This window comes from Podarcis muralis, chromosome 1 (genome assembly GCF_964188315.1).
Source record: "Podarcis muralis chromosome 1, rPodMur119.hap1.1, whole genome shotgun sequence".
In the NCBI taxonomy this organism is placed as follows: Eukaryota; Metazoa; Chordata; class Lepidosauria; order Squamata; family Lacertidae; genus Podarcis; species Podarcis muralis.
This window is the reverse complement of record NC_135655.1, coordinates 541,541-613,066: the sequence shown is the minus strand read 5'-3', so window position 1 is coordinate 613,066 and position 71,526 is coordinate 541,541.

The window sequence follows — 71,526 nt, the reverse complement described above, 5'->3', positions numbered from 1 at the left end:
TTCTTTTTTTAACATATTTTTATTAAAGATTTCTTGGTTTACAGAAGTATGTGCAATGTCTCTTTTCTCAAGTTACATTTTCTACAGATCAGTGTCATTTGTTGAGACATTAATGTTACGTTAGGAAGAAAAGGGGGAGAAAGGTGGAGGGGGCAGGGTGGGTAGGGGTAGCAATGCTTCTATTCTACTTAGTGTATGTGTGGGGTTTTGTGTCAGCGTCGCTTGTGCACGTTCTGTTTGCTATTCGCTTGTGTTCCTTTGGTGGTGAGAGAAGTTGGGGTTGGCCATGGGTGTGATTGGCTGTGGTGATCTTTGTTTTCGTGTGTGAGTGGAGTGGGTGGGTGTTTTGGACCAGCCACACTGGGGTGAAGGCGTCTTCTTCCACTTGTCCCCGTGTCAGTTTCAGTTTACTGGTTAGTTTTTCCTAATAAGGCTGTTTCCCATACTGTTTGGTACCACTGGTCCATGCTTACTCCTGACAGGTCTCTCCAGGGTCTGCTTTGATGTTTCTGGCTGCTGAGAGTAGGTGGGTTATTTACTCCTTGTGATGTGAGTGGGCATTATTGTCTTGGAAGATGTTTAGTAGGACCAGTTCTGGGGTAACTTCTAATATTTGCTTAGTTATTTTGCATATTTCTCATATGGTTGTTGTCCAGAATAGTTGGATTTGGGGGCATTCCCACCACATGTGGAGGTATGTGCCTATGGAGATGCATCCTCTCCATCATTTTGGTGAGGTTCCTGGGCGCATTAGCGCTAGTCTCCTTGGTGTTAGGTACCACTCCATGTTCATTTTTAAGATGCTACAAGCTGCCCTTGGCTAGATGGGCTGGCTCAGTTTTCAAGCATCGTGGGCACGCTTTGGTTGGTATCTGTCTCAGGCAGTGGCGTAGCGTGGGTTGTCAGCACCCGGGGCAAGGCAAGTAATTTGCGCCCCCTAACCCGTGGATTTGCGCCCCCTAACCTGTGGATTTGCCCTAACCCCAGATGTTGCGCCCGGTGCAGCCGGCCCCCCCTGCACCCCCCCACGCTACGCCACTGGTCTCAGGAGACAGTGGAGGAGGGTGGCTTTGGGGGTGAGGTGAAGGTGTTGGACGTTGCAGCCCCTACTGTGGCTGTAGAGACAGATGCGGGAGAGACAGGCTTCATTGCAGCTGAGGCAGGTGAAGGCGTCCGGCTGTGCTGCTGCAGATGTACCATGATGCCATGGTCCCCTGTACTATTTGCATAAAAAGAAGAAATGAACACACATACACCATGGTTCCAAGGACAACTGAAGCACCTGTGACAGATGGCCACCCAACCTCTGCTTAAGAATCTCCAACAAAGGAGAGTCTGCAACCTTCCGGGGGAGTCCGGTCCACTGTTGAACAGCTCTCACCCTCAGAAAGCTCTTCCTTATGTTTAGTCAGAATCTCCTTTCTTGTCATTAGACCCCATTGGTTTGGGTCCTCTGCTCCAGAGAAGGAGAAAACCAGCTTGGCTTCCAGACCCCTGAGCCTCTTGGTCGCCCTCATCCTTCTTGAACTGGGGTGTCCAGAACTGGACACAACTCCAGGTGGGGCCTGACCAAGGCAGAAGCAGGTAGAACAGAAAGCGAATAAGAATTACGAAAGCAGTGAGCAGTAAGACGTGCTTATTAAACTGTAAGCCCTTTTACATGTTGTCCAACCTCTCAAAAAGCCACCTGCCTTGAGCTTTTGAGAATGTGTAAACATAGTTCAATATCGTCAGCTGATCAATCAAGTAAAAGGAGCTTCATTAATCAACGGGGTATTGTTGTTTTTATGGATTTGGCAGCCTTCCAGAGTTTCTCACTGGCCAAGTGTCCCTCTTTCATAGAAACATGGAATCATATAATTGTAGAGATGAAAGGGACCCCAGGGGTCATATAGTCCAACCCACTGCAGGGCATCCCTCTTTCCACAATCCCTGAGCCAAACTCCCCTCATCCTTCAGAGGTGCACACACACACACACACACACACACACACACACCCCTCCTCCATCTCCAGCCCTCAGAGACCAGCCCTTTCCGGCTCCAGAGCATGGCAGGGAGCCTCTTTGTTTACTACAAGGCGTCAGCGGCCCCCGCCGCTGTTCTGGCATCTGCACGCGCTCAGGGGCTGCTGCTCCAGCCTGACTTCAGATCCAATTAGTTCACTGGGGTTGAATTTTAATCAGAGGAGTCAAACTTTCCCTTCCATTCATTCAGTTCCTATGAAGCCAAGGAGGACCTGGGCTAATGAAAGCTGAATCCGCTCAGGAACTCAGTGGGAATTGCCTTCCGAGGGTAAATTCCAATTCAATTATTCTGCAAAGGAAACAAACACTCAGGTTTGATTTGCAAATATGAAAAGCTCAATTAATTCCAGCTCTGGTGGGGAGGAGAAAGGAGGCGAACCAGGATGTGTATTATTTGAGAGGAACAAGCAGCTCCCTCTCATTTGCCTTCTCTCTGAAACGAGGAGGAGAGCGAGGAGGACACACTTCTGGCCCTTTGGGGAATGCGGAAAGAAAAGTACAGTGGTACCTCGGGTTAAGAACTTAATTCGTTCCGGAGGTCCATTCTTAACCTGAAACTCTTCTTAACCTGAAGCACCACTTTAGCTAATGGGGCCTCCTGCTGCTGCTGCACCGCTGGAGCACGATTTCTGTTCTCATCCTGAAACAAAGTTCTTAACCAGAGGTACTATTTCTGGGTTAGCGGAGTCTGTAACCTGAAGCGTATGTAACCTGAGGTACCATTGTATGTTGAGAGTCCTGGGCCCCACAGCTGGAGAAGGATGTTGACAAGCTGGGAAGTGTGCAGGGGAGAATGACCAAGATGGTCCTGGGACTGAGTCTGGAAACCAAGCCTTGTGAGGAACGGTTGAGGGAGCTGGGTATGTTCAGCCTGGAGAAGAGGAGATAGGATGGCCATCTTCAAATATCACATGGCTTGTTTTCTCCTGCTCCGGAAGGGTGGCAGACTCAAACTGCATGAAAGCAGCTTCCAAAGAAACATTAGAAAGAGCTTTCTGAGGGCAAGAGCCAGGGGGGTACCTGGGGCGGAACATTTCTTGTCAACCCCCCCCCCATTGAAATTGTTAAAAGAAGGAAAAATAAGATACTAAAGTTGCAAGTGTTATTTTCTGGTTTATTTACTTAACATTGTAAACATAAGCACTTAAAACCTTTTTTTTTTCATGATGGGAATTTCTTATGAATGGATTATTTTTACTTAATTTCACTATTGCAGCCTTCTATTGATGTGGACTGAAGGAAGCTGAGGTGCTGTGTGAGTACAACTGCAAAAAACAAGCAGCAGCGTGGATATGCCCCCACTCTTAAAGAGCCTACCTAGAATACAAGAAGACCCAGTGGTGAAGGAAGGGGGGCGCAGGGGGTGCGGACTGCCCCGAGTGTCGTCACTGAGGGGGGTAACAAAATGGCAAAAATATGAGGGGTTTTTTAAAAGGGCTCACAAAACTTTTTAGTTCAGTCAACAAACATAGCAAAGCACAGCTAGCACTGGGCACCACACCGCGGGGGCCGGCACTTACCATGGAACCCGCAGCGTGCCCAAGCCTCTCCTGGGAGTGACGTGGTGGCTTGGGCACCTGCAGGCTCCACACTGTCTGAACCGGCAGTGTGGGGTTTGCGTCTGCCCTCCGCCTCTCCCTCAGCCGCCCTACAGCTGGGGTCTTTAGGGTGGGCGGGGTTGCAGGGGGTGGGTGGGGAGCAGAACTCCAGGGGGAGCTCCAGGTTGGCAAGAGCAGGCAGGAGGGAGAAGGGGGCGAGGGAGACTTGGAGGAGGCAGCGTCTAATCCCTTCCCTTTCTCTCTCCAGCCTCATGAGACCCCATTTCAGCTGTGATATGGTCAGCCGTAAAGCCATGGTTTTCCCAGTAGTGATGTATGGAAGTGAGAGCTGGACCATAAAGAAGGCTGATCGCCGAAGAATTGATGCTTTTGAATTATGGTGCTGGAGGAGACTCTTGAGAGTCCCATGGACTGCAAGAAGATCAAATGCATCCATTCTTAAGGAAATCAGCCCTGAGTGCTCACTGGAAGGACAGATCCTGAAGCTGAGGCTCCAGTACTTTGGCCACCTCACGAGAAGAGAAGACTCCCTGGAGAAGACCCTGATGTTGGGAAAGATGGAGGGCACAAGGAGAAGGGGGCGACAGAGGACGAGATGGTTGGACAGTGTTCTCGAAGCTACCAGCATGAGTTTGACCAAACTGCGGGAGGTAGTGGAGGACAGAGGTGCCTGGCGTGCTCTGGTCCAGGGGGTCACGAAGAGTCGGACACGACTAAACGACTAAACAACAACAACAAAATCCTGCATAGGACAATGGAGGCTGTTCTTGGGGGCGCAGAAAAGGAGGAGGACGAAGAGGTGTGTCCTCTGCTTTGCACAGTAATGTGCATTAAATGTGCTCTGGGTGTGTTTTAAATATATGGTGTGGATCTGACACAAAAGTTGCAGGGCAGCACAATATGAGACTGTAGTGCATGTTTTCTGCTAGTGGTGTCCTAACTTTTTTCAAAGAGGGCCAGATTTGATGAAGTGAAGGGCCGTGAAGGCCGACCAAAGGGCCAACCACAGTTGTTGACCTTTTCTCTGGATTGAGGTTGTTGAGCTTTTCTTAGAGTTGATGTTGTGGTGTGTTTTTTTAAGGATTTTAGGAAATAAACTGCCACATGAAAAGCCATGTCTGTCTGCTGATTCCGAATCAGATAGTAATAAATCACAGTAACATGTCAGAGGGATTCTGTGACCTTGCAAACATGGGTTGTGACACCATATTCACTTGTCTGTGTGCCGTATGTTATGAGATACGAGGTCATAAAAGTGGCACAGTATTTGTAGTTCCAGTTTACTCTGCCAAAGATGATCTCTTCAACAGGGATTTTCTTTTTTTAAGATATTTATTAGCATTTTCACAAGTTTTATAAAACATAAAAATCACACACAAACAAAACACAAAAAAGAAAATCAAGAATGCATACAAAAAAGCAAAAAAAACCCACATGTATAACTTCATTCCCTTATGTTCGTGAAAATTACTTTCCCGACCTCCTCATACCTCTCCTTACTGCATTCCATTCTCTGATTAATTCTCTTCAACAAATCTTTCCCTTAATTTCAGTTAAATTTTTAAGCTTCCTTTTCATATTACATAATAATTACAGCTAGCAACTCCTTAATTTCAGAATCAACATTGTCTTAACATTCAACAATTTTACAATATTTCTTGAGATAGTCTTTAAATTTCTTCCAATCTTCTTCCGCCGTCTCTTTCCCCTGGTCTCGGATTCTGCCAGTCATCTCTGCCAGTCCCATATAGTCTATAACTTTCATCTGCCATTCTTCCACGGTGGGTAGTTCTTCTGTCTTCCAATACTTTGCGATAAGTATTCTTGCTGCTGTTGTGGCATACATAAAAAATGTCCTGTCCTTCTTTAACACCAATTGGCCGACCATACCCAGGAGAAAGGCCTCTGGTTTCTTTAAGAAGGTATATTTAAATACCTTTTTCATTTCATTATAAATCTTCTCCCAGAAAGCCTTAATCCTTGGGCACGTCCACCAAAGGTGAAAGAATGTACCTTCAATTTCTTTACATTTCCAACATTTATTGTCAGACAAGTGGTATATTTTTGCAAGTTTGACTGGGGTCATGTACCACCTATAAATCATTTTCATAATATTTTCTTTTAAGGCACTACATGCCGTAAATTTTATACCGGTGGTCCATAACCGTTCCCAGTCTTCAAACATAATGTTATAACCAATATCTTGTGCCCACTTGATCATAGCTGATTTAACTGTTTCATCCTGTGTATTCCATTCCAACAGCAAGTTGTACATTTTTGACAAGTTCTTAGTTTTGGGTTCTAACAGTTCTGTCTCCAATTTCGATTTCTCCACCTGAAAACCATTTTTCCTATCGGACTTAAAAACCTCCATTATTTGATAATAATGAAGCCAGTCTTGCACTTTATCCTTCAATTTCTCATAACTCTGCAATTTCAATTTATCCCCCTCTTGTTCCACAATTTCCCAATATTTCGGCCATATTGACTCCATATTAAGTTTTTTCACAGCCTTTGCCTCCATTGGGGATAGCCACCTGGGAGTTTTGTTTTCCAGCAAATCTTTATACCTGATCCAGACATTGTACAGTGCTTTCCTAACAATATGATTTTTAAAAGCTTTGTGAGCTTTAACCTTGTCGTACCACAGATATGCATGCCACCCAAAGGTGTTGTTGAACCCTTCTTCTTCAACAGGGATTTTCACAGAAACCCAACGTACAATGTATTTGCTGCAACTGGCTGTGTGACTACAAGCCATACTGGTCTGAAAAGGATTCCCAGCACAACTGTATATAAATCATAGAATTGTAGACTTGGAAAGGGAGCTTGAGGATCATCTAGTCCAACCCTCTGCAATGCAGGAATATACAGCTGTCCCATACAGGGATTGAACCTGCAACCATGTCATTATCAGCACCAGGCTCTAACCAGCTGAAGTGGGTGCTAATAACTTCCCTTCTTTCTAGAAAGGAGAATTAGAGAGAGGTGATTCTCGAACAAAGACGAGCTGAGGGAATGTCTCACACTGGAATAGGACTAAGAGTGACTCCACACAGTCTTGATTTGGCCTCGGGCAGAGGCAGAGCTAGGTGCTCCGGCACCCAGAGTGGTGTGCACCCGGGGGTGGGGCAAGTGGCCTGCGGGGGCAGGGTGAGCATCCCAGGGGGGTGCCCCATGCGGCAACTGGCCCTGGGGACAGCGTGGCAATGGCACCCCCCTCAGAATGGCACCCGGGGCAGCCCGCCCCCACCGCCCCCTTGCTCTGCCTCTAGCAAGAGCTCCTAAGGGGTGGGCCCTTCGTAAGCAAAGGTTGAGTGGTCATCTGTCAGGGATGCTGTAGCTGTGATTCCTGTATTGCAAGGGGTTGGACTAGATGTCCCTCGGCGTCCCTTCCAATTCTATGACTCTATGACTTACAAACATGCACCCCTACTCACAGCAGTGTTAAGGTCAAGGGGGCAGGGAACTGCTCTTGTTGCCCAGTGAATCCAGGCCAAGCTGCCCACTCCTCCCTCCCTCCCTCCCTCCCTCCCTCCCTCTCTCTTGCTTATGCCAAGATGGGGGCCTCCTTGGCACCATGTCTGAGTCTCCATCGCTTTGTGTCCTGGATGCTTTTCGGCCGAGTCGGACTAAGAAGGAAGCGCCGTTGTCTCTCCCTCCTCTCTCCGGATCTGCTTTTTCCTTGGCTTCATCTCTGCCACCCGCACCTCCTCATGGTTAACTGGAATTTGGTAATCCTCCAAATGTTAATCGAGAACAAAAGGAAGTGAGCCACCTCCTGTGCGGTTGAGAGAAGGACGACCCGACCTCACTTGAAAATGAATTGGAAGTTGCGGTGGGATCAGCGCTGCTAATTGTCTTCATCTCCTCACCCTTTTTCTCTTTTGATGTAACCACATCTTAAAAACACTCTGGCCGCACTCAGCTAAGCCCCAGAGAAGCTGAGGGGCTTTTTGTGCATCAGAGAATGGGAGGGAGCTCCTTTTGCCCAAGGTTGGGGGCAGGAAGGCAGCCCCCTCCCCTCCCCCGCAGAAACTAAGCTCTAATTTCAAAGGGATGCTCAGCCAAATTGGGGCTGAGTGTTGAAAGCGCTAGAACATCCTATCCAGAGTGAGACCCGCCACGTGTGAAAAAGGCAGAGTCCGCTGAGCTGTTTTGGGAGGGGGTGTTAGTGCCATTTTAAATCCCATTTTCTGGGGAGCTGAAGCTTCCTTACAAGGAGTCTCTTTGGCTACAGTAAGGATGAGAAGGGAGCAAACGGGAGACAAAGGGGCAAAGGGGCAAAGGGCCTCTATTGGGCAGCAGAGTTGGGGGGAGGAAAAGAGGCTTAAAAATGATTCAGGAAGGGCTTGTCCACACTTCTGCTTGTCCCACACGGGGCCACACCTAGAACGCATGGCTCCGAGCAGTTTTCCCCTGGCTGCGCTCCTTTCCCAGGAAATCAGAGCAAACATCAATCTGGAGCAAAGCTGAATTGCCTTTTGCTCTGACTGAGGACTTCTCCACACTTTGCTTTTGCTCTTTCCAGGCACAAGTCCATGCTCAAAAGCTCCATGTCTGAGCATTTCTTGTTTTACTTTATGCCCTGAACTTTCCCCGCGAAAACCCGCTCTTAGCATTCAATCCGAGTAAATGTCCATTCGCTTTTCCCGCTGCCTGACCTCTGCTCCAATGGAGCTTTAGTAAGCAGGTTTTAAATAAAAAGGCAGGGGTGTGCTCAGCGTGGGAAATAATCCACTGGGAGCAGTCAAGTACAACATTCCTTGTTTTGCTAGAGTGGACATGCGAGGGAATGTCTGGTCCAGCCAGTCGAAACTTCCTGTTCCTCCTGGCCTGGAGCATCCTTCCTCTTGCATGGGACTAGTGGGTGGGCGTGACCTTTCCAGACCTGGTCAAAGGCCAAGTCACACAGCCACTTCCCTCTCTTTGATCTTCTTTTTCATCCTGCAAACACCCTGATTGACCTGTACTGTAATGCTGGCTGCCAGCCAAGCAGTCCCCCAGGTTATCTCCCATATGGGGTAATAATAATAGTTAAAATAATAATAATTAATAATAATTTATTATTTATACCCCGCTGATCTGGCTGGGCTTCCCCAGCCAATCTGGGCAGCTTCCAACAAAATATTAAAATACAATAGTCCATCAAATATTAAAAGCTTCCCTAAATAAGGCTGCCTTCAGATGTCTTCTAAGAGTCTGGTAGTTGTTCTTCTCTTTGACATCTGGTGGGAGGGCGTTCCACAGGGTGGGTGCCACTACTAAGAAGGCCCTCTGCCTGGTTCCCTGTAACTTGGCTTCTCCCAGGGAGGGAACCGCCAGAAAGCCCTCAGAGTTGGACCTCAGTGTCCAGGCAGAACAATGGGGGTGGAGACGCTCCTTCAGGTATACTGGACCAAGGTTGTTTAGGGCTTTAAAGTTCAGCGCCAACACTTTGAATTGTGCCTGGAAATGTAATGGGAGCCAATGCAGCTCTTTCAAGAGTGGTGTTATGTGGTCCCGGTGGCCACTCCCAGTCACCAGTCTAGCTGCCGCATTCTGGATTAGTTGTAGTTTCCAGGTCACCTTCAAAGGTAGCCCCACATAGAGTGCATTGCAGTAGTCCAAGCGGGAGATAACTAGAGTAAGTAGGGTAATAATAATAATTTATTATTTATACCCCGCCCATCTGGCTGGGTTTCTCCAGCCACTCTGGGCGGCTTCCAATAAAACACTAAAATACAATAACCTATTAAACATTAAAAGCTTCCCTAAACAGGGCTGTTTCTACCTGTTTGTTTTTTTTTTTTTTTAAATAATTTTTATTCAGTTTTCAATTTTTAAGAAAAAAAACCAACTTGCATAAAAGAAATCCAAACAAAAATAAATCAAACACAAAACAAAACATAACCAAATTTTCATTCCCTTCTTTCAGTGACTTCCCCGCACTCCCCTGCCCACCTTCCATTTTCATTACATAACTCAGCAAATTATTTATTAAATCTCTTAAAAATTTTTCAAATCTTTCCTTCCAATTTATCTGTTTCCCATTTTTTTAAATTGTCATACTTTTACATGTTCCCTTTCCCATCTTGGATCTATTCTCCAAGGTCGGCCTAATTTTTCTCCCACAAACTCATCCTTCTTTATATTAAATCCAAAATCATAATGTTTCAGTTCCAAATCCCAGGTTTTTACCACCTTACATTCCCCTCCCCCCTGCCCCCGTTTTGCCCCTACCCAAATAAGTATCCTCAAAATAAGACAACAGTTTTAGCCCGGATTTCTCACGTCCGAGGCCCTCAGGCCCCAGTTAGTCTCTCCCCGCCGATTTTGTTTATAGTCCTTTTTGTTGGTCTTCCCTTCTCCATGAAGTTCCGTCTCCAGCTCCTCATATTTTCTTTCTTCCAGGTCAAACAAAGACGGTATCTGTCCAATAGGAACAAATCTCCCAAAGTCCAACCCAAGAAAGAAGTCCCCATCAAACTTGTTCATTCTTTGTTGGCTCAGTAATCTGGTTATTCCGGGGGCTTCTCTCTTCTTCTGGCCCTGCAGACTTGTATTCCCTTGGTTGTCTTCCCTGTTTCTTTGGTTCCCAAAAGTTGCAGGTTTCTGTTTGCATTCTTGTTGAACTCTTTCTTCTTCTCCTTCCCCCAATGGGGTTATCTCTCCTTCTGTGGCTGCAGATTTTTTTTCCACTTGTTTGGTCCCATCAACAGAGATGCTTAGTTTAAGATCGAAGGTCACCAGCTGTTCAGTCATGATTGCGCTCTGTTCTTGCAAGGTTCCCACCAGACAAAACATTTTTTGTATCTCTGCCAGTAATTTTCCTTCGGCAGCCATTGCAATGTCATCAGTTCCCTCCAGGGGGATTTCCATCATAAATCTCACCCAACAGTCAGTTACTTTGTTGTTAAAGATTATTTTGTTTCCAATCAGTTCAAGCAGTTCAGTTTCAGTGTAGCACTTAATCCAAAAAGGCAGTTGTAACACAGTTCCACGTTTCGGCTAGTCGTTTGACAGCTCTTTTTGACAGCTGTCAAACTCCTTATTCTGTTTCTCGGGCTCCCGCGCAGAGCGCCCCCCGGGTCTGGGGGGGGTCAACTTGAAAAGCAAAACCTCTGGAATTCCTCTCTCTTCAACTCCTGCACAAATTACTTCTTAATTCAGTTTATGAAAGTTCTCAGTTTAAGCACCAAAGTCTTTCCGACCTGGTGCTCTCTCTTTGCTTTAAGTCTTTTGGTGGGGAAGGGGGAGTGCGGACTTCCTTTTTGACACGTCCCCCCGATCGTACTCGAATTCATAAATAAGAAACTTTTAGTGCCGAAATTTCCTTTTACTCACGGGTTGCATTTCCAATCCAAATTTCAGGAAGAAAGACAGCGCTCTCCGGTCATGGCTCGCGGCTTCGCTCCGCCAAGGCAGCGATCGACTCTCAGCTCCACGCCACTCTCCGGTCCACTCCGTAGCCTTTAAAAAGGCTCTTCGCGGGTCAGGGAGGGCGCTTAAGGAGCCCACCGAGTCACCATGTCCGCAGGCTTCAGCGCCTGCGGTTTCTGAGGGTCCCCGTGTCGCCGGCACGGCAAGACCCGTCCCTAGCGGAGCCGATTCCCTCCGGAGCTCGGAGGGAATCCGCCATTACCCGTTCGCGCTATCCTGGAAGTCCCTGTTTCTACCTGTTTGTACCTGTTTGTAACTTTAAGCCTAGAGCCTGCCTTCAGGGATCACACTCTGCTCTGCCTGATCGTGAGTAAAACTACTTTTTGTTATGTATGAAAAAGACATACATGAAAAAGAGGGATCAAAGGGGTCTTACTAGGATTAATAGAACATATCTCAATTGGGCAAGCCAGATTGAATTGCTTATTGTCTTAAGAGGCTCACACGAGTCTGCAACCAGTTTTCTGCTGCATAAGAAGGGGAATACTCTCTGCTAAGTGAAGGAACTTGCTAGCACAAGTTAGGAAGGATATTATATGCCCTCTCCAGCCACCCTCAACATTCCCACACTCAGACACAGTGTGCGTCATGCCTGGAAAGAGCAGAGGAAAGGGGAGCGTGGAGAAGCCCTGAGTGCTAAAGAGCCGTTTTCCTGGGGGACAAGAGTCCTCAATAAAACCATTCCCTTCTTGTCCTGATTGATAACTGATGGCAGCTATCTCAGAGTCTGCATTTCCTAACTCAAGTTTGTTAAACATACTCTCATTCAGAGTCACCCAGGAGGGAGAGTGCGCCCACGGGGGTGGGCAGGGGTTCTTCCTCCCCACCCTTTCTTTATCCTGGCGAATTCCCACTCGCGCAGGGAGACCAACATCTGTCAGGCGGCGAAGGGAGCAGGCAGCCTCCTCCCCTCCCTCCCTCGTGAGCTGGGTGTACTTTGGCTGAGGGAAAGGTCCCACTCGCCTCTCTCCCAGTATCATCCCCAAAGCTGGAGTTTTGTCAGAGGAGAATGGAGGGCGCACTGATCCTGCTAATCCCGGCCTCTTTGTTTCCTCCCGGGGGTATTTCCTTTTTGAAGCTGAGAATTGCTTGGCGTTTTCCATGAATGCAAATAGGATTTGGGAAGCTGGAAATTCTGAGGGAGCGGAGGGGATAATCCAGAGAGCTTCAGATATTTGGCACGCTGAGTGGAACCCTGCTCCAGCCCCATCAACACTGGGAGTCATTATTACCTATTTAGAGTTATTTCTATAGAATAATCCCATTACCCTTAAGAACAAGCAAACCAAAAGACTGTGAAGTGGGACGCAGCAACTGTCGTCACAGAGGAAGAGTCAGATGGTCCATTTGTGCTGCCTTGAAGGATCGGCTCATAAAACCACGGCTGAAGAGGTCACCTGTCTGAAACATTATGTGGCCCAGGGCCCCGCAGTTCCCTTAGATAATAAACACATGGACACAAATATTTTGGGTTAATGGGATAAATTAGGTCACAACTTTATTGGTTACAGATGTGAGTGGTTTGGCTTAGGCATTGGGTGAAAGCAGACTATATCCTGACTCCTGCACATCCGCAGGAAGTCTCTTAAGGGTCAACCATAGAGCACCCCCAGGGTCCCCGGTGGGGTCATGGCACAGCCCTAGCCCATGCCCAGGCTTCGGACAGGTTCCATACCCCCAGATCCCTTTAATGGGATCCCCTTAACAAAGAGGGGCAGGCAAAGGCAACAACCTCCCCTCCCATGAACAAGGCTTGCCCAGTGTCTACCTCAGCGCCATGCAATGCAGGAATCGTAGAACACAGTGACTGGCTGGGTCTTCAGGGGATGGGGCCGCCTTTGAGCTATTCCAGTGCCAGGCTGCAGAGGGTTTTATGCACCAACTTGGACCTAGCCTAGTAGCAGACAGGCAAACAGTGCAAGGCCCTCAGCAGTCATTAAACGTTGCTGCATTTTTTTGTTTTATGCAGAGATTTTTTATTCTGCTGGGGTATTTATAAAGGTCCATGCAGGTTTTCTTTGAGCTCTGAATGGAAATGCCCAGGCTGTGGTACCACAAATGCCCTGACCTGCTCCACCAGCCTCCTGCCCCCAAGTGGCTCCTGAAAAGTGGGGTGGAGCCAGTCCAGGAGAGAAGGAGATGCCCACAAGCCTCTGTTGGGCAGCCTTGACAGCCAGCCAGGTGTCCATTGGGGGCTTTGCTTTCACTTCACTTCCTCCTCGCCCTTTTCCTTCATGTCTTCCTCATCCTCAGAATGGCTTGTGTCATTTTAAGTCACCACAAATCCAGATGACGAGGCAGGCGGAACCTTGGCTTCTTTTCTGGCCAGTGAGTCAGCTCTGGTGACCCATTTTCCACAAGCGGTGTGTGTGTGTGTGTGTGTGTGTGTGTGTGTGTGTGTGTGTGTGTGTGCTGTCAGTTGCTGCTTTTCCTCTGGAAGAAAGACATCTTAATGCAAAGCACAGCTCCATCCTCTCTGTGTCCCCCAGGGAAGTCTTTGTCCCATTTTGCCAGAATCGCCTGTTTTTGTGTGGGTAATATATTCACCCAGGATTCCTCCCCAGCTGTCTTCCTAAGCACAGAGAGGTTTGTACCTTAACTGTTCCCTCAACAGCCCCCAGACATGCCTTTCTCAACCCCCCCCCCTCATGCCATGCACACACACTGTCCCCATCCCATGGGACACAGCCAGCAAAAGGACCACCCCCCATCAGAACATTTTATTGCAAGAGAGAGAGGCTGGTGGATTTGAATCAGGTTTTGCCAAGAAAAGGGACAAACCATTCTCTCACTGGGGGGGGGGGTCATTGTGACTGCAAAGGCTTTCAGAAGGAAGAGGTAAATGGGGACAGTTCTCCCCCATTTCATGCCCAGGGTAAGGGGGCAGGGAGCTGAAACAGAAAGCAGCACTCTGTATGGATTTATGGAGCATTAGAACTGGAGTGCCACATTTGGATGACAGTGACTGTGATGGGAAAGGACAGCAACACAGGGCAAGTGTCAGCCTGACAATGATGGGAAGGAACAAGGGAGCAAATTGGCCAGGGAGAGCCCGGCCCCAATCCCAGCACATCTGCCACGTGGATTTTCCTGTGCCACATGAGGAAGCCCTGGCATGCGCCCGACTGAGACCACCCAGGAAAAGACCATCTTGTGAGGATGGGCTGCTCTTCTGCATGTGCCAGGAGGAGAACACAAGAACGTGTAAGAACCTAAGAAGAGTCTGCAGGATCAGGCCCATCTAGTCCAGCATAGTGGTGGCATGATAAAGGTACCCCTGCCCGTACAGGCCAGTCTTGACAGACTCTAGGGTTGTGCGCCCATCTCACTCTATAGGCCGGGGGCCAGCGCTGTCCGGAGACACTTCCGGGTCACGTGGCCAGCGTGACAAGCTGCATCTGGCGAGCCAGCGCAACACACGGAACGCCGTTTACCTTCCCGCTAGTAAGCGGTCCCTATTTATCTACTTGCACCCGGGGGTGCTTTCGAACTGCTAGGTTGGCAGGCGCTGGGACCGAGCAACGGGAGCGCACCCCGCCGCGGGGATTCGAACCGCCGACCTTTCGATCGGCATGATAGAAGTGTCTAAAATGATGCCTGGCCCTCTCTCCTCACACGAGAACACAGGGGCATCCAATGAAGCTGAATGCTGGAAGATTCAGGGCAGGTAAGAACAAGCCCTTCTTCACCCAGAGATGACTACCAACCTGGATGGCTTTCAAAGAGGATCAGGCAAATTCATGGAGGAGGAAAAGGCTCTCAATGGCTACTCACCATGATGGATCTATGCTCTGCTGCTACAGCGGGAGGCAGCAGTTCTTCTGAATATCAGGGCTGTGCACACTTCTGTTTGGCCCATGCCTACAAAGCCTGGGTCCAAGCGATTTTGCCTTTCTCCTGCTGTTTCCCCCCAGGAAACCTGCTCTTTAGCGATAAATCAGAACAAACAGCAATCTTTGGAAAACCCAGTTGCCATTTGTTCCAATTCAGTGCTCAAGATTGGGTTTCCCTGGGGGCAAACGTGTGGGAATGTTCAGGGAGGCAGGAGAGGATATATTGTTTATTAATATCCTTCCTAACTAGTGCTGGCAAGTTATTTAGTTAGCAGAGTTTTACATTCCCCTTTTAAATGCACAGTGCGTAGCTGGTTGCAGGCTTGTGTAAGACTCTCAATATTAGTGACCTGGTAGGTTCTCTTATATCCCTCTTAAAAGAATAAACACACCACAATCTTGTGTAAAGAATATAAAAGTAGTTTACTCACATTCTATTCACAGTTGGATCCCTGAAGGCAGACTTAGTTACAAATATGTACATGTGGATCTACCCCATATGGGGGTTAATCCCAGTGACTGCAGACTGGCACTCACTGCAGTTCACACAATGAAAGGAAGATGGAAAAGAGGGAGGAGAGCTGTGTGCCTTGTGCTTTTGTTACCTGCGCAGGTAAGGTCACCTCTAGCCACATGCAAGAGGAAGTATGTCCCAGCCCAGGAGGAAACAGGAAGTTCCAACTGGCTGGACCACATATCCCCTTGTATGTCCACTCTAGGAAAACAAGGAATGTTGTACTTGACTGCTACCTATGTACTACACTCCACAAAACCGGGGTGTGGATAGGCCCCCAGTTTCTGCTTGTGGATTTCCCAACAGAGGCATCTGGTTGGCCTAAAGAGAACTTCCCTGTGAAAACTCTCTTCTGCTCCTGCTCTGCGCCCTCTTCCCATGGTGGCAGGGAGGCCCCTGAAGAGGGCTGGATATTAATTAATGCAGCATTTGGTGCCATTTACCTCTTTCCACCACGGCAAGTTAAGTGCATTTGCAGCCCCAACCTGCCCTGCGTGTTTTCCAGCAAAGGAGAATGAAAATTCCCCGTCATCGTCACATTAAGCAAACAAAATTGAATCTGCATTCAAATATGAATTGCTTTGCAATTGCCTTCAGCTCTTGGGACACGAGATCACGTTTGCCTAACAGGAGAGCTTTAAATGAGTTTTATTGACTTATTTGAGGGCCTGAAAAGCACTGGGGCTCATCCCCCTCCCCTTCCCACTCCTTGATGACATGCTAGAATTTCATTCATTTTTCATTTTCCCTTATTAAATTTATATACTGCCCTTCATCAAAAGACCACAGGGAGGTTTACAACACAGAACACAAATTTCAGCATCAATACATAAATATCGATGCACAAGTATCTAGAACCACAGGGCAAGAGCTGAAGCTCAGCAGTCTGGCACCCGTTCTGCATGCAGAAGGCTCCAGGATCCGTCCCCAATGGCATCTCCAGGCAAAGCCAGGAGGGCCCCTCCCCAGAGCGGCTGCCAGTCAGAGCAGCCAGTGCTGAACTGGACAGACCAGGGGTCTGCAACCCGCGGCTCCGGAGCCACATGTGGCTCTTTTACACCTTTGCCGCGGCTCCAGGGCAGATACTAGTGAGGGGAGGAGGCGCATTGTGCACCCCGACACTCCCCACTGTGGCGGGCGCTGTACTGGCTGTGACGTCACATGGGGGCGGTGCGTGCGTTAGTCACGCACCGTCCCGACGCCCACTACATTGTAAGGGGCATGTACGCTGGTCACTGCATTGAAAGGGGGCATGTACACTGGTCGCTGTTTTGAAGGGGAGTGAAGAACACACACACACACAAAGGTAACTTGTTAATTTAACGTTTATTTCTATGAGGAGGAGTAATTCTGAGGGGTCAAACAAAGAAATAATTTAAAAAGTGACAAAAAAGTTATTTTTATAATGATGAGTTTTGCGGCTCCCAGTTTTTTTTTCCTTCGGAAACAGGTCCAAGTGGCTCTTTTTGTCTTAAAGGTTGCAGACCCCTGGGACAGACCAATAGCCTGGGCTGGTCTAATACAATTTTCTCTGCTCCTGGGGGGTCTGCCCATTGGAGGATGGAGAGGCTCCACATTGGCCATATGGAGGCATCTTTTCACAGCTGCCTTGCCCACCCCCCTCCAGACCAGGTCACCTTGAACTTGGCCCTGAGTAGGAGAGGCAGCAATGTGGACCCACCACCGGCCCCAAGAGGCCACGTTGAAGGGGTCAGCCTTCCATCAATCTCTCTGGCGCTGCCTTGGGGTGCTGCCATGTCTTTCCAGGAGCAGCCAGGAGAGAGAGAGAGAGAGAGAGAGAGAGAGAGAGAGAGAGAGAGAGAGAGAGACTCCTGCTGCCACTTCTGGTACCGGTAGGAAAAAAGCCTAGAGATGGTTTGCGCTCAACTCCAGAGAACCCTCTTGAAATTGCAATTACCTTTTGGCCTACTTATGGCTTGCCGCAAACATTAATGTCGCTCTCTCTAGATAAAAGCACAATAATTGTGGCTGCCATGTATCTTTAATTAGGAAGGGTATTAATCTCCATAATTACAGTGTCTGCTGAGCTGCTCTGTGATTTTCCCGCAAAACCTGTCACTGGGTTTCTGGATCTTGCAAGGCCCTCTGTGGGAAAGAGGAAGATTCCTTTCCTGAAACTGCCAGGAAATAAAACCGAGTGTGCCTCTCCAAAGACAGGGGGCCTCTGACTAGTTCCATTCACAAGGAAGCCTTGCTACCCTGATGTTTGCAAAGTGGGTCAGCACAACTTGTGTAGCTGGAAGCGACGGGAGGGGCAGGAATTGCAAAAGGCTCACACAGCAACCCAATGGATTTCACCAAGTTGGATTCAAATTGACCCCACCATGAACAGCAACAATGACTTTCCCAGCACCATTCTGGATATGTCCATGGTGCTCTGCAGAAGATTTGGCCAAATGCCATTACAAAGGCTTGTGGGGAACAAGGATTCGCAAGCCAAAGATTGTATATAAGAGGTGGTTTTTAAGGAAGGATTTGAGGGGGGGGGGGTCATTTTGTACCTGCAATGTTCCTGCAATGTGGGGGCTTAGAGTAGATGGCTCTGTGTTCAGGGAGGAGATACCATGAGCAGTTGGTAACAAGGGAGTAAAGTCACCACATCTTCTGGAATGAGATTCTACAAAGGCTACCCAAACTCAGGTTGCCTGACCAGAGATTCCTACGTTTCACCTCATTTCCATGTTGCTCACAATCGCCAGGAAAAAGCATCTTCCACATCAATGAATCAGCAGCTCCCCCTAGTGGTCAGGGCACAGAACAGATGGCGCAGAGAAAGTTTGCCTGGACATTGAGGTCCTCCACTGCAGCATGTTGGCAACCTCAGATACTCCTTTCTTGGTCACTTTTGCAACGCCCCAAATCTTCAGTCCTTTCTGCAGCTCACATGAATCAGCCTGGCAAAAGCAGCAGCTCCAACTTGTCACAGTTCCCCCTGGGTGGATTGGTGAAGGGAGAGCTCCAGTGATCCCATTTCTCTGGGTGTCCCCACACTGGGGACAAAGAGCAGAGAAGCAGCCCTCGCCACCTCCAGGCCCTGCTTGGGAGAGGCCGGGGGCTGGAGGCAAAGGCTAGCAAATGCTGCAGCTTAGTCTGACCCAGACAGGAGACGGATCTCCAAGTATCCAAAGGGCTCTCACATGGAAGGTGGATCAAGCTTGGATTCAAATGACAAGAAAGGAGTTTCCGACTCAACATTCGGAAGAAATTCCAGGCAAGAAGAGCAGTTTGATGGTGGAACAGACTGCTTTGGAGGGACTTTCTTTCATTGTAGATACTGAAGCAGAGATTGGAATTCTTGTGATTCCTACATTGAAGGAGGTTGGACTAGATGACCATCAGGGTCCCTTCCAACTCTACATTTCTATGGTTCTTTGAATTCAGGTCCTGCTTTCACAGCCTCCCAGCTGCCTCCGGAGGAGAAGCAGGGGAGGTTCCAGGCTCAGGCAGCTGTCTCTTTGTACTGTGGCACCACCAGACCTCTTACTCGGGGGGGGGGCGATTTGAGGCAGGGGTGGGGAGAGGGGGGAATGCCTTGCCCCACAGAGAGATCCAATGAAGCTGCCAGCAAATCACACCCAATAACTTTGATGCCCAGAAAGCTTTGGCTAGCTTTCCGTGAAGACGCTTAAAAGATTTCCAATGTTAAAGAATTTGTACACTTCTAAAAATAATGCGGACATTTTGAGATTTCCAAAGTCAAAGGACCCAGTGGCAACCTCAGAATGAGGGCTTGAAAGCAATAACTCCTCTCTCTCTCTTTCTCTTTCTCCCTCATCCCTCTTTCTCTCTCACACACCTCTTACTCAGTGATAGACTGCCCCTGACCATGAAGGCTCCATGTAGGTATCTATATATTAAGAACCCTTTTAGCCTAGCCTTCATCCTAAGATCTCAGGGCCTGGTGCAACTATTCAAGGGACAGCAACTCCACTGCTATTATTAGAAGAGCAGGTAAAGGTACAGCAACACCTTCAACACTCGTGTGAGAGGCAGTATGATAGAATCATAGAATTGCAGATCTGGAAGAGGCCCCCAAGGTCATAATTCCAAGCTCCTGCAATGCAGGAATCGTGGCTGAAGAACCCCTGGCAGATGGCCCTCCGACCTCTGCTTGGAAACCTCCAATGAAGGAGAGTCCACCGCCTTCTGAGGGAGGCTGTTCTGCTGTCAAATATCTTGGGATGGGCAATGGGAAAAGATGGTCCAGCCCCCTATTCTCACTCATGGTCCCATCCTCAGTCTTCCCACAATGTCTCGGAAGAGGCAGAGCATGGTGGGTGACTTCATGTGAGGATCAGATATCAATCTTGACACCAGAAATTACATTTTTCGAGAGAGATGCTTGCTGCTTCAAGGCACACCTTGTCAACCAGGAGACAAAGCAAGTCGGAGGCAGAGCTGGGACACCAGAGAGCAGGAATCCCAGGCCCCAGCGAAGGAGGAAGGGTCGACCTGGCTCAGATTAAGACCACCTGAGAGGAGGAATGGCCAGACAAGGCAAGAAGAGGCCTGTGTGTTTGTCAAACTGCGTGAGGAGCTGTCCCTGGTTCTGGCCTGGCCTGTGGGGTCACATCCCATCAGCATCTAGACTCTCCAACTCGTGGGAGCCAAGATCCCCTAACAGAAAACCCAGCAGGATCCATGTGGGGTCCCTTCCCAAGCCCACCAGTGGGAAATCATTTTGAATTCTGCTCCTCGGCTCAGCGGGTCAAAGAGAGTTGCTTCTTGGACAAATATATTTTGGATGAATTAACATATTGCTCAATTCATTATTTTTCTCAGTGGAGACTTTGGACTTTCCTAAAGTATCTGAGGGGTTGGAAACAGGAGCACATCTCAAGACTTTTGCAATTTACAGCAAAGCACCTCCAAGCTATAATTTTCATAACAGTAGCTGTTTCTATTGAGCTCTGAAAAACTTCCCTAATCAATATTCCCTTCCAGCAGTGAGATCTTGCCTTGAGACAGATTCTGCATGGGGAGAAATGTCATCTTTCTGGCTGCAGGAGTTGTTTGGAGAGAATGTGGGGAGGGGAAAAGGGGCCGAGGAGGCAGCGCTGCCATTTTCACCCGGAGGCTGCAAATTCTGTGGTCTCCTATTAGCCCAGCTCCTGCTGCGACTCTGCAGGGGCTCATCGCCTGGCTCACCTGCTTGACCCCCTCCCCCCAACCAAACCTCCTCCTTTGCTTCTCCTCATAGGACAGCTCCTTCCTCTTTGCCTCATGCATGCAGAGGAAGATGCTAATGGGCTAACTTGGTCAAACTATGGAACTCGCCCTTGTAGGAGGCAGTGGTGGCCACCAACTTAGATGGCTTAAAAAGAGGATTTGATAAATCATGGACAATTGATGGCTACTAGACATGAGGGCTCTGCTCTGTCTCCACAGCTGGAGGCAGCGATGCTTCTGAATACCAGTTGCTGGAAGCCACATTGGAGGGTCTGGAAAGCAAGCCTTATGAGGAATGAGGGAACTGGACATGCTTAGCCAGAAGAAGAGGCGACTGAGAGGCGAAATATCTGAAGAGCTGTCAGACAGAAGGTGGAGCAAGCTTGTTTTCTCAGACTCCAGAGGGGAGGAGCCAAATCAATGGGTTCAAATGACCGGAAAGGAGGTTCCAACTCAGCAATAGGATGAACTTTCTGGTGGTAAGAGCTGTTGGACAGTGGAAGGGGCTTCCTTGGAAGTTGGGGGACTCCCCTTCCCTGGAGCTTTTTGGACAGAGGCTGGGTGACCATCCATCAGGCTTCTTTAGTTGTGATTCCTGCGTTGCAGGAGGTTGGGTTAGAAGACCCCTGGGGTCTCCTCCTAGCACTCTGTGATTTGCCTTATCTCTGGACTCTTGTGATTTCTGCAGCAAACTCTCTCTGGCCGCCCTTCTCCTCTGCCTTTGCCACCTCCAGTGACTGCAAAGAAGCAGTTGAGGTGGCTCATCAGAACATCGGAAGCTCTTTTATACTGACTCATAGGTCCATCTCGCTCCCTACTGTCCCCACTGGCAGGTGGTGGATTTCCAGGGTTTCAGGCAAGGATCTGTCCCAGATCTACCTGGAGATGCCACTGGGGGTGGAACTTGGGACCTTCCACATGCAAGGCAGATGCTCTGCCTCTGAGCTATGGTGCTTCCTCCTTGTTATCAGCCTCCAATGGAAATGACTTCATCTCCTATTATGAACATATCAGTTTCTGGGAGTTCCCTTCCAGATATCCAAGTGAAGCTGGCCCAGGGAAGAGCAACCATCTCCCTGGTGGGCTGTGTGCTTCTGCTGGAGCCATTGACCGGAGGAAGCAGGCAGGAATCCACCAGGGCAGCCTTGCTCCTGCCACCGAATGCAGCCTGGCTCACCCTCGGAGCTTCCTGGTCCCATTCACTGGATTAGTGCCCAGCCTCAGAACTCGCTGCCCCTTGAAAGAAGCTGTCCAGAACTGGCCTCTGGCTCCTGTGAGGTTCAGGCCATCTGCCTGGAGCCCATGGTGTTTTCATTAACCAGTGTACACATTAAATGGAAGTGATTAACATTAGTACGAAATACCCCTGAAATCACTCCATGACATAATTATGCTCACATTCATTAGCGGGCATATTAGAGCCATAATTAAGTTCCAGGACTCTTGTGAATTGCAGGAAGAAGGAAGTTGTTTTGAAGGAGTTGCAGGCTGAGCTGGAAGGGGGAGGGGATGGAGAGAGAGAGAGAGAGAGAGAGAGAGAGAGAGAGAGAGAGGAGAGTCCTGATCCACATCGACTTCTTCTTCCAGCTCCAGGCACTCTCCAGATAAGTCTTCTAAGAACATAAGACAAGCTGAAGGACCCATCTAAGTTCAGCCTCCTGTCCTCAGGGTGGCCCTCTTGGGAAGCCCACAAGCAGGAGCCAAGCACGACAGCCCTCTCCTTCCTGGGGTCTCCTACACCTGGTGTGCAGGAGCATCACCACCTTCAGTCGTGCAGGCCGAGCCCAGCCATCCTGGCTAGCAGCCCTCCATCGCCCTCTCCTCCTCCATGAATTTGCCTGATCCTTTTTCAGAGTGACTGAGGACTGGAGTTCTGCTCCTAAGGGAGGAGGCCAGAAGCACCTGGGGTTTGGCCAGAAAAGTAACCCAGACTTGCAAAATGTCTGGCAGCAAAATGGGTTGCACTCAGAATGGAGTTTTAAAAATAGCTTGTGTCGTGTTCAATTATTCATTTCATAAAATTTATACCCCACTTGTTTGTAAATAGAAAAACTTTCAAAAATTTAAAATAACAATAGGCTAAACGCAGATCAAAACTTTCATTAGCTTTCTAAGCCCTTGAGCAGGCTTGACTAAAGGAGAATGTTTTTAGCAGGTGCCCAAAGAGTCCAGTGAAGGTGCCAATGAAACTCACTAAATCTGGAATCATCTCACATGGGGGTTGTATCTGACGGTGGCAGGAAGCTCTTCTGCTGCAGGTGTGATGGGCAGCTGGGACCTCAGCACAGGCCCTTCATTCCTGGTCATAGGCACCAGAGCACCTGCCTGTGCCATCACACCTGGGCGCCAGGTGCTCATTGGCCAACCTGCGAGTCAGCTACAGATCACTGAATGAAAGACAGGGCCAGTTCAAATATAAGCTATGAAAAACAGGCAGATAATTACAATTCAAACAGCACAGCACCAGCCCCTTCATTAAAAACAGCCACTTCCCAAAGACCTGTTGGAACAAGAAGGTCTTCGCCTTCTAGCAGAAGGACAACAAGGAGGGAGCCAGTATAACTTCCCTGGGAAGGGAGTTCCAAAGTTGTCTGGGAGCAGACATCACCGAGAAGACCCTCTCTCGTGTCCCCACCAAGCGGGTCTGTGAGAAGGGCCTCCCCTGGAGATCTCACAGCCCAGGCAGGTTCAGAGGAGGGAAAAGGGTCTTTCAGATAGCTTGGAGCCTGAGCCATGTTGGGCTTTGTGGGTGAGAACCAGTACTTTGAATTGTTCCTGGAAACAGACTGGCAGCCGGTGGAGCTGCTGCAACAAGGGGCTCGACTGTCCCATGGAACCAGCCCTGCTCTGCAGTCTGGCTGCAGCTCTTTGAGCCGGTCGAAGTTGCTGAGCCTTTTCAGAGTTCACTACAGCATTCCAGCCAGGTTCCTCGGAGGACCACAAGACCAGGCCAGAAACTTTATTGTCAGTTAATGTTCATTTTGCTTTGTATTTATGTACTTAAGCCTAGATTGGAATTTTTTTGTGATACGGAATTTATTCTGTCTTTGCCCAAATTGTTGATCTCTATCATGTTTGAATTTGCTGGCATGCTCTGTATCTTGCATGGTTGTATTTCCAATGCTTTGCATTTCGATGTTTTCAAATGTTTTCTCTCAGCTCCTTTGAGAGCAGCTATTGTGGGGAAGCTGGTCCAGGGGGTCACAAAGAGTCGGACACAACTAAATGACTAAACAACAACAAATTGTGGGGAAGCAGTGGGTCAGAAGACTCAATCCATCAGTCAGGAGAGATGCAGACAATGCAGGCTTCTACAAGAAGGCCTCCAGGACCCTCCGGTTGGGGGAAAGATCCCCCAGGCCCTCTCTACACCTTAAGTAGCACAGAAAAAGACAAAAGCCTGCTCTGGGGGTCTCCCCTGGCAGCTGCTGTGGGGCAGGAGCAAGAGGCCCTCAGAGAGCAGTAGTTTGGGGGGCTCACATTTAGCTGCAGTCCCTGCATTGGCTCTTAGGTCCTTTTGATCTAAAACGGGGGGGGGGGGGGATTGTATGGCTGTGAGTCCTGCACTTCAAGGGTTGGTTAGATGACCCTTGGGGACCTTCCAACTCTACACTCTGCAGGTGAGGCAGTGGAAGTGCTGGACCAGTGTCTTGCCTCGGTCATGGACTGGATGAGAGCCAACAAACTGAGGCTCAATCCAGATAAGACGGAGGCCCGATTAGTGTAGACCAGATGGCTGGGAGGTCGCCTGCTCTCGATGGGGTCACACATCCTCTGAAGGAGCAGGTTTGTAGCTTGGGGTCCTCCTGGATCCTTTGCTGTCGCCCAAGTTTCAGGTGGCCTCAGTGGCCCAGAGTGCCTTCCATCACCTTCGGCTGGTGGCCCAGCTGCACCACAGTCTGGACAGGGATAGCCTGACTACTGCTGTCTATGCTCTGGTAACCTCAAGGTTAGATTACTGCAATGTGTTATATGTAGGGCTGCCTCTGAAGACGGTTCAGAAACTTCAGCTGGTGCAGAATTCAGCGGCCAGGTTGCTCACCGGAGCAAGACGGTTTGAGTAAATTACACCGATCCTGGTCCAACTGCACTGGCTACCAGTTAGTTTCCTGGCCCAATTCAAAGTGCTGGTTTTGACCTATAAAGCCTTAATGGCTCAGGACTGCAATGCCTCAAGGACCACCTCTTCCCATGTGAACCTTCCCAGGACCCTGAGATCATCTTCTGAGGTCCTTCTTCGTGTCCCTCCTCCTTGAGAGGTTTGGAGGGTGGCAACACGAGAGCAGGGCCTTCTCTGCAGTGTCTCCCTGTCTGTGGAATGCTCTCCCCAGGGAAATTTGCCTGGCACCTTCATTATATACCTTTAGACACCAGGCAAAAATGTTCCTTTTTAACCAGGCCTTTGGTTGATCTTATTGACACCCAAAACTCTTTTAGAATGTGGTTCTTTTTTTGGGGGGGGGGTTATTGGGTTATTGTTTTTGATTTGATGTTATATGTTGTAGTCTTGTTTGTGAACTGCCCTGAGACCTCCGGGAATAGGGTGGTGTATAAACTGTAATAATAATAATAATAATAATAATAATAATAATAATAATAATAATAATAATAATACAGTTCTATGATTTTATCTCTACTATAGGGAATGAGGGGAGATTACAGAGGAGGACCTTAGAAGGTGTTGGACTCTCCTCCACTGGAGGCTTTCAAACACCTGTCAGGGAATCTGTAGCTGTGATTCCTGCATTGCAGAGGGTTGGGCTAGATTCCCTTTGGGGGGCCCTTCCAACTCCATAATTCCATGATTTATGAATTTGAATCCATTGGTTCAGGTCCTCCACCCTGGAGCAGCAGAAAACAAGCTTCCTCCATCTGATCTGCCAAGGTCCTCTGGATTTTCTTTCTTGGCAGATCTCTTCCCCCCTTCTGCTCCCTTCAAAGCAACCAGACTCTCTGCCAAGACAGAAAGTGCTTGGGTGTCTCCAGGTCCCACCAGTTCACCCCTCGCCCTGCTGCCGCCTCAGCCCACGGAAGCAATCGCGGCCCCAACTTCTTGACACAACCTCGCACTCAGTGTCCATCCACCCGTTCTGAACAAACAAACTGAAAATCACAAAGCTCCACTTTGGGGAGGTCCCTTTCCCCACAACACCCAGCAGTTAATTGCAGCTGGGGCAGAGAGAAACAGGGGCTCACGAAGGAGATTTAATTTTGTGGGCTCCTCATTTGGAAACACTGAATCTGGTTCTTGACGCTTCCAAGGGAAAGGAAGGCGACTTCCAAAGGAGCTATCCAAGGACAACTGGAAGTTAATTGCCTTCTGCTCTGCAAATAGAACAGGGAATGACATTTATAAACTCTCTGAGGAGAAAGGCTCTCATCGCGGATCACACCCCTATCATTTTCCTGGAGAGAAATCCCGAGGTTGCCACTTTCGTTTTGCCCTCATTACCATGTGAGAAATAATCTGCTCTCTTGCTTTGTGGCTCTGATGTATCCACTTATAATACATCTGAGCAGGGAAACTGTGTGTTTGTGTGTGCGCAGTGCATTAGGCACCAAATTGCAGACCTCTTTCTGCCGTGATAACCCACTATCGGAGCTTTCCGTAATAACCAAACAAAGAGAAGGAAGCTGTCATCAATTTTCAAGGCACCACCGTCTAAACACTTTGGAGAGCAGTTGCGAAAACTTTTTATCAGAGACGTGACAGAGTTCCTAACAGGAACACAAACAGAAACAAGACAAAGCAGGTTCCTGTCTGAAGACGTTTATCTCTCCCTGGCTGTCAAATGGCCCAGCTGCAAAAATGGTCCGAGAAGATCTCTCAAAAGAGAAGCAAGCAGTGTGCCACAGGTTGATGATGCAACAGGAAGACTCTCAGCTGGTGGGATAGTCAATGGCCAGTGTGTGTGTGTGTTGTAAGTAATTGGTGAAGTGCTTGAGGAACAGTTGATATTTCGTTTCATTTCACCGAATCCTAGAATGTGAGACCTGTAGAGCTGGAAGGGACCCTGGGGGTCATTTAGTCCAACCCCCTGCAAGGCAGGAATCACAGTGAAACAATTTGTGACAGATGACCATCCAACCTCTGCTGAAAAACCTCCAAGGAAGGAGAGTCTACCATCTCCCGAGGGAGCCTTTCTTACTTTAAGAAGGTTCTTCCTGATGTTCAGTCAGAATCTCCTTTCTTGTCACTCAAATCCGTAGGTTCGGGTTCTTCCTTCCATAGCAAGAGAAAACAAGCTTGTTCCTTCTTCCATGTGATGGATCTTCAGGTATTTGAAGATGACTATCAAGTCACCTCTCCATCTTCTCTTCTCCAGGCTAAACAACCCAAACTTCCTTATCCATTCCTCATCAGACTTGGTTTCCAGCCCCTTGACCATCTTGGTCATCTTACCATTGTCCTTACCTCCTACTTGGAGACACAGAGAGAGAGATGTTTGTAAGACCACTCCCCTCTCTGTGGGACTTCCTTGCCCTCCAGTTGCTAAATGTCTAAGCTCAGCTTCAGAATCTTTCAGAAGGAATGCAGGATTGAAAAGCAACCTGGCCAACTTGTCCCTGGGGACTGAGCACCCTCTCTTGGAGCTGGCAAACAAAACTGGGCTGGTGCTGTTATCCTGCAAAAACATCTGGGATAATCTTGAAATTGGTTTTTTTTAAAGAAAGAAAGAAACTGAGGTTACAGTATATGTTTTCAAAGCAGCTGTGTAGCTGAGTGGGTGGAACATTGTCTCAAATGCCTCTCCCTGTCTGCAGTCTACATACAGAGTGATGTTCCATGCTGTGGGCGCAAGGCATTGACCAGATGTGGGGACTGAATCTGCCCTTACCATAGGACTGAAGAAGACAACAGTGGTTTCCCAGACTTCACTGCTGGTCGTGAAGGGGCCCCCAGGACAGTTCAAGCTTGGGGGCCCCCAAGATGGAGGTCTGCCACTGCTCCGTCCTCAAGCAGACTCTTCCATAGGATATGGATTCTGCTTCTGAACTAAGCAGATTACTTTGGGGGGGGGGTCTGTTCCTCTCCTCCCACGCGGCTTCAGCCCCCAAGGAGAAGCCATGGAAGAATGATCTCCCACTGCTTCTCAGGCATCTGTCTCCAAAGTGTCTGAGTTCAGCAAAAGGCTCTCAGCAAAAAATAAATACAAGAGTGTCGATGGGGAAAGCTCGTTTCCCGTGATTTGCAGGGATTTAAACACATCACAGACCCATCTGTCTTCTCTGCTTTATGTTGGGGAAGATGTCTCAGCCTTTATATATGCCCCTGAAATGGCGTAACCAGAAAGTGATCCTTCGCCTCCTAACTGGGCAGGAAGCCACCTTTCCCCACCTCTTAAGCCAGGAGAGGAATAATTCCCCTGGTTTCTGGTTCAGTGTGGAAAGTGATGGGTTTGACTGTGAAATTTCTAGGTTTGAATTCCTAGTTCAGACAACAAGGTCAAGCTGAGTTACTTAACATCTGTAGTGGGGTAGGAAACCATTGTCTTGATCCAGACCCAAATGAACAGAATCAAACTTCTTGGTGCATTTTAACCCAGTGGTTTCCTGCTGGAGCCTCTCTTCCAATGGCCAGATTCTGCTCAGGAGCAAAGTGGCCTGCTTGGGTGCAAAGCTCCCCGACAGGGTTGTGATGCCAGGTTTGTGCCCATTGACCCTTTCCCAGTGGGGACTGGTGTGTTATAGAAGTTTATAAAATGATGCATCGCCTGGAGAAAAGTTTTTCACTCTCTCACACAATTCCTGTGCTTTTGATTTTGCTGCCAAGAATGGGGTTTTGACATTCTGTGGGAGCTTGGAGGGATAAATTGCCATTCATATATTCTCTCCTATCCATTAAAACCCACCCCACACCATAACAGGGGTCTGAGTGGCCACGGTCTGATCCTGCAGACTCTTCTTAGGGTCTTAAATGGAGCTGAGAGAGATTGTCCAATCATGAAAGAGCTTCTTCCCTTTTCCTGGTGCTGGGAGTTTTTGTCTCGCCTCACATGTGTCTCCCTTGGGCCAAAACCCAGCACTGTTTATCGCCCTTCCCCTGATGGGCTAAGAAGAGGAGCGGGACTTCTGCTCCCAGATGCTCCTCCAGGGACACGAAAGGCCCTCCAGGAACTCCTTGCGGGGCATGTCTAAGAGCTCCCCTGGGAGGAAGCCTGGGCTCCTGATGCCGCAGAGGCAAAGCACATTGTTGTGTCTGCTGAAGCCTGTAATCATTCACATAACTGGATTATGGGGAGCAACAATTAAGAGGAAGCAGGAGACAAGCAAACCAGGCTGCCAATAGATCAGGAGCTCCTCAAAGAATCCTCCAGGCGCTGCCGTTTGCAGGACATCAAATTAGGAAAATCACATTTACATTTGCTTTGGGGCAATGAGCAGATAAAATGTTTAATTATTTATTAACAAGGAGCTAATTAATCTTCCGGAATCCTTTTGGTGGCACAAGGAACAAGGAACTTTATCTGTAAAATGCAAAATATCAAGTAATTAGCCATTTTTTCCCTTTAAAAAAGGAAAGGCTGCTAAGTAGCAACTGCCCATCTGTGCAAAATAAAGCCTAGCATTTATCTCCTAATGTACCATCGACTTAAATCATTGTCGCTTTCCACAAATCAGGATTAGGGAAATGGATCTATTGAGCATTTTACAAAAATAAATGTCGCTCTTTGTCTAAGGAGATAATGCCTGACTCTGCACAATGTAGGTCACAAACATTTCAACTCAAAAGTTTTGAATCCAGTGACTAAAGCGGGTGGCCCCCCAAATACAGCTTTGCGAAAGAAGGACACCATCCGGTGGCTTCTCTGTTGACTTTTTGGTGCCTGCAGAAGACCTTTCTAAAGATGCCTTCATTGTTTTATCACATTGTTTACTGCCCTGGCATCCTTGGGAAGGAAGGTTGGGATATACAATAGTTAGCTACAGAAAGAAAGAAAGAAAGAAAGAAAGAAAGAAAGAAAGAAAGAAAGAAAGAAAGAAAGAAAGAAAGAAAGAAAGAAAGAAAGAGATCTTATGTCCTGAGTTACCTTCAGGAATTCTTCTGTTCCAGTTGGAAAGAACTTGCAAGGAGGAGGAGAAAGAAGGAGTCTGTCTGAGAATGAGGGCCTGCCATCACTTTGCACAGGGTTCCCCAGATGGTTCTGAAGGGCAGAGAACTTTCTCAAGGAGAGACCACCTCCTTATACTTGGGGAGACACTTTGTGGGGTACTCTTGTTACAGGCCGTTATGTGACACCTGCCTGCAAAATGTGGCAAGTTGTAGCAAAAGTCTCTTGAGCTCCCTTGAAATTCACAAAATCATAGATCGATAGAGTTAGAAAGGGCCCTAAGGGTCATGTAGTCCAAGCCCCTGCGATGCAGGAATTACAGCTAAAGGATCCCTGACAGATGGCCGTCCAACCTCTGTTTGAAAACCTTCATGGAAGGAGAGGCCACCACATTCCAGCATCATATAATCGTAGAGTGAGGACTTCCCAGTGGAGGCTACTCCAGAGGGTCCCTCCTCTTCCTTGGCTGTCTCCTGCCCCCATTGGCCACATCCCCACTCACAGAGAGGAGCCTCAGCTCGCAAAGCCCTGCATGAGGTGCAGCTGTCTCAGCGAGTGGTCTGTAAGCCACAAGGGTCACAAGAGAGCCAGGCCCCTCTTGGGTTGGCCTGTGGGTCTTCTTAGAATCATAGAGTTGGGAGGGACCCCAAGGATCATCTAGTCCAACCACCTGCAATTCAGGAATGGCTGCTCAAGGATCCCCAAGAGATGGACATCCATCCTCTGTTTGAAAATCTCCAGTGGAGGAGCATCCTTCACCTTCTGAGAGAGTCCATTCCACTGGCGAACAAGTCTTGCTCTCAGAAAGTTCTTCCTGATGTTTAGTCAGAATCTCCTTTCTTGCCATTGGTTCAAGCCCTACCCTCCAGAGCAGGAGAAAACAAGTTTGTTCCATCCAACATGTGATAGACCTTCAAATATTTGAAGATGGCTCTCCTATCTCCTCTCAGTCTTCTCCAGGCTAAACCCACCAACCTCCCTCAACCGCTCCTCATCAGGCTTGGCTTCCACACCCCTCATCTGAGATGAAACGTTGCTTGTGGCACAGATGCAGGTGGCCAGGCTGGGTGAAATAACTGTGCGGCTTCCAATTCCAATTCCACTGGGTCATGATTGGAGATGCCTCTGTGCGACAGAGAACCTCAAAGGAAAGTCCTGCCACCTTCTTCGGTCCTTGTCCTGCGGTCAAGAGATCCCTGGGAACTCCGGCTTCCTCTGTGAGTTTCCTGGATCATTCTTGTAGAAATGTCTGAGATGCTTGAGTTGTTGCTCCTGTATTTGAGGGGGTTGGACTAGATGGTCCCTGGGTTCCCTTCCAAGTCTACAATCCTGATTCTATGAAACCATCTTGTAGGCAGTAAGGAGCTTCTCCCCACCTCCTCTTTCTCCTGGTCCCTGGGCACTCTGCTTTCCCCTTTTATTTATGGAAACAACTAAGCTCCAGATATTGTTGTGAGATGGGCACTTTATATGTAGATGAAATAATAAATACTCATGAAAAGCTGGAAGCAAAGGCTTGCAAAGGGTGATTTATGCGGCATTATGGCTTGGGAATATTGTGAGTGTCCTGGTCACAGCCAACCCCTTACTGTAAATCACTTTGTCTGGACGGCTTCTTCTTTCCTTTATTGCTCAGGATGGCTAATATGCATACAATAATTGAATTTAAGAGTTTAACTGCTGCCATATATATTTCTAAAGAGGGATGCTCCACTATGCCTCTGCAAAATCGTTCTGGGGGCCGCAACATCCCTGGGATAAATTTCTCTCCATCTCCGTCGCTTGTTGACATTGCAATGCTGGTGAAGTGACCGTCATGAATCTCCCCCTCGGAGCTTTTATCCAAACATCCCAACCTGAGAAGCTTTAGGGGGAAGGAAAATGTGGGGGAAGGAAGAACACCAGGCTTGTCTGTTTTCAGCCTGGAACTGCACATCTATGCTCAGTAAAACGGGGGGAGGGAATCAGAGGTGGCGGCAGTTGTGCTCAAATGGAACTCTTTCTCTTTTGAAGTCGGGATTATCATGCAGCCTCCTTCAGGACATAGATGCTTTAAAGTGCCTAGAGGGCAAATCCCATGAGGACAAACTGAAAAAATGGGGTGTTTGTCATGAACAAAAATAACAGAGTTGTAGAATATGATTCTATGAGTCTATGAATTGTAGAGTCGGAAGGGACCTCCAGGGGCCATCCAGTCCAACCCCCTGCAAAGCAGGAATCTCAGCTGGAGCGTCCAGGACAGAGGGCCCTCCAACCTCCGCTTCAAAGCCTCCCTGGAAGGAGAGTCCATCACCTTCCAGAATCAAACAGCTCTTCCTGCTGGAGGGTCCATGCCTGGGTCTGATCTTCCGATTTCTGCGAGATTTCCCTGGCTGAAAGTTTGCAGCTTCTGTCGACAAAGATTCCGCAAGTGGGCTGAGCTCACTTTTGCAGAAGCAAAGGCAGAGCAGTTGAGGGAGAGGCTTCTTTGTTATTTACTTTGTAGCTGGAAAGTGCTAAATATTTGGAGCACCCTCCTGTTAATCTGAGCAAGACTCCAGCTGCCGCTGCTGCTCGAGAAACGGAGACCTGCGCATTTGTTCTTCTGAGCCTTCCTGCTAATTGCCAGCCCCGCTCGCAGCAGCCACATGTCACGATTGATACGGCGTATCGAGATCTGAAGGCGGGCTCCTCAGATGGCTGTAAGAAGCTGCACGGCCCTTTGCCGGATGTGGCAAACAATTCACCAGCGCCGAGTGACTCATCGTCCTGGAGCAGCTGGCAGACAAATGCAATTAATAATGCCATGTAATTAAAAAACATAGATTAAGAATGTGAATGAAAGGAGAGGAAGCTATCAGGGTGCTGCCAGAATTAGCAAGGAGGGGAATCAGCACCCGGGTCAGCTCCTGGCTAGATCAGGGCTGCATTTCAGGTGAGTCTGAGCAGTGGCACAGCGCTCCCCTCCAGCCCCTGAATGGGGCTGGCACTGGGCTTCGCAGCCCCACAACCAGAGGACATGACAGAAGCTTGTAAAATGATGCCCCACATGGAGAAAGGGGGTGCAGAGAAGTTTTTCTCCCATTTGTCTTGCCCAACACTGGAACTCCTGGACATCCCAGGAAGCGGAGCGTTGGAAGATTTAGGACATATGAAAGAAAGGGCTCTTCAGTTAAACTACGGAACTCACTGCCACAGGTGACAATTATTGCCTCCAAATGGGATGGCTTAAAAAGAGGATTAGAAAAAAATCATTGAAGAAGAGAGGGCTATGGAGGGCTTCTGCTCAGAGTGGCGGGGCAACCCAGCCAGTTGAGTGGGGTGCAAGTAATAAATTGTCGTCGTCATCAGCCACAATGTCACTGCTCTGCCTCCACAGTCCAAGGCAGCAGTGCTTCTCAATCCCAGTTGCTGGAAACCACAAGAGGGGAGAGTTGCTCTTGTGACCTCCTTGCAGGTTTCCCCCAGGCGTCTGGTTGGCCACTGGAATTGGATATGAGTCACTTTAAGCCACAGAGCCCTTCCGGGGGGGGAAGGTGTATTTCAGAAAGACTGAGCCAACATCCCAAGTCATTCCCAGATGCCAGAGACTGAGGGCAGCTCTGCTGACTACTGGACTCTTTCCAGGCAGAATTCAAAGGGCTGGTTATGACCTATAAAGCCCTCTATGGCTTAGGTCCAAGCAAAAGACCCTGCTTCATCACAGGAACCCAACTGGGCTCTGAGATCTCTGGCTTGGCCCTTCTCTCAGTCCTACCACCCTCACAAGGATGTTTGGAGGGGACATGAGAGAGGCTCTTCTCTGTGGTGGCTGCTCCCAAACAACTTTGGAACTCCCTGCCTGGAGAAGTGAGACTGGCTCCTTGCTGTCCTTGTTCCAAGAGGCTTTTGGGAAATGACTGCTTTTAATGAAAGGGCTAGTGCCCTGCTGCTTTTATTGTAATTATAAATACGTTTTAAACAGATTTTATATATGTATATAGTTTTAAATTCTATCCATGTTTAATTTTATTTTAATGATTTTTAAAATGTTTTAGCAGTTAGTTCTTGTTTTTATCTGTAAGCTGCCTTGAGTCCCATCAGGGGAAAAGCGGGGTATAAATATATATTTTTAAAATATTATTATTTCCCAGGGAAATTGATGCCAGAAGCTGCTCCAGTTCTAGCATTCTGCCAAAGGAAATACTTGGCCAGGTAAAAGCTGAAATCACAGTTTATGTGTTTGTTTACACAGCTAAAACAGGAGCAATAAAAAGCCTCCTGTATTTCCGCGTTTCTATAATACGACCTCAAGCACAGTGAATAAAATGACATCGTTTAATGGTGAAACACAGGTTTGGTTAGTCTTAAGAGCACAGCGGCTAAATTTTAAAAGGCCCTTTGGGTCCTATAAGCTGGATAAAGTGCTCCCTACAAACACCCACACCATCAAGGTTGGAACAAATTTTGTGAGATCCGGAAGGCCTGACATCTGGCATTCCAAAGGGTTCACACTAAATTCCATTTGCGAATCTGTTGTTGGGTCATGTAGACAGGGCTAGTGGCCACTGAGCCTCTTGGGCTTGCCGATCAGAAGGTCGACGGTTCGAATCCCTGTGACGGGGTGAGCTCCTGTTGTTCGGTCTCTGCTCCTGCCAACCTAGCAGTTTGAAAGCACGCCAGTGCAAGTAGATAAACAGGGGCCGCTGTGGCAGGAAGGTAAACAGTGTTTCCGTGCACTCTGGCTTCTGTCGTGGTGTCCCGTTGCACCAGAAACAGTTTAGTCCTGCTGGCCACATGACCCGGAAAGTTGTCTGTGGACAAATGCCAGCTCCCTCGGCCTGAAAAGCGAGATGAGCACCACAGCCCCATAGTCGCCATTGACTGGACTTAACCGTCCAAGGGTCCTTTACCTTTACCTTTACCTTTACCTTTACCTGGTCATGTGCAGTGGCAGAGCTTCACTTAAGCACCTTCTGAAGGAGTCTCTTCCACCATTGAATACCTCTTACCATCAGAAAGTTCTTCCTAATGTTTAAACAGAAACTCCTTTCTTGTCATTTGAAGCCATGGGTTCGGGTCCTCCTCTCTGGAGCAGCAGCAGGAAACAAGCTACCTCCATCTTCCATGCAACAGCCCTTCAAGGGGGGATCAGAGTTCTGGCCTCAGGAACCTTTCCAGAGCAGGGAGTTAGGGTTAGAGTTGTCTAGACTAGCAGGCAACAACTGTCCAGGGTTTCAGGGCAGGAGTCTCTCCCAGACCTTTCTGGAGATGTTGGAATCAACCCTTGGACCTTCTAAATGCCAAGAAGCTGTTCAGTCGCTGAGCTACAATGACCCTTCGTGGAGACAGAATGCAATTACCGTCTCTATTTCCTCATCAAAAGTTCTCTTTTATTGTCACAATGATGTCTACCGCTTTGCAGAGGGGGAACTGAGGCAGAGAGGCATACCTGAGGCCACACAGTGCATTTGCAGTGGAGGTGGGGGCTGGCACCCTGAGCTCCATGGCTGCAAGGTCCCAGACAAGGAGCCAACAGGTGGTGATGGATCCCTGCCTAGAGGAGAAACCTAAGAGGATTTCCCAAGAAGTGGGAGAGCCCTGCAGTGCCTGAGGTCCCCCGGCTCATTCTGCAGCTGGCAGCAACTGGTTCAGTTTTTCCACTGAGGCGAAGGAAGATGGCAGACATAGGGGGAAGGCGGAAGGAAATGGCTCCTGCAGACAAGGTGGGCTCTGGGTCTTGCCAAGATGTAGCTCAAGAAACCTTGAACAGAATTTCAATCACAAAGCACTAGCCAACCACTGACTTGATTTTATCTTAAGGCAACATAATGAAGGAGGGACGCGGGTGGCGCTGTGGGTAAAAGCCTCAGCGCCTAGGGCTTGCCGATCGAAAGGTCGGCGGTTCGAATCCCCGCGGCGGGGTGCGCTCCTGTTGTTCGGTCCCAGCGCCTGCCAACCTAGCAGTTCGAAAGCACCCCCGGGTGCAAGTAGATAAATAGGGACCGCTTACTGGCGGGAAGGTAAACGGCGTTTCCGTGTGCGGCTCTGGCTCGCCAGAGCAGCGATGTCACGCTGGCCACGTGACCTGGAAGTGTCTCCGGACAGCGCTGGCCCCCGGCCTCTTAAGTGAGATGGGCGCACAACCCCAGAGTGTGTCAAGACTGGACCGTACGGGCAGGGGTACCTTTACCTTTTTAACATAATGAAATAGAAAGTTGTGTTTAGGAAGCTGGAAGGAGAGTCTGCCTCCATTTCCTCCCCCTCTCCTTCCATGCAGAGACCAGGATTTCTGGGATCCAGCAAAGACTCATAGAGCTGGAAAGGAACCCCAAGGCTCATCTAGTCCAACTTCTGTAATACATAACTAAAGAATCCCTGACTGATGGTCATCCAACCTCTACTGAAAATCCTCCAAGGAAGGGAAGTCCACCACCTCCCAAGTAAGCCCATTCCGCCATCAAACAGCTCTTGCCGTCAGAAAGTCCGTCCTGATGTTGAGTCAGAATCTCCCTTCTTGGAACTTGAAGCCATGGCTCCAGCTCCTTCCCCCCAGAAAACAGGAGAAAACAAGCTTGGTGACTCTTCCATGTGACAGCAAAAGTGTGTGTGAACTTTGAGTCTTCTCCTCTGCAGGCTAAACATACCCAGCTCCCTCAAACATTCCTCACTGTCAATACATTTCTGATTCAAGATTTCATTGATGATTTGTGAAGCCCTGGATGACCTGGGGTCTAAATGCTTGCAGATCTCTCCATGCCTGAGAATTAAGATCTGCCAAGAAGATCCTCTGAATCATTCTGCTACCAGGAGCTACATGTTGACACCAGGCAGGGCCTTCTCAGGGGTGATGCCTCAGTTGCGAGGCTCCCAATCCTCTGAAATTTGGGTGGCACCAACCTCTTCCCATTTAGGCGCCAGTTTAAAGCATGGCGATTTCCTCAAGCTTTTTGAAGTTGGAACCTGGAGATGTTCTGTAGTTTTATGGTGGTTTGAAATGTGGATTTTATTCCGCATTTATGGTCTTATGGTATCCTCCAAAATGTCTGTTACTGTTTCTGGCTCTGAGTTCTTCAGAAAAAGGGTGGGCTATACGACGCATATTTTAAACCAATCATTTAATTAATGATTAGACACTTTGGGAAGGACACCCGGCAGAGGCAGTTTCACGTGACTCTTGGGGGACGCCGGCTCAGTGTGGGGATCCAGAGGCCTCCTTATCTCAAAATGAGCCTGTAACTCTGCCTTTGATGTCTGACAAGCCCTCTGTGTTTTGCTGCTGTTGTTTTCATTAATGAAATTTATTTCATTAATGAAAAAATAATGATGACGGCAGCAGTGCTCTCGAAGCAGCTGATAAACTATAAAGAACAGAATACAGAATACATAAAATTTTATCTGCCCATTATTTGCAGAGCCATGAACTCTGGATTCTTCTTACCTGCCTGCCCAGAAGGTCTTTTTACATAGTGATTTTTTCTTGTTTTTTTTTTTTTAAATAATGTCTTCCCTCCATCTCTTGTCCTTTCCAGCCCTTCCTCTGGCCTTCGCCATCTGGGTCTGGGGAGCCCCTGATCCTGGTCACAAGCAGCCAAGTGGGCAAAGAGCCTCTTGGGGGGGGGCTGCTTTGTGGGACCAGATCTATTCTTCCTTCCCAGAGGCCTTGTAAGAGATCTGGGGTGTGTAATTTTAAGAAACTGCACGCCTGACATTTTTGTGTTCTTGTATGCTATGTGTATTAATATGTGTTATTGTTTATGTGGGTATTTAGTGGAGAAGAAGCACAGAAAAGCATATACTGGAGATTCATAGGCCTTCATTTAACATTTGGTTTGGGCTTCAAAAAGCGTTTCAACTCTCCATTTCCTGGAACAGGAAAACAGCAGAACAAGAAGAGCCCATTGTGGATAAGAGGAGGAGGAGGAGGAGGAAGAGGAAGTAGCCATTGTATAACCAATTCACTTTCTAGATTTAGCATAAATATTAATAGGCATAATAGACCTGGCAGCAGGAACAGGCCCATGGGATCCAGCATCCTGTTCTTACAGTGGCCGACCAGATGCCCATTTTGGGAAGCCTGCAAGCAGGACCTGAGCACAAGAGCAGGAACTCTGCCCCACTTCTTATGGGGAACACTTGAGGGAGTTGGGGGGGTTTCACCTGGAGAGAAGACTGGGAGGTGACACAATGGCTGTCTTCAGATATCCAAAGGGGCGTCACGTGGGAGATGGAGCAAGCTTATTTTCTGCTGCTCCAGAGCTCTGACCTGAACTGATGGATTCAAATGACAGGAAAGGAGATTTGGACTGTTATAAGAAGAAAAAAACCTGCTCCCTGTCCTTTATGGGATACCCAAGAGCCCATATAGAGTCCTTAAGTAGGTTCTCTATTGGTAGGAGAAAATAACAGAGGCCAACCAAAGAATATTGAGAAGCAAAGCAACTAGTAAGCCTGATCTTTATTGGACTGTTGCAACAGAGTCCTCACTCACCACACACAGGAGGGAGGAGAAAACACAGAACAAAGGTGGTGTTGTTGTTGTCGTTTAGTCGTGTCCGACTCTTCGTGACCCCCTGGACCAGAGCACACCAGGCACTCCTGTCTTCCACCGCCTCCCGCAGTTTGGTCAGACTCATGTTTGTAGCTTCGAAGACGCTATCCAACCATCTCGTCCTCTGTCGTCCCCTTCTCCTTGTGCCCTCCATCTTTCCCAACATCAGGGTCTTTTCCAGGGAGTCTTCTCTTCTCCTGAGGTGCCCAAAGTATTGGAGCCTCAGCTTCACGATCTGTCCTTCCAGTGAGCACTCAGGGCTGATTTCCTTCAGAATGGAGAGGTTGGATCTTCTTGCAGTCCATGGGACTCTCCAGAGTCTCCTCCAGCACCAGAATTCAAAAGCATCCATTCTTCAGCGATCAGCCTTCTTGATGGTCCAGCTCTCACTTCCATACATCACTACTGGGAAAACCATAGCTTTTACTATACGGACCTTTGTTGGAAAGGTGTGCAAGCCCTTATATAGACTTTTTGAAATTGCCACCCTCTAGCTCAGGACCACCACCACCCCCCCGTACATCATACATGCATCACAGCAGAAATACGGTACATCACAGAAGAGGTGGTCTGCAGCAGAAAACCTGTCTGCCAGGTTACCTGAGAATGATCACTGATTACATTATTTGGGCAGTCTGGCAATTCCTTTGTGATGGTAAATAGTCAGTTCCTGAATCCAGGTCACAGGCTCACCCTATTCAGACACAAATAGGCCCTTAAGACAGGATTTGTGAGCACAGAGACAATGGGGAGGTTTTCCCATTTCCTTTGCCCTTGCAGAGAAATATTTAAAGTCAATTTGGGAGAGACAAAATGGTTTCAGGACTTTTTCCTGTACTGTTTCAGACATGTGGTTTGTTTGTTTGTTTGTTTGTTTGTTTGTTTGTTTGTTTATGTGTTTGCCAGGTACATTTTTTTTTACATCTTAGACCTTATAATTCTCATAACAGGACTAAACCTTAGGAAGAATTTTCTGGTGACAAGAGCTGTTTGAGGGTGGAATGGATTCCCATGGAAGGTGGTCGACTCTCCTTCCTTGGAGGAATTTAAACTTCTTTCTTCTTCTTCTTCTTCTTCTTCTTCTTCTTCTTCTTCTTCTTCTTCTTCTTCTTCTTCTTCTTCTTCTGCGATCCCTCGTAGCTGAGTAAGATGGTCTTCTATGAACATGGTTTTAACATTTAGTCCGTAAGTGACTGTGGAGGCCAATTCTGGATCCACACACCCTTCCACAGTGGCGACATTGGTTTCCAGGTGGGAGTTGATCACGGTGTGGATTTGCCAAGCGTGCCTTCCTCTTAGCACATTTCTCCCTTTCGTTCTGAGTTTGAGTGTCTTCAAAGCCCAGGACACCTTTGGTCAAGGCTGTTCTCCAACTGAAGCTCTCACAGGCAGGTGTTTCCCAGTTCTCGGTGTTTATACTACATTTTTTTAGATTTGCCTTGAGAGAGTCTTTGAATCTCTTTTGTCGACCACCAGCATTACGCTTTCCATTTTCAAGTTCGGAATAGTGTGGTTGCTTTGGAAGACAATAATCAGGTATCCGCAAAACATGACCAGTCCAACAAAGTTGATGTTAGAGTGTTAGGAGAGCTTGGCTGTGGGTCAGACCAAAGGGAGCCCATCTAGTCCAGAATCCTGTTCTTATAGTGGCCGACCAGATGCCCATTATGGGAATCTCGCAAGCAGGACCTGAGTGCAGCAGAAGCAACTCTCTCCATTCCTATTTTCCAGCAACTGGTATCATAATCACCATCATTATCATCATCATAATCAGATCTTCAAAGGAATCCCGGCCAACACACTCTCTTCCTCAGCCCTGAGTTTTCTCTCTCCTTCTCCGGAGAGCCCCTCTTTCAAACGGCAGCCCTGAAGTGGCTCCTCCTCCCTTCGCCCTGTTTTCCTTCCAGCTGTGAAGGAGCAGATGCTCTCGAATGAGCTCCGCTTTGCTCCTCCACTTCCAAATGCGAGAGCCGGAGAGTCAATCTGCTCACGTCCCCCGTAACTGCCTTTTGATGCTGGAGACGGTTTTCTCAGCAGAAGCCTTGGCTGCTCCACGCAGGCCTGTGCTGGCAGGGAAATGCCACCATTAGCCAAGGCAATTCCACACGCAGGGAGGTGCTGCAGGATGAGGTCTTGTTCACCGCATGGGCCGTGAGATTTCGAGAGGAGGAGGAGGAGGAGGAGGAGGAGGCAGGGCTCAGCTGTGGCAGCCATATCTGTGATTGCTGCCTGCCTATGAGAATCATGCACTCATAGAGTTGTAGAGCTGGGAGGGAACCCACCGGGTCATCTAGTCCAACCCCTGCAATGCAGGAATCTCAGCTAATGATTTCCTGAGAGGTGGCCATTTGGCCTCTGTTTAAAAACATGGATGCGGTTCTTTGGCCTGCAATGGTGTCAACTTGAATAAAATATGGGGGGAGGGCAGGTAAGCCCCACCCTACCTAATTGATCACCTGGCACACACACCATTTGAATGGCAACGCCCATCAATTTGGAGGGGCGGCCTCCTCAAATATTTTATGGGAGGGCAAAGGGACCTCATCCCCACCCACAACTTTCTTAGGGGCATTCAAGTGGCCCGGATCTTGTTTTCATAAAAACAGGAAGTGCCGCCATATTGAGTGGGGAAGGGGGAAGAAAAAGGCATAAGAAATGTGTCAAAGGGACGCACTGATCTGAACATCCAGTAATACACTGAAATGCTCACAACTTTTAATGTTGGAAACTCTAGCAAGTAACAGACCTGAAAATGCTGGGCGGGGGAGTAAAGCTGACACAGACTCCTTGGAGGTTCTGAAACAGAAGTTGGATGGTGTCTTTAGCTGAGATTCCTGCATTGCAGGGGGTTGGACTAGATGACCCTTGGGGTCCCTTCCAACTCTACAATTCTCCACTTCCATGGCCATTTTCTGACTTACGAACTCTGTCACAGCAAGCAGGTGGCAGCAAAGCAGCTGCTCCAACCAGGCCTTTGAAACACCTTTTTTAAAAAAACTTTTGCACAAGTTATTTTCCTCTTTCTGCGTTTATCTATTGTTTCCCTTTCTCAAATACACCATCAAATTAAGCTGCGCTAATTGCTTCATGAGCAACCTTTCTGCGCGAGGCTTATCCAGCAGAGAGAGAATTATATGCTGATAAACCCACTAATCTGTGCTTAGAAAGAGAATCGCATAAAAACATATTAATACCCTTCACTTAAAGAAGCCCCCTCCCTCGTGCTCCCCCCTCATTGACAAGTGAACAGATCTCGGGGGGGGGGGGAGGATTAGCAACACTCCTTCAAAAGGCACAGAATATACAGCCCAGAATCCTTTGAGGCCAAGGAATGGAGGATCAGCAACCAGCAGCCACGATGGCAAGCAGGATCCGACCACAGGAGATTTCTCCGCTCTGGTCGTTTCCAGCAACTGGTGGAGACATTGCGGCTAGTGGCCACCAACATCCCTTTCCTCCAAGGAGGGAAGAGTTTAGCCTGGAGGAAAAGGGTCGGCCACAAACGTCGGCCCAGTGAGGCTTTCTGAGAGTCAAAATCTGGCTGCTTCTGTTGCCATTTCCAGCTGCTGAGAGTGGAGAAGTCCCAAAGTGAGCGGCTCCTTGAGAGAGGAGCTGCTCCTGCTCCTCTGGTCCTGCCTCTTCCTCCTCCTGTGAGCTGCTCCTGCCAGAGGATCAGGGCCAAAGAGAGACATCATCCCAAAGCAGCCTTTCCTTTTTAACAAAGGGGTTTGGGGGCATCTTTTAAACACAGAGAACCTTCTCCCTGAAGAACACACTGAGGCTGAGGCTTTGGGTGGTTTTGGTCCTGTGCTCGGCTGGCTCTGGGAGCCTCCTTCCTTTTCCTCTTTGGTCGTTTTCATTTCATCAGCTGCTATGTGACACTTTGCCTGGCTTGTATCCATCTGGAAGATTGATTGGTTTGTGCACAACTTTCACAGCTGCCCATTATCGCTGTGTTTGGGAATTACTGAAATGGAAGAGTTCCCCCCTCAGATCTCTACAAAGCGATGGCAGCTGCAGCCCAAGAGGCTGGATGGCCACCTGTCCAGGATTCTCCAGCTGTGATTCCTGCATTGCTGCGGGTTGGACTGGATGACCCTTGGTGCCCCTTCCACCTCTGCCGCTGGATGATTCTGCATGAGAGGACAAGGGTGGCTTGCTCCCCTCCCTTCCTGCCTCCCTGTGCTCAGTGGCCACCGGTTGCAGCTAGCTGGAGTCCTGCACCCGGGTCCAGCAGAAGTGTGAGATGGGTTTTAATACGTAGGAGAGATTAATTATAGGTTATTGTATTTTAGTGTTTTATTGGAAGCTGCCCAGAGTGGCTGGGCATACCCAGCCAGATCGGCGGGGTATAAATAATAAATTATTATTATTATAATTGCAGTTTATCCCTCCAGGCACTCATGTGTGTGCACTGAGTTTAAAGTCCCACCCATACCAGCAAAATCAAAACATAGACTATGAAGCCTTCTTTTAAATAGGTCCAGCTGAAAACCAAGCTAGTTCCCTCCCCCCGCTCCCCCCGCTTTTCTCACCTCACTTAACACAGGATGCGGGTGGCACTGTGATCTGAATCACTGAGCCCCTTGGGCTTGCTGATCAGAAAGTGGGTGGGTCAAATTGTTGCTCTGTCCCTGCTCCTGCCAACCTAGCAGTTCGAAAGCACGTCAAAGGGCAAGTAGATAAACAGGTACCACTGCAGCAGGAAGGTAAACGGTGTTTCCGTGCGCTCTGGTTTCTGTCATGGTGTTCCATTGCACCAGAAGCAGTTAGTCCTGCTGGCCCCATGACCCTGAAAGCTGTCTGTGGACAAACGCTGGCTCCGTCATCCTGAAAGCGAGATGAGTGTCACAACCCCGTAGTCGCCATTGACTGGACTTAACTGTCCAGGGCTCCTTTACCTTTTTTTTTTTTTTACTTTACCTCATTTAACAAAGAGTTTGACAACAGACTGGTAAGTCAGTTTATAATGTGATTTACTTACTTATAGTCTTGCATGGGTTCTCAGCTACAGCAGCAGTAAAAACTATGCAGGTAAAATACTTATGTTTACAGCAGAAACGATCTCAGGCATGTGCCTGACCTGGAGCAAGCAGCCCTCCATCCTCTCGCATGGCGGGTCGAAGAGAAAAAGGGGACGAAGGGGAATTACTACTTGTTTCTTCCCTCCCAGGAGAGGAAGGGAAATGACATCACACAGAGCCCTCTCCACCCAGTACATTTCTACTGCAGCTCTGTGGCCGTTTTCCCTTCTCATGCGAACTAGCAAGAATATGCATTGTTAGGGTTGGCTCCTAAATCTCCCACCAGCTGGCCTTGTCCTGCACCCGGGCCCAGCAGAGGAGCCCCTTGGGAGGAGGTGAGCCGAAGGGCCCATCGCTCTGCCAGCTTCTTGTGAGCCTCCCAGGGCTGACTATCACCAGGAAATGCTGGTCGGCTGAACAATCTTCTGCGCTGCCGCCAAAGACGCCTGTCAAGTGAAAAGAACTGTTACAAAAGCCTTAGACAGGGAGGGAGCAGACAAAGGGGTGCATAATGCAGGCTGGAGGTGCAGGATGCAAGCGCTGAGTGCCAGCTCTTCATCTCTCTGAAAAGACATTTCCCAGGAGGAGATGGAGTTCCCTTCCCGCGGCTTCTGGGGGGACCTTTGGGGGATCCAGCAGGCCGGGCACAGGAAGCCGCTTGTCTTGGGAAAGAGGCTCACTGGGCAAGAGCTGCCCAGCCTGGTTCTCTCCTGGGAAGGTTGGTGGGGCTGGTGGGCCCATGCGCTCCTTTTCCATGAGAGGAGCCATTGCACAGAGCCAGAACTGTAGAGCCGGAAGGCGCCCAAGCGGTCATCTAGCCCAACCTCCAGCAACGCAGGAATCATGTGGCAAGGGAGGTGGACTGCCACAGACACTCTGGCCAGGGCAGGACTGGGAGGGACTAGCAGCCCCCCCCTTCCAGGTTTCTCCCACAGAAGTCCTGCCCCTCGTGGGTTTGGGGGGGGGAGAGATTTGCCACTTCTGCTGCGGCTCACACTGAGAATGGCTCTGCGTATAATAAATAAATAAACCTCGCCCCCTGCAATTTCTTTCATTTTCCAAAACCTGAAATTTCAATCTCTGGTACAAGTTTCCCCCCTGGGGAAAACATCTGAGAATGAATTGGCTGGTACAGAGTGAGCGGAAATTCCAATCTGGAGGAAAAACAACCAATTCTGTAAAACCGGTAATTGGGTCTCTTTCCCCTCAACTATATACATGCATCATCAGGACAGATCCTGAGGTGGTGCTGGGGAGACGGACTCTGGGGGGAACAGGGAGGCAAATGGAGGAGGGAGAGAAAAGGGTGGGGGGCAGGACAAAGGGCTCAAGAGCCCCCTTCCATCACGCCACAGTATGCCAAATGGAGGCAAAGAGCATGTGCAGAGAGCCCTTCCCCACAGCGCTTAGTAAGGAGAACATCCCCCCGACACCTTCCATGTAAAAGGTAAAGGACCCCTGGATGGTGAAGTCCAGTCAAAGGTGACTATGGGGTTGCAGCGCTCATCTCGCTTTCAGGCCAAGGGAGCCGGCGTTTGTCCACAGATCTTGTGGCCAGCAGGACTGAACCGCTTCTGGCGCAACAGAACCATGACAGAAACCAGAGTACACGGAAACGCTGTTTACCTTCCCGCCACAGATGCCTATTTATCTACTTGCACCAGTGTGCTTTCGAACTGCTAGGTTGGCAGGAGCTGGGACAGAGCAGTGGGAGCTCACTCCGTCATGGGGATTGGAACCGCCAACCTTCTGATCAGCAAGCCCAAGGGGCTCAGTGGTTGAGACCACAGCGCCACCCGTGTGGTCACCCCTGACACCCTCCATGTGGGCATGGCTTAGCTAGTAAACATTTCCCTTTCACCAAGGAGGTACCTGAGTTCTAGTAAGAAGTCCCTCAAGGTCTGGGGGGTCTCTGAGGGCAAGAGGCCACTTGGGGTCTTGAGTTGAAACTCTAGGTGAGGCAAAGGTGGAGACCCCACATCATAGGATGGCTTGAGGAGAGGTCTATCAATGGCTATGAGCTTTGAAGGCCATGCTCTGCACTCCACAGTTGGAGGCAGCCATGTTTCTGAAGGCCAGTGGCTGGAACCCCAGGAGGGAGCTGCTCTGATGCTGTGGACGAGGCAGGCCTGATCCAGCGGGCTCTTCTGGTAGATCTCCTCTAGCGGCCCATGCCTTGGCTGCTTCAGGACTCACAACAAGCCATTTCCTTGTAAGACTAATATCCCACCTGTCATCACAAATTCTCCCAGCGTGGGTCACATTCCAGTAAAAGGAAGAGGAGGAGGACAAGAAATCCTGTGCAGTCAATCAATAAATGAAGAAACGTCACCAGAAACCAAAAAGAGAAAGGACAAGAAAGCCATCTGAGGTCTCAGCCATTTCACCTGCTCCCTGTTTCCTCAGCCTGGCCCTTCAATATTTCGGAGCCCCAGGAGGGAGGGAGGGAGGGAGGGAGGGGGTCTCTAGCTGAGATTGACAGGCAGCCCGGGGGGGGGGCATTTCTCCGACAAGTGAATTGCCCTGATTTCCTGCCCCCTCCGAGATGGGCTTGTAATAATGCCAGGGTACACACGGGGCACGTGCCTTGACATCCTCTCCTTCCAGCGTGCGAGGAATCATCTCTGGTCCCCTTTAATTAAGGTTTGTGCTCAACGAAGTTTGAAGAAGCCTTTAATTCATCATGTCTTTTCTTCTGGCAACTTCCTGTTAGCAGCAGTCACAACGGCTTCGCAGGCCCTTAATCAGATTTCCCTCCCCTTCTGGTTACAGAAGGATTAATGCCCAGAACTCCCAGTCATTGGAGAATCTGGGGGTATCAAAAGGGAGCCCCCCAGTTCACACTTGCCCTGAGCGGAGACGCCTCATGATGAACATAAGAACGCCAGAAGAGCCACTGGCCCTTCCAGTCCAACATCCCTGAGATGCTCCCATCCCAGTGCTTCCTATAATCCTCATCTGCCCACACTTTCTGAATCCGGTTTATGTGATTCATATGCTTTGCAATTCCACCAAGTGTTTTTGATAATATTTATAACCACACACGCTGCTTTTTGGCTGTTTTCAAGCAGAGGTTGGGGGACATCTGTCAGGGATCCTTTAGCTGTGAATCCTGCACTGAAAGGGGTTGGACTAGATGACCCTGGGAGGACCCTTCCAACGCTATGATTCTACAAGTCTTTGGTTTTGCCCAGCCAGTCACCTTTCTGGGTGAGGGGAGAGCAGTTGTTCCTCCTTGTTCGTTGCCGACTCTTGCTCAGAAGGCATCTGCTTCCCCTCACCTTTGCCACGGCTGTCTTTTGGCAGGCGGTGCCAATGTTTGCCTTTGCAAGGTGGCTCTGCTGGCGCCTGGCAAATGTGCCAACCAGCCAAAGGGCTCAGGCAGCACCTGGGAAAGAGGCGTCAAGCAGCCCAGAAGCAGCTGCTGGGAGAGAAAGGCTTTATATACAGCTACGCAACACAAATAAGGGTTGCACTTTTCAAAAATGTTACCAGCAAAAACATTTGGAGTGCCTGATGCTTCCCTAGGGGAGATCTGGAGAAAGAGGCTCCTGCTCTGCTCCAGCGGCTGAAGGAGATGTCTCTGCCCTGCCTCCCAGTGGAGAATCATAGAGACGGAAGGGACCCCAAGGGTCATCCTGTCCAATCCCCTGCAATGCAGGAATCTCAACTCAAGCATCCAGGACAGATGGCCCTCCAACCTCTGCTTGAAAACCTCCAAGGAAAGAACATCCAGGACCTTCCAATTCCTTATGATATGGGACAACTTGGTTCAATACAGTATGTCAATGATGATTCATGCAGTCTAAACCTGCATCCAGTGTTCACATGGTTAATTCAATAAGATATATTTGATGGAGGTGTATCTCCCCTCCTCTCTTTCATTTGAATATTTATGTTTAACGTCAGCACACACTGCTAGACACTCGATGGTTCCTCCATATTCAATATTTCTTGGTTGATTCTTTTTCTATTCTATATTTTTCTCAGTTTGCAAATGTACAAATTGAGATGTTTTGATATTGTATTCGCTGCTTAAAAGCGAAAGAGAAAGTTCTTTACAAAAAAGAAAGAAAACTATCTTCTGAATTTGAGAGAAGTCCCCGCCTCCCTCCTCCTCCTCCTCCTGTCTCCTTGGGGGTGGGAACACCCCCCCCCCGCTGATGTCCCCCTCCAGCTCCCAGCAGGGTTTCCCAGCTGAGCAAGGACCAGAGGCAGCTCCCGCCATCCTCCTGCCTCTGCCTGCAAGAAGGAGATATGCAGAGCAAGGTAACAAGTTCAGTCCTTGCACATTTCTAGAAATATATGCAAATGAAATTTTAATGGTTTCTGATGCCCTTCCCCCAGTGTGCAGAAGACGGGGCGAGAGGAGGAGGAGGAGGAGGAAGAGGAAGAAGACCAGGGCACAAGAGAGCTATTTACACACACCTGTGCAAAAGGACTAGAGAAACAGCTTAGATGCTGCCTGGATTTCCTGACAGCTCAGGTCATAGAATCATCGAATGTGTAGAGCTGAAAGGGACCTCAAGGACCATCTAGTCCAGCCCCCTGCAATGCAGGAATCTCAGTGAAAGCATCCCGGACAGATGGCCATCCAACCTCTGCTTGGTTGGAAGGAAAGTTCACAACCTCCCAAGAGAATCCATTCCACTGTGGAACAGCTCTTACCATTAGAAAGTTCTTTCTGATGTTTAGTCAGGATACTTAAAGCCACTAGTTCTGGTCCTCCCCTCCAGCGCAGAAGAAAAGAAGCTTGTTCCATCTTCCCTACAGCCCTTCAGAGAATTGAAGGTGGCTCTTGCTGTGGGTTTGCAGGGAGGGGGTTAGGTCCTATACCTGAGTCCCTTCTAATTCCTGGATCCAACAAGGGTCCAGTTGCTGGAATAGCCAGGCAATCTTGGTAATGGCCCTAAAGGAGGGGTCATTAAGGTAACAAAGGAAGGGGCTCTGTGCCAGAAACCCAATGTGTGGGCTCCCCTCCCTCACCTCGCTGGTAGTTAGACAAGGCGGGTGAGAGTTCAGGTTTGTGAGCTGGAAGCAAGAAGCAAGCTGCAGGAAGTCAAGCGCCAGAGCCAAGCCTGATTTCTGCTGGAATCCAATGTGGCTTTGGGAGAAGAAAGACCCTCTTGGGGTGTTAGTGCTGTGAGTCCCTCCACCACAGGCTCCAGTTTTAAAGATGTGTAAATAAACCATCTCTCCTAAAGACACCACAGTCTCCTCTGTCCCTCATTCCAAGGAAAGCAAACCCTGGCTAAGCAGCTGGAACCCCTGCTCATAGTCTGGGGTGGCAAGCAACACCCCAATATCTCCCCTGTCTTCTCTTCTGAGGGCTAAACAGACCAGCTCCCTCCATCATCCCTCCAAAGGCTCCGCTCATCTCAGTCTCCCTTCTCTGCACTCCTTGTCAAGATCTTCCTGGGCGCAGGACTGGCTGCGGTTCCCAGGAGAGGCAGAGAGGCAGCCAGAAGAGCAGAGAGGGAGGAAGAATGCTCCTGCCTCCTTCTTCCCCGTTCTGTGCATTCAGACCTCGGTGCCCTTTAATGCTCTTGCAGGGAGTCATTTAGTACAGAGTGAAAAGGAAGATGATGGATGGCAGCTCAGAAGCTTCTCTCAGCTTGTGACACGTATTTATCTTTGACAAGATGAAGAAAGGCCCCTTCTGTCCAGATCTGTCTCAATTAACCGCAAGAAGCCCGGCACCAGCTATTAAGGGACGGCGCAACAATCCCATCGCGTTGGGAGGGCCTTGCTCAACTCCATCGGCCTCCAATTAAACCTGAACCTGAAGAGGGCAGCAGCTGAGGCAAAACCCAGCCGGGGCAGTGGGGCTGTGGGTCTCCTTCCCTGCCAGAAGGCATATTTCACGGCAACATCGTTATGCTAAAATTGCCTCCCTTTTGTCATTATTAGGAGAGGCCCATTGATGGCCTCTGCCTCCACGGTCAGAGGCAGCTGTGCTTATGACTATCAGTTGCTGGACGCCACAGGAGAAAGAGGGATCTTGCGCTTGAATCCTGCTTGCAGGTTTCCCACTGAGGCATCTGAGGGGCCCCTGTGAGAACAGGAGGCTGGACCGGGGGGGGGGGCGGTATTGGGCCTGATCCAGCTGCAGGACTCTTCCTGTGTTCCTTTGAAATTGCAGGCCAGGCTTGTTCTCTGGAGAGCCTTCCAAGCACCAGCTCCAGAAGTAGCAGAGCAGCCATGGGGATCGAGCCCAAAGGCTGCCCAGTGAAGAGGAACTTTCTTGCACTTGGTAGATCTGAAGTGTTGAGTGGATTGAGATACGTAGGTGTCAGAGACTGCCTCCAGGTCCCAGCTCACAGAGGACCAACGCTAGCCAGCGGTAATATACAAAAGTCTTTATTTCAGTACATTATCCATTTTCAAACCCTAGCGTGCGTCTCTACGTCTAGACACTAGACCGGCGAAGCTCCGTCTGAGTCTCCGCCTCCTGTACACCAGCTTAAGATTCTAGCCTTACTCCACCTTTTCCGTCTCTCCTTCCGCCTCTGGGTCCTACCACCCCCCGGGGTCCCTTCCTTCCTGGACGCTTCGGAGGCGGACCCCTCGGACTCTTCCCCCTCCCTTCGGCGGGCTTTAGGACCTGGCTCCCTCTCCGGGCTGCTCATTGCGCCAACCTCTTGCACATTTGAACTTGGCGCGCGCGCGCTGCCTCCGACCTTCCTTTTGACCGTTTCCTCGCTCTCTGATGCAGGCGTGGCTAACCCTGACTCATGTCCTTCCACTGCCGGACAGCTGCCTGATGCCGATGCCTGGGACTCCTCCCCCCTACTGCTCTCCGGTGGGGACGCTGGTCCCGATTTCCAGCTGCTGCTCTCTGAGTCCCCTCTGGCCCCTCCTTCCTGGGGTGTTCCCTCTGGCAACCCCCTACCTCTGACCATGGGAGCCCCTTTCTGTGAATCCTCCGATTCGCTGGAGAGACTTAGAGACCTCGGTCGGCTATCATCGCTAACTTCTCCCTCGGATTCCTCCCCCTCGGTCTCTAATTCCTCCCTTTCCTGTCCCTCTGCTCCTGAGCCCCTGACATCCATCCCCCCCTCGAAGCCCCCCCTTCCCCCCTCCCCTCCTTCCGGTGTGGGTACTGGGTGCTCCGTCGTAGCGGGGGTGAGTGCCGGATACAGTTCGTCCCCCGTGTCGTACATCAAACCGGCTAAGTCCGGCTCATTCTCCGTGCACTCGTCGACGTCGATCTCCTCTGCTTCCATCTCGCTGCCTCCATGTTCGAACCCCACGTCCTCCCCCAACACGTCCCTGTCCGTCTCGCCCCCGTTCCCCTCTGCGGGTGATGCCTGCCAAGGACCCCCCAGCCACTTCCTGCGCCACTGCTCCTCTGGTCGATCGTCCCACCAATAAGAGCGGTCTGAGGCAGACCCCGAGGGTGAGCCCTCCGGGGAGCGTGTGTCTGGTGCCGGTTCCTCGTCCGAGGCGAATCCCTGGAATGTGCTGGCTGAAAGTGTGGGTGTGAAGAGCCAGTCGTCGAAATACTCGGCTGGCATGGGCCTGTGTGGGAAGAGGGCATGAAATTCTTCCTTGAGCAGAGGCTCCTCCAAGGCATAGTCCGGCACCCAACTGTTGGCACTGGCCGGGGTACCCTCTCTGGCGAGGAGATATTCTACTCCCTCTTCCCCCCATCTCGAGTCTAAAATCTCTGTGACCTCGTTGATGTGCCCCCCTCTTGGCGACCCCCCCTTTCTGGGCCCTTCTCTGAGCGGGTCTGGTGCTGTGCCTGGCTCCTGAAATCTTTGCTACATTGCTCATTGCTACAAAGCAATGAGGTGCTTTGTAGGGCGTGAGCACCGATCTATGGAACACCGGATGCATTCTGGAACCCTCCGGAAGTGCTAACCGGAAGGCCACTGGATTGACCTGTGCCTGGACTTGGTAAGGTCCTAGCTGCTTATGCCCTAGCTTCTTCTTCGCTAACGATCTGGTCGGCACTGCTTGCGCTGCTAACCAGACCCAGTCTCCCACCTGTATGTCTTCCCCAACTCTCCTGTGTCTGTCAGCCTGCAGTTTGTATGCGTGCTTTGCTAGTTCTAACTGCCTCCGAAGCTGTTCGTGGACCTCCTGCAACTCTGATGCTAAGGCTTCCGCTGCCTGTGGCTCCCCCTCCCCCACTCTCTCTAAACCCGGGAAGGTTCTGGGATGCCTCCCGTTGTTGGCGAAGAACGGCGTCACCCCCGTAGACACGTGCTTCGTATTGTTGTAAGCGAACTCGGCGAGTGGCAAGTAGTCTACCCATGTCGTAGGCTGCTGATTGGCGTAGCATCTCAGGTACTGCTGCATGATGGCGTTGACCCTCTCCGCTTGTCCGTTGGTCTGTGGGTGTCTCGCCGACGCTAGATTGATCTTGACGTTCAGGATGCCCATCAGCTTCTGCCAGAAGTTCGAGATGAACTGCCGCCCCCGGTCGGATAGAATAGACCGTGGTAGCCCGTGGACTTTAAACACGTGGTCTATGAACAGTTTGGCGGTCTGTTCTGCCGTGGCCACTTTCGCACACGGAATGAAGTGTGCCATTTTGGTAAACATGTCCACCACCACCAGCACTGCTGTCTTTCCCCTCGAACTGGGCAGATCCATGACAAAGTCCAGGGCCACCCTCTCCCACGGTTCAAACGGTGTCTGCAGCGGTTCCAGCAGTCCCGCCGGCGGTTTGTGAACTGACTTGGCCCTTTGGCAGGTGTCGCACCTCGAGACGTAATCCGCTACTTCCCCCCGCATCTTGGGCCACCAAAAGTCTCTGGCTACTAGTTCTACAGTCTTTTCTTTGCCAAAGTGCCCGGCGGTGGGAGCGTCGTGTAGTTGCTGCAGTACCCTTGCGCGGAGGTCGTCTCCCGGCACGTAGAGTGCTCCCTTGCGGATGAGTAACCCGTCTCTTATCTGGAACTCGTCGTCCTTCGCTGTGCCCTTGTGCACCTCCTCCATCTTGGCTTGTGCGAAGGGGTCTTCCTGCAGCGCGCGACGTACGGCGTCCAGGTCCACGGTTGCCGAAGCGCATGCCCACGCTTCCGGTGCGAAAATGTGCTTGGCCGCCGACGGTGCCGCCTCCTCGAGGTATTGCGGCTTTCTGGACAATGCATCCGCCATCACGTTGTTGTCGCCTGGGATGTACTCTATCTTGAAGTCGAAGTCCGCGAAGAACTCTGCCCATCTGATGTGCCCCTGGTTCAGGAACCTTGCCGTGCGCCAGTACTCCAGATTCTTGTGGTCCGTGTGGACCTGCACTGTGTGTCTGGCTCCGATAAGGAAGTGCCGCCATGCCTTGAACGCTGCATGGATGGCTAGCAACTCCCTGTCCCAGATGGTGTAATTCTGCTCCGACTTGCTGAGCTTCCTCGAGTAGAAGGCGCACGGCCTCCAGTCCCCCTGCTGGTCTTGTTGCAACAGGACGGCTCCCACGGCTCTGTCTGAGGCGTCTGTCTCCACCCTCATCGGTCTGCTGGGATTCACATGCAGCAGCTGCTCTTCGGACGCAAAGAGACGCTTGAGTTTCTGAAAGGACTGCTCTGCTTGCTCCGTCCAGATGAATTTCTTCTTCTTAGAGCTGAGCGTGTCGGTGATGGCCGCCGTCTGCATAGCGAACCCCTTGATGAACTTGCGGTAAAAGTTGGCAAAGCCGACAAACCGCTGGACTTCCTTCCGATTGCGTGGGCTTTTCCAGTCCAATACTGCGCGAACCTTGGCGCTGTCCATGGCGAGCCCCTTGTCCGACAGTTTGTAGCCCAGGAAATCCACCTCCGTCATGTCGAACTGGCACTTCTCCAGCTTGGCGTACAGCCTGTGCTCCTTCAGTCTCTGCAGAACTTCCCTGACATCCCTCTCGTGCGCCTCTCGCGATTCTGAAAATATCAGGATGTCGTCCAGGAAGCATACGCACTTCTTGTAAAGGAGTCCCGCCAACACATGATGCATGAATGCTTGAAAGCAGTGAGAGCCATTTTGTAATCCGAAGGGCATAACTCTGTATTCGTAGGTGCCCAGTGGCGTGAACATGGCCGTCTTCCACTCGTCGCCTTCCCGCATGCGAATCAGGTTGTACGCCCCTCGCAGATCCAACTTGGTAAAAACACATCCTTTTCTCACCGTCGCGAGCAGGTCGTCTATCTTGGGCATGGGGAAGGCCGAGGGCTTGGTTTTCGAGTTCAAAATTCTATAGTCCACCACAAGTCTCTTTTGGGGCGTGTCCCGCTTCTTCACAAAGAAAACTGGGCTGCCCCCCACAGCTTTCGACTCCCGGATGAACCCGCGCTTCAAATTGTGATCTATGAACTCCCTGAGTTCCTGCAGTTCATCCTCAGACATGGAATACAGTTTCCCGGTTGGCAGCGTCGCCCCCGGCAGGAGGTCAATCTTGCAGTCATAGGGTCTGTGAGGGGGTAGCTTGTCCGCCTCCTTCTCGCAGAAAACCTCCAAAAACTCCGCATACTTGAGGGGCACTGCTTGCAGCGTGCCCAAATGTAATTGCAGGTCATCCTCTTCCTCTTCTGTGCTAGGTATAATGCAATGTTCCGCACAGTAGGAGGAGCCAAAGGTCAGTTGGCGTTGGTACCAAGCCAATGCTGGACTGTGCCTGTACAGCCAACTCATGCCCAAAACTACCGGCGTGTCCGACAATTGGGTGACATTGAAGCTGATGACTTCCCGGTGATTCCCAATTTGCATCACCATAGGTGGCGTCTGCTGTACCACCTGCCCCCCCAGCAGTTCCCTGCCATCCACCGTGACAACCTTCAGGGGCAGCGTGGCTGGCAGTAGCGCTATGTTGTGTTGTTGAATGAACTCCAGTCCTATAAAGTCTGCATTACTGCCAGAGTCAATCGTAATAAGCACTTCCAAGGTGAGTCCATTGGGCAGCTGGAGCGATGCGGTGAGCTGCACCACTGGTTTGGGCGGGAGGGGGTCTGTGGGCTGCAAAATCTCTGGGGACTTCTTCACTGACTTGTCTGGCTGGGCCCCAGTGCCTCCGTTTCCAGCCAGACTCCGTCGTTTCCCTGCTGTGGTTCTCTCTGCTGAGTTGCTTCCATTACTGTCACTGAAGCTGCAGTGTGCTTGTGGAGCCTCTGGGGACACTCTCTCGCCATGTGCTGTCCACTCTCGCAGATATAACACTTCCTGTTCCCTCTAGGCGGCTTTGTTTTGACTGCTCCCGGTGTCAAGACTCTGGTTGCTGAGTGAGCCCTAGCACCGCCAATCTCCATCGGCTCTTCGCCCCCTCCCTGTGGAGGCGTGGACTGCGCACGCGCTGCATCCCTGGGTAAGAGGGGGGGCACTCTCGCTGGTGTGCGTCCCCAACGCCCTTCTTCTTTGTTCCATGGGCGTTCCTCCAGCCGCACCCCAATCGTCAGCGCTTTCTCAACCACTTGCTGAGTGCTTTTGGGTCTTTCCCCCCTTGCAATCTCATCCTTGATATCTGGGTTCAATCCCTCCCAAAAGAGGTCTCTAACTGGCAGAGAATCCTTATCCCAACCCAGCGCGTTGACCAATGCAAAAAAGCGTGCATGATACTGCCTTACGCTGGCTCTACCCTGTTTCAGCCCATGTATGTCCTTCCGGGCAATGTCAATGTCAATGTTTGATAAAAAACAGGAATCCATTGCTTTAATGAATGCATCGGCACTTCGGAGCGCTGGATCCTTATCTCTCCACAGGTTGCGCAGCCATGCTTTCGCGTCCCCATACAAATGGGACAAGATAAACCCCACCTTCTCTTGCTCATCTCTAAAGCCTTTATCCAGCAGTTGCAGTGCAAACAGCACGTCTGCTCGGAAGTTGGGGTACTGCTGCAAATTCCCATCGAAATGAGATACAAGGCTGCCTCCTCTCTTCCCCAGCCCAATCCCCTCTGATCTGGGTCCGGGTTGCCCCTGCTTCGTAAGCACTTCCAACCTGGCTTGGAGATCTCTGCAGGCAGCAGCCGCTTCGTCTTCTCTCTTCCTGGATGCGATTATCTCCGCGTTGAGTTGAGTCACCGCATTTTGCAAGGCAGCTATTTGCTGTTCGGTAGTCATCTCGCCTGACTCTTGTGAGCTCGCGAGGCACCAGTCTTCTTCCCGCGCTGCGTATACTCACGCAGCGACGCCTTCGGTGAAGAAAACTGATGAAAACTGGAGACGGAGCTTACTGTCAGAGACTGCCTCCAGGTCCCAGCTCACAGAGGACCAACGCTAGCCAGCGGTAATATACAAAAGTCTTTATTTCAGTACATTATCCATTTTCAAACCCTAGCGTGCGTCTCTACGTCTAGACACTAGACCGGCGAAGCTCCGTCTGAGTCTCCGCCTCCTGTACACCAGCTTAAGATTCTAGCCTTACTCCACCTTTTCCGTCTCTCCTTCCGCCTCTGGGTCCTACCGCCCCCCGGGGTCCCTTCCTTCCTGGACGCTTCGGAGGCGGACCCCTCGGACTCTTCCCCCTCCCTTCGGCGGGCTTTAGGACCTGGCTCCCTCTCCGGGCTGCTCATTGCGCCAACCTCTTGCACATTTGAACTTGGCGCGCGCGCGCTGCCTCCGACCTTCCTTTTGACCGTTTCCTCGCTCTCTGATGCAGGCGTGGCTAACCCTGACTCATGTCCTTCCACTGCCGGACAGCTGCCTGATGCCGATGCCTGGGACTCCTCCCCCCTACTGCTCTCCGGTGGGGACGCTGGTCCCGATTTCCAGCTGCTGCTCTCTGAGTCCCCTCTGGCCCCTCCTTCCTGGGGTGTTCCCTCTGGCAACCCCCTACCTCTGACCATGGGAGCCCCTTTCTGTGAATCCTCCGATTCGCTGGAGAGACTTAGAGACCTCGGTCGGCTATCATCGCTAACTTCTCCCTCGGATTCCTCCCCCTCGGTCTCTAATTCCTCCCTTTCCTGTCCCTCTGCTCCTGAGCCCCTGACAGTAGGAGAGAATATTTTATATAGTAATTATCCTTCCTCGGTCTCACTTGTGTAAGAACGCAAATAACAATTTCAGCAGAGTTAAAAATCACCATGTTTACATTATCTCTGGAAGCGATTGGGACACGGTTGCATATTCTTCTAGAAAAATTAAACCTTCTTAAACCTTGGAATGATATTTTCCCTTTTTTTTAGTAGGGCCCCAAAGCAGCAGCTGGATCAGGCCAAGGGGCCAGGCTGGGCCAGGTTGGGGGCGCACTGACTCCCGCCTCCTGCTTCCTGCAGTGATCAGCTGGCTGCCCCAGGGGGAAACCCCCCAGCCCCTCTCAAGTTGCTCCAGCCATTGACCTTGACTAGGATATCTTGTGGCAATGGGTTCCATAGTTTAACTACATGCTGTGTGGAATACTCTGTCTTCGTCCCTGTCCTGAGATTCCTCTCATGGCTTGTTCTTTTTTGCTCTTGTTATTGGTTTTTATGGGCTGTCTCCAACTCCTTTAAGTCATAGTTGTTTATTTATTTAAATTGTATACTGCCATTCATCCGTGGATCTCCGGGTTGTTCACAACATAAAAAATGCATAATAAAAACAAGAACAAATAAAAAAACCCACAAACCAAGAAGTCCCCCCTCCCCCCACCATTGAAATCAGCCACTGAAATCCTTGGCCACCCATTCATTCTATGGCACAGAGCAACCTCTTTGCCTGCCCTATTTGTTCATCCCGAGAGACGCTGGTGATGGAGGAGGATCCGCGGGGAATTTCTCAACTAAGGAGTTATAGTACTACCATTCAGGAAACAAATATCTGCAAAACTTCAAGCCTTTCAAAACAAAAATTTTAACAGCCCCATTCACATCAAGTGACTTGAAAAACAAAAACATCCTCTATTGACTGTTACAAATTGATTTCTTTTCTTTTCTTTTCTTGTCCTTCCAAACATCCGATCGATACCAGAGACTAGAAAACAAGAAGATATTCACGCACACAAAAATACCTGGGAAGGTAGAATGGAGGACATTCAGACCCAGAACTTCTGCTAAATCAAAATAGGGCACAGTGTGATCTCCTTTCATTATACAGTGATTGTAGCACACCCAACGCTGCGTTTTGGTCAGAACGCATTCAAGAAGCCTCCACTGCCTCTCTTTATAGTCTTTCTTTCCTCCTTTCCTTTCTCTTACATATCCCACCCTTTCAGTTGCACCAGTGGGAAGTGAGGCCACTATCAGTCACCAGAAATCAGGCCACCAACCTAATTCCACAAGAAATCACCTCCTCTAGTCACAGAGCCTAGCACAAAATCATATCAAGGCCTGGAAAGGGAAAGAATCTGTGCTCTGGCCCTGAGCCTGGCACACGAGGGGGGGGGGGTCTCTCCCAAGCTCATTCTCCAAAGAGGCCCTGGAGGGAGGTGGATGACAGTGATGGTCAAAGGTCCTTCGGGTGGTGAAATCCTCAGAGCAGCAGGAGATTCCAGAGGTTCGAAATCCCGTTGCTTCTGGCTTTATCTGTGAAGGGAAAGAGGCCCAACCCATTCGCCACCTCATCTTTGCTCTATTGTTCTCCTGGTGGCTCAATGCCCCAGGCAATCACCTCAGAGGAAGCGAACCTTGTTTTGCTCAAGTAGCTTTGAACACTTGCTGATTCCAAGGGATTAGCATTGTCTAGCACACAGCCTAATACACAGGATCTTGCTCGATACACATTAGTCTGAGGCCCAGATTTAACACCTAGCCTTAATTAAATTCTAACTCCTATTAGACCCAGGAATTCAGGCTTTCTAGCATCCACAAACTCATAGCACTATAGAAGAACTGTGTCTTTTGCCCACCTGGCTCAGAGCACGAGCACATTCTGGGTCAGAGAATCAACCCAGAGCTGTCTTGGCTACTGGAGTGAGCGAACTTATCCAGGAGAAACACATGTGGTGGTGGCAGCGACTGAATGGCGCTTGCAGAGGGATGTAATTAATTAACGCAATGACCAGAGCCCAGTCCCAGGCACTGCTGCCCAGGGAGACCAGACCCATTCATCTTGCTGTCTTCTCAGCAGGAGGGAGCTTAGAGTCTCTTTGTCCTCTTCTCTCCTGGAAGCTGCCTTGGACCCTGGTGGATAATGGTGGTCCATCAGGAAAGGCCACTGGGGGGGGGGGCTGCTGAGCCACTGGGCCAGCTCAGAAGACACTGCAGAAGCGGTGATGGCCGCTGCTCTGATTCCTTTGTGAAGCTGCCTGTAAATTCCAGCATTTCCTCTGTGGTCCAAAAGGGAAGAAGGAACGAGGGTCTCACTTTCTGCTGAGGGAAAAGGGCAGCTCCGCTCTCTTGCAGATGCAGATTTAACTTTGCGGTTGCTACCTGACGGTTCACTCCTTGCAGAGCAAAAGGTCCATTTTTAATAAACAACAGAAAAACACCACTTTTTGCACCCACTTTATCATGGGGTGGTGGTTTCTCGTGCTACAGAGTAAGTGTCACCATGGAGAAGGGCCACCTCCCTCACTCAGAGTGGCAGTGTGGTGTAGTGGTTGGAGTACTGGACTGTGACCTGGGAGCCCAGGGTTCAAATCCCCCTCTAGGCCATGAAGTTCTCTGGGTGACCTTGTGGCCAGTTGCTGTCTCTCAGTCTAGCCTACCTCACAGGGTTGTTTGGGGGATTAAGTGAGGAGGGGGAGAAGGACCACGTATCTGGGAGCTCCCTGGAGAAAAAGGCAGGATATAAACTCAATAAACAAACAAACAAACCACAAATCTTCCTGCAAGGTCACAGCAGGGCAGGAGGAGAGACCCAGCAAGTGTCTTTGAGGATAGGTATTATTTCAGGCAATCAATTATATATTTGAGCACAAAGCAGGCCATTTCATTCCTCCCCCTGCTTGGCTAAACTACATTTTCTTCAAGGTAAAAAGAGATGTAATTAAGTTCTGAGCATTTGCTCCCTGCTCTCAAAGTGATTGAAACCCGTTTCCTCCCATTAACACTGGCCTCTAATTAGCTGGGCGGTGCCAGGCAGTTGCTGCTCTATTGAAAAGAGGATTTCTTCCGAAAGGGGGGCAAAGCCGACTTTGATTCACGCTGGTCCTGTATGATGTAGGATCCTCCCTCAGCCATCCCAGGTGACCTGGGGAGCAAGGAGCTTACGCTGAAGCATACCGAGGTGACATGGCAAAAGAGCATGCTCAAAGAATGCGCTGGGAAATTTAAACATGTCCCTTTCAATGAATGTTTTGGGTGGTGGGCAAGACTTTGTCCCATGCCGGGTGGGAAGGAGCGTGTGGAGCTCCTGCACAGGTCCCTGGTTGGGGGAGGGGGGCGGCAGGGGCTTCTGGAGTCTGCAGGTGTGAGAGGCTTTCCCCTCCATTAAGTGTGCTGAGGACTCTACCCTTAAGAACTTCTTCTTTGTCAATCTTTCCTAGCGGAGTAAGATTGTCCTCCATAAACACGGTTTTAACTGTGAGTCCGTAAGTGACTGTGGAGGCCAAGTCTGAATCCACACGTCCTTCCACACTGGGGACATTGGTTTCCGGGCGGGAGTTGATCACGGTGTGGATTTGCCAAGCATGCCTTCTTCTTAGCACGTTTCTCCCTTGCATCCTGAGTTTGAGCATCTTCAAAGCCCATGACGCTTTTGGTAAAGGTTGTTCTCCAATTGTAATGCTTGCAGGCCCGTGTTTCCCAGTTCTCGGTGTTTATACTACATTTTTTAAGATTTGCCTTGAAAGCGTCTTTAAACCTCTTTTGTTGACCACCAGCATTACGCTTTCCATTTTTAAGTTCAGAAAAGAAAAGTTCAGAAAAGAAAAGTTCAGAAAAGAAAAGTTCAGAAAAGAGTAGTTGCTTTGGAAGACAACAATCAGGCATCCGTACAACATGACCAGTCCAACAAAGCTGATGTTGAAGAATCATTGCTTCGACACGGGTGATCTTTGCTTCTTCCAGTACACTGATATTAGTTTGCCTGCCTTCCCAAGTGATGTGTAAAAATTTTCAGAGACACCGTTGATGGAATCTTTCGAGAAGTTGGTGATGGCGTTTATACCGGTAAATAGTCCATGTTTCACAAGCAGACAGTAAGATTGGTAGTACAATAGCTTTGTAAACAATCATTTTGGTTTCCCTGCAAATGTCCTCAAACACTCTGCACTTCAATTGTGAGGAAGCTGCACTCGCAGAGCTCAGGCAATGCTGGATTTTGACATCAATGTCAGCCCTTGTGGAAAGATAACTGTCCAGGTGGGAGAAGTGATCGACATTTTCCAACGTTACACCATTAAGTTCGATTTGTGGCCCTATAGAGGGGTTGTTTTGTGCTTGTTGGTGCAGCACTTTGGTTTTCTGGATGTTGAGCGACAGGCCAAGCTTCTCGTAAGCTTCTGCAAAGATATTTAGGATGGTTTGGAGGTCATCCTCTGAGCGTGCACACACTACGTTGTCATCAGTATACTGAAGCTCTATGACGGAAGTTACAGTAACCTTCCTCTTTGCTTTCAGCCTGCTCTGATTGAAGAGCTTTCCATCTGTTTGATATATGAGTTCTACTCCGGTGGGGAGTTTCCCTTCAACAAAGTGTAGGATCATGGCAATGAAAATAATAAATAGAGCTGGGGCAATAACACAACCCTGTTTAGTACCTGATCCCACTGTGAATAGTCCACTTTGAGAGCCATTGTTATCTGCAATTGTTGCTGTCATATTATCATGGAGGAGCCAAAGGATGTTCACAAATTTATCTGGGCAGCCGATTTTCAGAAGGACAGTCCTCAGGGCATTATGATTTACAATAAGGACATCAGAAGAGCCAGCTGGATCAGGCCAGAAGCATCCTCTATTCAGTGGCTGACCAGATGCCCCTTATGGGAAACTGCAACCCTACACACACACAAACACAATGCACATGTCTAAGTAAGGACTCAATAGGGCTTAGCTCTGACTAGACCACATAGAATTGGCCCGTTAATTGTCCCCTAATTTTCCCAGGTTGCAAAGACCGTTCTCCCCAGCTTGTGTCCAGGGAAACTTGTTCAGCGAAACAAAGAAAGATCTGAGGACCCTGTTAAGAAAGTCTAACCATTATCAAGAAACAAACTCTTTGAGTTAAACTGGTGTCACGACCTCCTGTTTGCGAAACGCCAGCAAAGTGCCATCATCTTTTCAAGCTGATACTAACAATGGACAGTTTACAGGAGGGACATAAAAGCAGAGGCCAGTTCAGAGGGAAGAAAGTGGAGTTCAAGAGCCTCTGTTAGCCTCATTCCCTGGCTGGATGGGAAGGAAGGGAGGTGGGGTTCAGGAGGCCAGACAGAGAAATGTGGGGTTCTAAAGAGGTCGCATTGCAGGAGCAACAGGGGGAGCTGGTGGGCCTTTGACCTTTGCGGCAGCTGGCATCGCAATCAAGGGGGAGATACCCCAATATTCAAGGAAGCCCATTCCAGCAACTGCCACAACACACACACACACACACCAGAGGGGAACCCAGAAGAGGAATAAACCCATCTGCAGAGCAGAAAGTTTATAAAATGATGACTTGCCTGGAGAAAGTGGAGTGAGAGAGAGGTTTCTCCCTCTGTCATAATACCAGAACTGGAGGACATTGAATGAAGCTGAATGTTGGAAGATTTGGGACGGATAAAAGAAAGAACTCCTTCAGTGAAACTCTGGAACTCACCCTCCCAGGAGACAGTGATGGCCCCCAACTTGGATGGCAGGATTGGGCCATTTTATGGCTCCTAGCCACAAGGGCTATGGCTTTCCTCCACAGCTGGAGGCAGCCATGCTTCCAAATCCCAGGTGCTGGAAACCACAGGAGGAGAGAGTTGCTCTTGCGCTTGGATCCTGCTTGCAAGTTTCCCAGGGGGACATCTGGTCGGCCCCTGTGAGACCTGGATGTTGGACGAGATGGGCCCCCTCTGGTCTGATCCAGCAGGCTCTTCTGGTGTTCTGACGTTCCTTTGACTGATGATATGAGAAACCACTGAGAGACCCCTGAAAGGACTGCTGTCCCTGACTGTCCTGGGCAGAGGATCCACCAGAGCAATGAAGCTGGTGGCTTCCATGCCAATCCCAGATGGAAACAAGCCCAGACAGTCCGTGATTTCTGCACCTCATAATCAGTATGAGACAAATGGCAAAATTCCTTTTCCTCTTCCCATGGACCAGCTGGAGACTGACCAGCTGTGGCAAAGGGACTTAGCATTAAACCTTAGGAAGAACATTCTGAGGTTAAGGACTCTTCAACAGAGGAACGGGTGACCGTGAAAGGTGGTTTTCTTCCTTGGTGGTTTGAAGCAGAGGTTGAGGGCCTCTGCCAGGGATTCTTGAGCTGTGATTCCTACATTGCAGGGGGTGGACTAGATGACCCTTGGGACCCCTTCCAAATCTAGGAGCCTATGTATTGACTCAGCTTAGAGGGAGCAGCACAGGGCATGTAGTACACAGAGCGCTCCTCCAACTGAGGGGAACTCTGCCCAAGGGTCGCGCTGGCAAGTATTCCTATGCCCTGTGGCTCCTTTTCTCGCCAGCGCATCTCCAAGGCAGATCTTCCCATCCCAGAACTATGGGAAGAAAGGCGGGTTGCTCTGGAGCTGCCTGGTCCATTTGCCTTGAAGAGCAGCCACAGGGGCAACGGAGGTGAGCTGCTGGCGTGAGTCGCTTGGCAGAAGCCCACCCCAGTGCCCCTCCCCACCCCACGGAGTCTCCTGGCACACGCTGAGAAAACACATGTAGGACTTAACATTTAACAAACAAGACACTGGTGACAAGACACATTAGTCTCAAACTTCCCCAAAATGCCGTTTCCGAGGCTGCGCATCGCCTGGGCGGTCCCCCCCAGTGACGCTCCTTCCATTCCTATTAGCTCTGCTGCCTCCTCAGCCCCACAAATATTGGCCAAGCTCGTTTATGAAAATTGCTCAGAAGATTGTTAAAGTCAACAAGGAGCCAGTTGGTGGGTTTCTGCACGGATGGCTGATGGTCTGAGATGGTTCAGTAAAGGGAGGCAGAAATTGCTCAGGAACTGTGGAGGTGGAACGGACACCAAAGGTCATCCAGTCCAACCCCACACACTGCAGTGTCACCCCCAACTACTGGAAGAGGCCCCCTCAGTCCATCCCCACCCTTCAGTGTTTCCAGGGCCTGAGACTTGAGGCTTCCTGATGCCAGGAGCACCTAGGAAGGTCACACTGTGAACAAGAAGACTCACGCTGCCTGGCATTTGGGCAAGCAGGAGACCCGGATCTTCTGTTCTGTATGGATCCCACTGATCCCAAAGGATGTCAGCAACTGTGCAGAGAAAAAAGAGACCCCTTTCTTCTGACTGACCCCACCACCACCACCACCATGCAGGGCAACAGCTAATATGCAGGATGAGACCCCCTTAAGATATTGGAAGACGGCTGTCCTCTCAGTCTCCTCTTCTCCAAGCTAAACCCACCAAACTCCCTCAACCTTTCCTCATCAGACTTGGTTTCCAGACCCCTCATTTGAGATGAAATGTTGCTTGTGGCTTATTTTGATATTGTTGGAATAAGTTATAAAGATCAGAAACTTATGGTTTGAGTACTTCCTCCTTCTTCCTCCTAGCTTGTCATCTCTGGACTGCAATTCCCTTTCTCCAAAGTTATCTCCACGGTAGATAGCAAGTACATTATCATCAGCATACCCATCCACGGTCAGTAGCCTTGGATCTGATGGGGTTAGATCAAGACACTTTTGTGTCTTCTGAGGTCCTAGCTCCTCTGGCCCAGAATCCAAGGCGAGAGCATGAAGCGATTTTGCAACTCTGATGGCAAAGTGTGGTTTGTGACTGTCCTCCTTTTGTGCATCACATTCCTTCAGAGGTTAGGCTCTTGCAATGGGCAATCTTTCTCCACCCAGGGGGCACCCCATCTCTCTTGGTGCTCAGTCTCAGCCAACTTGGCTCTATCAAGTAACTCTGCACGTGGTCCTGTTACTTGAGGTGTGGCTAGGCAGGCCTCAAGTTGCTGCCCCTTCTCTTCCAGCAAGACAACCAGCAGGTCACTGCCTCAGCTCCCTTGCCCTCATGTCTCTGCTCCTATGCCCACCAAGAGACAGAACTCTGAGCCTCCCCCTTGAACTCCCCCACTAAACGCCCTCAAAAACCCCCCAGGATCTGCACTGAAAAGCTCCTTTTTGTTCTCAGTGGGGCCCAAGCAGATTGCGGGGCATGTTGTAAGTTCTATCTGTTCCAGAGCCATTAACATTAATTCTCGCCTAGTCTACCATGTCATATAAAAGGGAATTTGACAAATTCAGACACATTAATGTTGAAAATTGAATCTGTGAGATGAATCACAATGCCTCATCTTGCAAGGACAGAGGCACCGCTTCATGGCAAACGTCTCTCGCCTCGCAACTCTCAGGGTGATTAGTGCAAGCCTGGTTCGTTAACCGGCTCTTTTCATCGCAGAAGGCCCCCATCCAGCTGCCCTTAAAGTCTGCCCTGAAAAGTCAGACAAGCTGGAAGTTACATTGTTATGTACTGAGTTGAATAGGATCCAAACTGCAGCAGTCTGATTGGTCCTAGAACAATAGGATCCAAAAGGCAGCAGTCTGATTGGTCCTAGAACAATAGGATTCAGAATGCAGCAGTCTGATTGGTCCTAGAACAATGCAGCAGTATGATTGGTTGGCAGGAACCACCCAATCATGCTCCAGATAGAAGTGAATCCACAACCTGATTGGCTTACAGTAGAATTCCGGAATTAGCCAATCATGTGCAGCCCATTGTGTAAATAATGTATATAAAGCAGAGCTGGAGAACATGCTTCGTGACCGCCTCGTCGGTGGCCTGAAGGATGAGAAGCTGCAATGACGCCTCTACGCTAAGAAGAACCTAATGTTCCAGGTCGCTCTGGAGGAGGCCCTGGCAACGGAAGCTGCCGAGAGGTCGACGCAAGAGGCACGGCCGAGCCAGCCATCCCAACCGAGGGTCCACCATGAAGACCTCACCGACGACTCAGGATCCAACAGGGAGGAGGTGCACCGAGTACAGCAGCGCACTCAAGCAGCCCACATACCACAGCTGCCTCGACGAGAAGGAGGGAACTGCGCAAGCTGTGGAGAAAGTCACGAGAGGAGGACCTGCCGTTTCCGCAACGCGGAGTGCAGGCAGTGCAGAAAGTTGGGACACATCGCCCGGGTGTGTCGGGCTCGGCCCACCCGACGCCAGGCATCAGATGACCAATCCAAGAGCCCCAGGTCCCGGGGCCCAACGCACCAAGGCAACTCGACGGAGCTCACGGACTTCCAGGTATACCAGTTGCCCCACCCCAACGTAGAGAAAATTTATGTAGAGGTACAGATAGAGGGGGCCCCATGCCGCATGGAGCTTGACACGGGTTCAACTCTATCCATAATCTCGGCAAGGACCTTAAGGAAACTGTGTCCTACTGGGGGTCCCAAACTCAGGCCGGCCCCATTCACCCTCCGGGACTTCCAGAAACGTAAGGTCCCCACCATGGGGGTGGGGACCTTCAGGGTGCAATACCGAGGGCGGACGCGGCGACTGGACTTGCTTGTGGTCAAGGGCCCCTACATTAGCTTACTGGGATTGGCATGGTTTGGACCACTGGGGCTAGCCGTCACCGGGGTGAACCACACGAGCTTACAAGTGGACGTGGACGCCATATGCAAGGAATTTCCGGGGGTTTTTGATGGGAAATTGGGACAGTATACGGGGCCCCCCATTGCTCTACAGCTTGACCCCGCAGTACGACCGGTCAGGCTCAAGGCCCGCCGGGTCCCGTTCGCCCTGAAACCCCGTATAGACGAGGAATTGGACCGACTCATGGAGCAAGGAGTGCTGGAGCCGGTGCCTAATGCCCCCTGGGAAACCCCAATTGTCACACCCGTCAAGCCTAATGGTTCGGTCCGCATCTGCGCAGACTACAAATGTACCATAAACAAGGCCCTCACGGCCCATGCATACCCGGTGCCAGTGGTCAGCCATGTCCTTGCCACCCTGGCTGGGTCGAAATTTTTTGGCAAGCTGGACTTGGCCCAAGCATATCAACAGCTGCCGGTTGATGAGGCCACAGCAGAGGCACAGACGATTGTGACGCACAGAGGAGCGTTCAGGGTAAAGCGGCTGCAATTCGGTGTCAGCGTGGCACCAGGCATATTCCAGAATCTAATGGACTCTCTCCTTAAAGGGATTCCTGGTGTCACCCCCTTCTTCGATGATGTGTTGATTGCCGGGCCCACACCAGAGGAGTTTGAGGACCGCCTCCGCACCGTTCTGCACCGTTTCCAGACAGCGGGTCTCAAGGTGAAGCGGGAAAAATGTCTACTAGGAGTGCCTCAGGTGGACTTTCTGGGATTTATGGTGGACGCAGAAGGGGTCCACCCAACTGGGGACAAGGTACGGGCCATTTGTGATGCCCCAGCGCCCAAGAACAAGACTGAACTTCAGGCCTTCTTGGGACTATTGAACTTTTACCATTCCTTCCTTCCCCACAAGGTGGCGGTAGCGGAGCCCCTACACAGACTCCTGGACAAGCGGGCCCCTTGGGTGTGGGGCCAGCGCCAGGAGGCCGCATTCCAGGCAGTCAAGGACTTGCTTGTCTCAAACTCGGTCTTGGCACACTTCGACGAGAGGCTGCCAGTGGTGCTAGCATGCGACGCCTCGCCCTATGGCATTGGCGCTGTCCTGGGACACCAACTCCCGGATGGAAGAGAGGTACCGGTGGCATACTTTTCCCAGACACTCAATGCAACCGAGCGGAACTACTCGCAAATCGACAAGGAGGGTCTGGCAATCGTGAAGGGAGTAAAAAAATTCCATGATTTCTTGTACGGGCGGCCCTTTACTGTGGTGACTGACCACAAGCCGTTGCTTGGCTTGTTTGCCCTGGAAAAGCAGACCCCCCAAGTGCTGTCTCCTCGCGTCTTCAGGTGGTCAATTTTCCTTGCCAGCTACCAGTATGCACTGATTCACCGTCCAGGGAAGGCGATGGGCCATGCGGACGCCCTCAGCAGGCTACCACTACCAGAAACAGGCCCCGACCCAGCACCTGCACAAGAGGCTATGAGCCTGGAGCTGCTTCCCGACCGCCCCATTCAGGCACAAGAAGTTGCAGACCATTCCAAGAAAGATAGGGTCATCTCCCGGGTCCTGGACTGGGTGTGGAGGGGATGGCCCAGCAGCAGCCCCGGGCCAGAATTCGCTGGCTACACAACCCGCAAACATGAACTGTCGGCCCACAAGGGGTGCCTGTTATGGGGAAGCAGGGTCGTTGTTCCCCAGCCCCTCCGCAAAAGGGTCCTCACAGCCCTACACGAGACACACCCAGGGGTAGTAAGAATGAAGGCCCTTGCCAGGAGTTATGTGTGGTGGCCGGGGATCGACGGAGAGATAGAGGCCTGGGTCAAACACTGCCAGGCCTGCCAAGAATCCCGCCCAGATCCCCCAAGGGCCCCAGTCCAGTCCTGGGAGTCCGCCCGAGCACCATGGTCACGCCTGCATGTGGATTTTGCGGGCCCCTTTCAGGGGAAAACATTCTTCATAGTGGTGGACTCCTACACCAAATGGCTGGAAGTCACACTGGTACCGTCCACTTCTACGTCCGCAGCCATCCGGGTACTACGCAGGCTGTTTGCAACCCACGGGCTCCCTGACACTCTCGTCTCAGACAACGGGACTGCATTTACGTCAGGAGAATTCCAAACCTTCACAGCGTAGAACGCCATCCGCCACATCCGTTCAGCGCCATTCCACCCGGCCACCAATGGCCAAGCAGAACGCATGGTGCGGACCACCAAGGACACCCTTCGCCGCATGACGCAAGGGGATTGGGAGTACCGCCTTGCCACATTCCTTCTAGCACAGCATAGCACCCCCAGCTCAACGACTGGCCGGAGCCCCGCTGAACTACTAATGGGTCGGCGCCTTGCAATCAGATTGGACCGCCTTCACCCCGATAGAGCTCAGGATGAGGTAGGGGTGGGGGAAGGCAGGAACCCCCGGACCTTCGAGGCCCAGGACCCAGTGTACGCAAAGAATTTTGGGGCAGGCCCTGCATGGGTACCCGCCACAGTCACCAGGGTCACTGGCCCCGTGTCGTACGAGGTGCTAACAGATGGGGGGCAATGCTGGCGCCGCCACTGCGACCAGATACGGCGACGATTCCCGGGAGAAAACCAGGAGGAGGAGGACAGGTCAGAGGAGTCCCAAGGGAACAGTGGGGCAGTGAGGCCCATAGAGCAGCAGGGGCAAGTAGGAGAGGCAGAATCAGTAAATACAGAGAGGACCCGTGAGGCCGAAAGGACGCTGGAGCCAGAACCACGACTGAGCGAGCCGCTTGCGCCAGACCAAACAGCTCCATCACAGCCAGCATCCTTGGAAAACAAGCCAGAACCTGAACACTGGACCAGGGAACACCCCAGGCCGCAACGCACACGTAGGCCGCCGGCGTACCTTGAGGACTATGAATGCGACCTCCCGGGCAGGACTGGAACTTAGAGGGGAGGGGTGTTATGTACTGAGTTGAATAGGATCCAAACTGCAGCAGTCTGATTGGTCCTAGAACAATAGGATCCAAAAGGCAGCAGTCTGATTGGTCCTAGAACAATAGGATTCAGAATGCAGCAGTCTGATTGGTCCTAGAACAATGCAGCAGTATGATTGGTTGGCAGGAACCACCCAATCATGCTCCAGATAGAAGTGAATCCACAACCTGATTGGCTTACAGTAGAATTCCGGAATTAGCCAATCATGTGCAGCCCATTGTGTAAATAATGTATATAAAGCAGATACTCTGAGGGGACATTCATTCATTCCTCCTCACCACTATGAGCTGAATAAAGAGCATGAAATCACTTTGCGACTCTGAGTATATTTCATACATCGTTGTTGTTGAAGGTGCAGGAGGAGGAGGATGAGGGGGACGAGGAGGATGAGGAGGACGAGGAGGAGGAGGAGGAGGAGAAGGAGGAGGAGGAGAAGGAGCTCCTCAGTCCTTGGGAGGTTCAGGAGCAGAAGCACCAGGAGAAAGCAAAGGGAAGGGGCATCAGCCCAAGGAGAAGAGGGCAGGAGGGGAGGAAGGGGATTAGGAGAGGCAGGTGGAAAAGGAGCAAAAGGATCTTAGCAAACCCAGAAATCATGTTCCCAAAGCGAGTGCCATCTCCTCTTACAGCCTGCAGATCTTCCTGCAAACAAGGAGTGTTCATCTCCATCCTAAGCTGCTCTCTTTGGGTTTAAAAAAGAATATTTTCCCAAGATATTTCTTGTTTAAGATGCTGCTTCCTTAGAACCTCTGGTTAAAAGTCCTGATGTACATTCTTTGTGTGTGAGAGAGAGAGGTTTCAGCAAAAAAAAAAGACTTAAAGTGCGCTCTCTCTCTCTCTCTCTTTAAAATAATTTCCCACATGTATTTCATTCAGCAGGACTGTCTTGAGATGTTCGGAGGTTGACCTTGGAGGGCTGAATCTGCGGCCAGATCCTGGCAAGCGATCCCAGGGAGGTCAATGAAGGAAGGCACCTGCCGCATCTCCTTGGGGGGGGCTTCTCCATTCGCAGCATTGGAGACAAGGCTCTCCTGCTTCTGCCACCTGGTGGGAAAAGCCTGCCTTGCAAGGCTCTCCAGGCTTACCAGGAGGAAGAGTTGGAAGGGACCGCGTGAGTCATCTAGTCCAACCACTTGCAATGGAGGCACCACAGCTCAAGCATCCATGACAGATGGCCATCCAACCTCTGCTTTAAACCTCCAAGGAAGGCGAGTCCACCACCTGCTCCACAGTGGAAGACTCTCCCTTGGGAGATTGTGGACTCTCCTTAACTTGAGCTTTAGCTGAGATTCCTGCATTGAGGGGTTGGGATAGATGACCCTTGGGGTCCCTTCCAACTCTATGATTCTATGACCTTCCAAGGAGTCTGTTCCACTGACAAAGTGCTCTTACCCTCATAAAGTGATTCCTAATGCTGGATTGGAATCTCCTCTATTGTATGAATCCACTGGTCTCTGGTGACTATGTTGCTGGCTCCACAGCTGTTCCTTTGCCCCCACCTTGGTTCTGTGAAAGAGAGCTGGCCCAGACCCGAAGAACAAGGCAGCGGATCCAGCTATTTGCCCGCAGCTCAGGGAAAATAAGAACAGGCCCCCGGCCCATCCCTCAGAGCCCTCCTGCCTCCATCCTTGGAAGCAGAGGCTGGATGACCTCCATCGGCGATGCTACAGCCGTTGGATCCCTGTGCCGGCAGCGCAGGGGGGACACCTGGGTGACCCTCCTAACATCACAACTCCAGCAGCCGTGGGCTTGTGATGCTGGGAGCCTGGTTGCCTCAGAGTCTCTGTCTTCTCCGGCTGCTGCCTCTGTCCTTGCAGGGACACCATGGGCAACCCAGAAGCTCATGCGCCAGGCCTGGGCCTGGCCGCCCTTGAGGGAGAGGCAGGGAGCAGCCCTGAGAATGTGATTATATGGCTGGCGCTCAGCTGAATCTCTGGAGGTGAGCAGCCGTGGCGAAGATGGAGGTTTGAGACAGGCTTCCGGAGCAGCTAGACAGGTAGATCTCACCTGGATAGCACCACATCAGCGTGAGGAACGTCAGTCCCAATCAGTCACATGTCCTCAGACTAATCGTGGGGAAATGAGGGGCTCTTAGTCAACAGCTGGCCCCACTTGAGCTTCGGGTCTTTAAAAGATCTTTTCGTGTGTGTGTGTGTGTGTGTGTACCTCAGTTTATTCGGGGGGGAGGCTACCCTTCCCAATGCCATCCCCCACCAAGCATCTCCTGCAAAAACATTTCAATGAAGCTGAATGTTGGGAGATTCAGGACAGATAATAGAAAGTCCTTCACGCATTGCAGTTAACCTACGGAACTGGCTCTCGCAGGAGGCAGAGTTGGCCACCAACTTGGATGGCTTAAAAAGAACTTTAGATGAATCCATGCAGGAGGAGAGGGCTCTCGATGGCTCCTGGCCAGGATGGCTCTGCTCTTCCTCCACTGCTGGAGGCAGCAATGCTTCTGAAGACCAGTTGCTGAAAACCACAAGAGGGGAGAGTTTCCTATTGAGCTACCTGGTTGGCCCTGTGAGAACAGGATGCTGGACTAGATGGGCTCCTTTGGCCTGATCCAGCAGACTCATCTTAAGTTCTTATGTTACTATTTTGTTGATTGCCATGGCAACAATAAATCCAACCCTAACTTCTTCCATCATTTATTATTATTATTATTATTATTATTATTATTATTATTATTATTTGGGGTGGGCGATAGGTCTGAGACTATTTAGAGGTTTATATACCAACAATAACATCTCAAACTTGCCCCAGTAACAAATTGACAACCAGTCTCTGAGGAGAGGGGTCCTCACTCCTGTCAGCAACTCTGCTGCAGCGTTCTGCACCAACCACAGTTTCTGAGGAAGCCCCACAAAGAGCACCTTGCAGTGATCCAGCTGTGAAGTCACCCGGGCTTGAACTGCTCTGGTCCAGCTCTCCCAGTCCAGGAACACTCATAGCTTCACACCAGGAGCAACTGG